Source organism: Acinonyx jubatus, chromosome A1, assembly GCF_027475565.1.
Source record: "Acinonyx jubatus isolate Ajub_Pintada_27869175 chromosome A1, VMU_Ajub_asm_v1.0, whole genome shotgun sequence".
Lineage (NCBI taxonomy): Eukaryota > Metazoa > Chordata > Mammalia > Carnivora > Felidae > Acinonyx > Acinonyx jubatus.
The window spans coordinates 88,752,579-88,803,473 of NC_069380.1; the positions used below are offsets into that span (position 1 = coordinate 88,752,579).

The 50,895-nt window shown below is 38.0% G+C and overlaps 1 protein-coding gene across 2 annotated transcripts; it reads right to left on the reverse strand.

The window, feature by feature from the left end:
* Positions 1-2,168: 2,168 nt before the first annotated feature.
* On the reverse strand, positions 2,169-27,950 carry LOC106970223 (nuclear envelope pore membrane protein POM 121-like). Of its 2 annotated transcripts, none has more exons than XM_053219216.1 (2): positions 26,690-27,950; positions 2,169-2,342 (listed from the first exon to the last, which is right to left on the reverse strand). In XM_053219216.1, exons 1-2 carry the CDS (start codon positions 27,824-27,826, stop codon positions 2,295-2,297), a joined length of 1,185 nt encoding a protein of 394 aa, XP_053075191.1. In that variant the 5' UTR covers positions 27,827-27,950; the 3' UTR covers positions 2,169-2,294. The 2 variants fall into 2 exon arrangements, with proteins under 2 accessions (XP_053075191.1, XP_014922314.3); XM_015066828.3 differs by having other exon boundaries at positions 26,610-27,945.
* Positions 27,951-50,895: the final 22,945 nt, after the last annotated feature.

A 50,895-nucleotide genomic window follows, 5' to 3' on the forward strand; every position in this document is an offset into this window, starting at 1 on the left:
CCTCAGAGTCACTCTTGGGGTTTATAGGATTAGGGCATGGGGATTAGGGTTCAGGTGAGGACCCTAATGTTAAGATTCGAGTTAGGGCCTTAAATTTAAGATCTTACGATTAGGGCTTAGGTTGGTACTTTAGGGTTAAGATGACTCTTGGGATTAGAGTCTTTTTATTATTATTATTATTGTTGTTGTTGTTGTTGTTTTAATGTTTATTTATTTTGAGAGAGAGAGAGAGAGACAGAGCTCAAGCAGAGAAAGAGGGAGACACAGAATCCAAAGCAGGCTCCAGGCTCCAGCTGTCAGCACAGAGCCAAATGCTGGGCTTGAACCCATGAACCATGAGATCATGACCTGAGCTGAAGTCAGACGCATGACCTGAGCTGAAGTCAGACACTTAACAAACTGACCCACCCAGGTGCCCCAGGATTAGGCTCTTAAAAGGAATGTGCTAGATCTCTATTAACTGATTCATGTAGATCTCTCAGATGTGTTCAGAAGAGGCAGAGAAGGCATACATTATAACCCCATTTTCGTAAAACAAATGATGAACAACTTTTTCTGTGTGCCATTTATGTGTATACATTCATATAAGAATATTGTTAACATTGGATAAATGCAGGGAGGATGGGGGAAAAATAAGACTTTTTAAAGCTGCATTATAAAAGAAGGGTGTCTTTTTACTCCACTGACTTAACAGAGAAGTAACCACTGGTCCCCCAGCTTCCCTCTTCTTCCTGGTTCTTGTCCACATTTCCACATCCAGTCACTTGTCTGTGGACACCTTGATTTATAAGATGTGAAATACAAATGATATCCACATCCTTCAGATAAGATCCAGGTCCTGCCACTCATGGCCACAACAGACAAAATAGAACACAACACAAAATGCAGCATCTCAGATAATAAACCTAAGGCTACTGGGAGAGGGTCTCACCTGCAGAAGCCAGATGTTGTGTTTTTTTCAGGAGACCATTCAGAGGTGGGAGCAGTGGGGACCCCTCTCTCAGGTCAGCCCTTGCCTCCTCCAGGAGTCCAGGTCTCCCAAGTTGTGATAGACGGTCCCCTTACATGTAAGCCATGTGGGATTTAGCATGTCCTCTGAATCATCCATTACATCTTGAGGCCCTGAGCTGAGGGCCTGCTTGTTGTGTATCTATTTGATCACTGCTGGAGGAAGGACCAGGAGTTCTGGCCACAGCAATTTTCCCAGTGCCCTGGTGCCACCATCCCCTGATGCTAGGCATCAGCAGTAGTCAACAAATGCCAGATTCCAACACTAACCAACAAGGGTCATATTGTACCTGTCTCATGTCTGTCATTGCACAGTGAATGACTCTAGCCCAAGATGTGCTGCTACAGGACCTCCTCCTCCTTAGTACCCTTGAAAGACACCTGGGGGATATTTTCTCTACCTAACACTAGGCACTCCACTCAGCAGATCCGTCTCTGTCCCAATCTAGAAGAATCTAGCCCTCCTCTGGCACTGGCCTCACAGAACCCTCTGCTCTGGTGTTGGTAGCGCACCTTGCCTCAGCCTTCCCCTCCTCTTTTAGGACTTATTTCTGATTCAGGTCTCAGGCACCTCATTCTCTTTCATCTTGAAGTGTTGAAGCTCTTCCCTGTGGCTCTCACTATCCTAGAGCAGGAAATTAAATTGGATTCAGTAAAGCTAGCAATGGAGAAGATGAGTGACTGGTAGTGGTACAGTGGGATGGGAAGACAAGGGAAATTTGGGGGGGTTAGAGGCAAGAGAGAAGGAAAAGGTTATGTGGAGGACACCAGACTGTCATCTGTCCAAAACCTGATCCCACATACTGAGCTGAGCACCTATGGAGAAGCCCATGGTGTTACTGAAGAGAGGTTTTATGATGCTCTGTACATAAATACAGATGCTTCCATGGCATGACACAGAGAGTAAATATGGGAGGAAGAAGTGGCGCTTTCCCCAGGCTCTACATGGAAGACAGCACCACTGTTGGAACCCTGGGGAATGAGGAGTCAAGAAGTATCTGGGCCATCACCTCAGCCAACACATGAGCATTCCCATGATAGCCAAGGGGAAATGAGAGGATTCTCTAAAAGGCTGTGGGCTCACAGATGTGGCCAGCAGAAGGGGAGGAAATCATAAGGGATAAAATGTACTGAATACAAGTATAAGTCAGATACCACAGTTAGAACTTTAGATGATTATCTTATTTAAGTATCAAAATGACACTACATGGAATGTAATATTGCACTACAAGTACAGAGTACAGTATATGTACTCAGATTTGAGGGTCAGCTCATATGCAGATGAGTCATGATGTCACTGTCCTCAAGTTTGCTCTGGATATTAACTCCATCATCTGTAAAAGAGAAAAAAATAATAGTAACAACATAAATAATAAAAAAGGGTATTAGACACAAAGCACTTGACATAGAGGAGGACTTATATAAGCACTCTGTAACTCTCACTTATGATTATCCTTATTTTATCTGTAAGTAAACAGAGGATTAGTAACTTACCCAACACACATATGAGTCCACATTTGAATGACTGACGCTGACACAAGAACACAAAATCTTATCCATGGGAATGTACTTGGCCAACAGACTCAAAACTTATAGTGTCTTCACATAACCATGCCCTAATATAAAGGTGGTAAGGGGATTTATGTATCAACCTAAAAACCTTATACCTATCTACATTATCTTTCAAAAGTAAGGGCAAAAAAAGTCATAGTAGATATAAAATAAGAGAACTTACTCCCATACAGCCTCACTTAAAGGAACTATTTAATAATAGTAACAGAAAGAACAAAAGTGAGCCCAGAGAACAGACTTAGAATACAGGAAAAAGGATCCCAGAAATGTATAATTATGTAATGTAATTAGTATCCTTACCCATTTAAAACACACATGTATAAAAATTGTTATTTTTTAATTAATTGGAACAGCTGATGGGTATTGGGACTGTGTTAGGCTCCTTCAGAGGAGGATACAAATATGGAATAAATGAGACTTTTGTCAGCAAATTTACAGTCAAACTGATTTGGGTATGGGACTTCCACAGTGGCAGAGTGGGGTGGTCAGCAAAGCCTCTCCTCAAAAAGCAATGTTAGAGACACCAGAACCATAACAAGAGGGTATAAACTTACTACTGTTCCCTGTGTCTCCCCTCTAATGGAACAAAACACCTCAGAAATTATGCAGATAGCAATAAAAAAGACTCTGAAGACTGGCAAAATGAAAGTGGACTAACTAGGAACAGGAGGAATGACATATGACAAATTCCTTGTGTATGGGTGTGTGTGTGTGTTAATTTCTCATATATCCAGGACTTGGTGCCAGAACCAAGAACCTGGGTTCTAGAACCTAGAACCACCAATGGGCATATACAAAACAACAACAACAACAACAACAACAACAACAACAACAACAACATCCTGCTGTCTCTGGCCAAAGGACAAGAATAGAGAAGCCCAACAGAGACTGCATGGAGAGATTCAACCCTCACTCTACAACTGAGTCATCAGCAAACAACCCCAACTGCCCATGACAGCAACAGCAGCAGCAGCAGCAGCAGCAAAACCCTTTGTCTCTTTGCCCTTTAACAGTGGCATAAGAAGACCTCAAAGAAATGGCTACTGATATCCTATCTTCAACAGGAGGTAGCTCAGGGATACCAGGCAACCCAGTGAACACTCACTGTCCCCACAGAGAGTACTAGCAGAATTAAGAAGTCCCAGGAGCCCCAGAAGAATAAAGCAGAACAGAATAACATTGCAAGTCTCTGGAATTAAACTGTCAAGCTCACAAAAATAGGTCAGAACATACAGGCTAACCTTAAACAGCAAAACTACCTGCTAAATAGAATATTGAAATAGGATAAAGAGTCTCTTAACAACATAACCAAAACATTGAGGATATAACAGAAAAATCATTCCTCATACCAAGAACCAGTGAAATCACAATTTGAATAAAAGAGTTTGCTGACACCAAAACCAGGATGAGTAAGATGATGGAATGTTAAATATTTTAAAGCAGTCATCATAAATATGCATTAATAATAAATTACAAATTCTTTCTTGAAACAAATAAAAAAAGACTAAAATTTTAAGCAACAAAATAGAAGTTATTTTTAAAAGAAAAAAATGGGGGGGGAGAGAACCAAGAAGAATTTTTTAAATTTAAATTTTAGTTAACATACAGTGCAATATTGGTTTCAGGAGTAGAATTTAGTGATCCATCACTTACTTACATACAACAGCCAGTGCTCATAACATGTGCACTCCTTAATACCCCTAACCCATCTAGTCCATCCCCCACCCACTTCCCTCCATCAACCCACAGTTTGGTCTGTGGTTTGTTTCTTGTGGTTTGTTTCCTTCTCTTCTCTTCCTCCCTGCCACCATCTCATATGTTCATCTGTTTTGTTCCTTAAATTCTACATATGAGTGAAAACATATGGTATTTGTCTTTCTCTGATGGACTTATTTTGCTTAGCATAATACATTCTAGCTCCAACCATGTAATTACAAATGGCGAGATTTCATTCTTTTTGATAGTTGAGTAATATTCCATTGTGTGTGTACACACACACACACACACCCCACTTCCTCTTTATTCATCAGTCAGTGGACATTAGGACTCTCTCCACAGTTTGGCTATTGTTTGTAATGCTGCCATAAACGTTGCCTGTACCCCCTTCAAATCCATATTTTTGTATCCTTTGGGTAAATTCTGACTAGTACAATTGCTGAATTGTAGGGCAGTTGTACTTTTGGTGTTTTGAGGAACCTCCATACAGTTCTCCAGAAAGGCTGCACCAGTTTGCATTCCCACCAACAGTGCCAGAGGGTTCCTGTTTCTCTGCATCCTTGCCAACAGCTGTTGTTTCTATGTTTTTTTTTTAATTTTTTTTCAACGTTTTTTATTTATTTTTGGGACAGAGAGAGACAGAGCATGAACGGGGGAGGGGCAGAGAGAGAGGGAGACACAGAATCGGAAACAGGCTCCAGGCTCTGAGCCATCAGCCCAGAGCCCGACGCGGGGCTCGAACTCCCGGACCGCGAGATCGTGACCTGGCTGAAGTCGGACGCTTAACCGACTGTGCCACCCAGGCGCCCCTCTATGTTTTTAACTTTAGCCGTTCTTACAGGTGTGAGGTGGTATCTAATCATGGTTTTGATTTGTATTTCCCTGATAAGAAGTGATGTTGAGCATCTTTTCATGTGTCTGTTAGCCATCTGGATGCCTTCTTTTGAAAACTGTCCATGTCTTCTGCTCATTTCATAGCTGGGTTGTTTGGTTTTGAGTTTGATAAGTTCTTCATAGATTATGGATACTAACCCTTGATCAGATATGTCATTTGCAAATATCTTCTCCCATTCCATAGGCTGCCTTTTAGTTTTGTTTTTGATTTTTGTTTGCCTTTGATTTTTTCCTTCACTGTGCAGAGCTTTTTATTTTGATGAAATACCTATAGTTCATGTTTACTTTTGTTTCCCTTGCCTTTGGTGACATGTCTAGTAAGAGGTTGCTCCAGCCAAGGTCAAACATGTTGCTGCCTGTATTCTCCTTTAGGATTTTGATGGTTTCCTGTCTTACATTTAGGTCTTTCATCCATTTTGAATTTATTTTTATGTATGGTGTAAGAAAGTGGTCCAGATTCATTCTTCTGCATGTCATGGCATCCATTTTCCCAGAAACATTTGTTGAAGAGACCGTCTTTTTTCCATTGGAGAGTCTTTCCTCTTTTGTCAAAGATTAGTTGACTATATAGTTCTGGGTCCATTTCTGGGTTTTCTATTCTGTTCCATTGATTAATGTGTCTGTTTGGGGGCCAATACCATACTGTTTTCATCATTAGAGTTTTTTTAGTATAGCTTGAATTCCAGAATCATGATGCCTCCAGTTTTTTTTTTTTCTTTTTCAGGATTATTTTGGCTATATGGGTCTTTTGTGGTTAAATACAAATTTTAGGATTGTTTGTTCTAGCTGTGCAAAATATGCTGTTGGTATCTTGATAGGGATTGCATTAAATGTGTAGATTGCTTTGGGTAGTTTAGACTTTTTAAAAATGTTTGTTCTTCCAATCCATGAGCATGGAACTTTTTCCATTTCTTTGTGTCTTCTTCAATTTCTTTCACAAGCATTCTATAATTTTCAGGTGTAGAGATCTTTTACATCTTTGGTTAGGTTTTTCTCTAGATGTCTTACAGTTTTGGGTGCAATTGTAAATGGGATTAATACCTTGATTTCTCTTTCTGTTGCTTCATTATTGGTATACATAAATGCACCAATTTCTGTACATTGATTTTATATCCTGCAACTTTCCTGAATTCATGTATCAGTACCAGAAATTTTTTGATGGAGTCTTTCAGGTTTTCCATGTAGAGTACATGTCTGTACATGGACATAGTGAAATAGTGAAAGTTTTACTTCTTCTCTGCTGATTTGGATGCCTTTTATTTCTTTTTGTTTTCTGATTTCTGAGGCTAATAGTAATGATGAGAGTGGACGTCTTTGTCTCATTCCTCAGTATAGGGAAAAAGGCTTTCAGTTTTTCCCCATTGAGGATTATATTAGATGTGGATCTTTCATATATGGCTTTTATGATGTTGAGGTATGTTCCATCTATCCATGCTTTCTTGAGGGTTTTTATCAAGAAGGAATTCTGTATTTTGTCAAATTTTTTTCTGTATCTATTGTCAGGACCATAGGATTCTTATCCTTTCTTTTATTAATGAGGTGTATCTTGATTGATATACAAATATTGAAGCAGCCCTGTAGCCCACTTGATCGTGGTGAATAATTCTTTTAATATACTGTTGAAATTGATTGGCCAGCATCTTGTTGAGAATTTTTACATCCGTGTTCATTAGGGATATTGGCCCATAACTCTCCACTTTAGTGGGATCTTTGTCTGGTTTTGGAATCAAGGCAATGCTGGTTTCATAGAATGAGTTTGAAAGTTTTACTTCCATTCTCTTCTTTTGGAACAGTTTGAGAACAATAGGTATTAACTCTACTTTAAATGTCTGGTGGAATGCCTCTGGGAAGCCATCTGGCCCAGGACTCTTGTTTGTTGGCAGATTTTTGATTACTGATTCAATTTATTTGCTGGTTATAGGTCTGTTCAAATTTTCTGTTTCTTCCTGTTTCAGTTTTGATAGTTTGTGAGTGTCTAGGAATTTGTACATTTCTTCCAGATTGCCCAATTTGTTAGCATATAATATTTCATAGTATTCTCTTATAATTGTTTGTATTTCTGTGGTATTGGTTGTGATCTGTCTTTTTTTACTCATTATTTTATCTATTTGTGTCCTTTTTATTTTCTTTTTTATATATCTGGCTACGGGTTTATTAATTTTATCCTTTCAAAGAACTAGCTCTTAGTTTCATTGATATGTTCTACTTGAGGTTTTTTGTTTGTTTCTATATCATTTATTTCTGCTCTAATCTTCATTATTTCCCCTCTTCTGCTGGCTTTAGGCTTTATTTGCTTTTCCTTTTCTAGCTCCTTTAGGTGTAAGATTAGGTTGTATATTTGGGACCTTTCTTGCTTCTTGAGATAGGCCTGAATTGCAATGTACTTTCCTCTTAAGACTGTCTTTGCTTCATCCCAAAGGGTTTGGACTGTCGTGTTTTCATTTTCATTTGCTTCCATGTATTTATTTATTTCTTCTTTAATTTTCTGGTTAACCCATTCATTCTTTAGTAGGATGTTCTTTAACCTGCATGTATTTGAGGGCTTTCCAAATTTTTTCTCGTAGTTAACTTCAAGTTTCATAGTGTTGTGACCTGAAAATATGCATGGATGATCTTGATCTTTTTGTACTTGTTGAGTGCTGATTTGTGACCCAGTATATGATCTATTATGGAGAATGTTCCATTTGCACTTAAGAAGAATGTGTATTCTGCTGCTTTAGAATGAAATGTTCTGAATATATTTATTAAGTCCATCTGGTCCAGTGTGTTACTCAAAGCCATTATTTCCTTGTTGACTTTCTGCTTGGATGATCTGTCCATTGCTGTGAATGAGGTGTTGAAGTTCCCTACTATTATTGTGTTACTGTCAATAAGTTTCTTTGTGTTTGTTATTAATGATTTATATATTAGAGTGCTTTCAAGTTAGAGGCATAATTATTTATAATTCTTAAATCTTCTTGATAAATAGACCCCTTAATTATGATATAATGCCCTTCTTCATCTCTTGATACAGTCTTTGTTTTAAAATCCAGTTTATCTGCTATAAATATGGCTACTCTGGCTTTTCTTTCAATGTCCATTAGCATGATAGATGGTTCTCCATCCCCTCACTTTCCATCTGCAGGTGTCTTTAGGTCTAAAATGAGGCTCTTGTAGGCAGCATATAAATGGATCCTGTTTTTTTTTTAACCCATTCTGATACCTTATGTCTTTTGATTGGAACATTTAGTCCATTTACACTCAGAGTGATAATTGAAAAATATGAACATTGTGTTGTCTGTAGAACTGGTGTTTCTGGTGATGTTCTCTGGTCCTTTCTAGTCATTGTTGCTTTTGGTCTTTTGTTTTGTTTTGTTTTTTCTCCACTGAAAGAGTCTCACTGTCTCACTTAAAATTTCTTGCAGGGCTGGATTACTGGTCATGAACTCCTTTAGTTTTGTTTGTCTGGGAAACTCTTTATCTCTCCTTCCATTCTGAATGACAGCCCTGCTGGATAAAGAATTCTTGGCTGCATGTTTTTCCCATTCGGCATGTTGAATATATCCTGCCATTCCCTTGTGGCCTGCCAAGTTTCTGTAGACAGATCTGCTGTGAACCGATCTCTCTTGCCTTGTAGGTAAGGTTTTTTTCTTCTTGTTTTCATGATTATTTCCTTATCTGTGTATTTGTGAATTTGACTATGATATTCCTTGGTAATCGTCAGCTTTTGTTGAACTTAAAGGGAGTTTTCTGTGCTTCTGGATTTTGATGTCTGTGTCCTCCCCAGATTGGGAAAGTTTTCAGCTATAATTTGCTCACATACACCTTCTGCCCCTTTTTGTGTCTCTTCATTTTCTGGGACTCCTATGATATAATTGTTTTCCTCTTAATAAGTCACTGAGTTCTCTCTATGTCTTGTATTGTGGGTCTTTTGCCTTGTTTCCCACTCTTTTCAGCTTCATTATTTTCCATAATTTTATCTTCTGTGTCATTGATTTATTACTCTGCTTCATCCATCCTTGCCATCATGGCATCCATTGGAGATTGAATCTCAATTATATCATTTTTAATTTCAGCATGACTAGATTTTAGTTCTTCTATCTCTGCAGAAAGGGATTCTCTAGCATCTTCTATGGTTTTTTTCAAGCCCAGCTAGTATCCTTGTAATCATGGTTTTAAATTCTAGTTCAGACATCTTACTTATATCTGTATTGATTAAATCCCTGGCTGTGAGTTCTACTGCCTGTTCTTTCTTTCTTTTTTTAAATTTTTTTACCATTTTATTTAATTTATTTTTTAAATTTACATCCAAGTTAGTTAGCATATAGTGCAACAATGATTTCAGAAGTGTATTCCTTAATGCCCTTTACCCATTTAGCCCATCCCCCCTCCCACAACCCCTCCAGTAACCCTCAGTTTGTTCTCTTATGCTTTGTCTCCCTCCGTTTTTATATTATTTTTGCTTCCCTTCCATTATGTTTATCTGTTCTGCATCTTAAAGTCCTCATATGAGTGAAGTCTTATGATATTTGTCTTTCTCTGAATGACTAATTTCTCTTAGAATAATACCCTCCAGTTCCATCCATGTAGTTGTAAATGGCAAGATTTCATTCTTTTTGATTGCCAAGTAATACTCCATTGTATATATATACCACATCTTCTTTATCCATTCATCCATTGAGGGGCATTTGGGCTCTTTCCATACTTTGGCTATTGTGGATAGTGCTACTATAAACATTGGGGTGCATGTGCCCCTTCAAAACAACATACCTGTATCCCTTGGATAAATACCTAGTAGTGTAATTGCTGGGCCATAGGGTAGTTCTATTTTTAATTTTTTTGAGGAACCTCCATACTGTTTTCCAGAGTGGCTGCACCAGCTAGCATTCCCACCAGCAGTGCAAAAGAGATCCTCTCTCTCTGCATCCTCGCCAACATCTATTGTTGCCTGAGTTGTTAATGTTAGCCATTCTGACAGGTGTGAGGTGGCATCTCACTGTGGTTTTGATTTGTATTTCCCTGATGATGAGTGATGTTGAGCATTTGTTCATGTGGCGGTTGGCTATCTGGATGTCTTCTTTGGAGAAGTGTCTATTCATGTCTTTTGCCCATCTCTTCACTGGATTATTTGTTTTTTGGGTGTTGAATTTGATAAGTTCTTTATAGATTTTGGACACTAATCCTTTATCTGATATGTAGCTTGCAAATATCTTCTCCCATTCTGTTGGTTGCCTTTTCATTTTGCTGATTGTTTCCTTTGCTGTGCAGAAGCTTCTTATTTTGATGAGGTCCCAGTAGTTCATGTTTGCTTTTGTTTCCCTTGCTTCCGGAGACGTGTTGACTAAGAAGTTGCTATGGCCAAGGTCAAAGAGGCTTTTGCTTGCTTTCTCCTCGAGGATTTTGATGCTTCCTGTCTTACATTGAGGTCTTTCATCCATTTTGAGTTTATTTTTGTGTATGGTGTAAGAAAGTGGTCCAGGTTCATTTTTCTGCAGGTTGCTGTCCAGTTTTCCCAGCACCAGTTGCTGAAGAGACTGTCTTTATTCCATTGGATATTCTTTCCTGCTTTGTCAAAGATTAGTTGGCCATACATTTGTGGGTCCATTTCTGGGTTCTCTATTCTGTTCCATTGATCTTAATGTCTGTTCTTGTGCCAGTACCATACTGTCTTGATGATTACAGCTTTGTAACACAACTTGAAGTCTACTGTTCTTTATTTTGGGATGAATTTCTCCATCTTGTTATTTTGTCCAGAAAAGAAAAGAAGAAGAAAAAAAATGAAGAAATAAAAAGAAAAACAAGCAAACAAAAAACCGCCTAGATCCTGTATGTGTTTTGGTCTACTTGCTAAAGAAATTTAGATCCAAAAATAAAATAAAATATAAGAAAATAAAATAGGGGTGCCTGAGTGGTTCAGTAGGTTAAGCATCCCACTCTTGGTTTCAGCTCAGGTCATGATCTCACAGTTTTTTAGTTTGAGCCCTGCATCGAGCTCCATGCTGACAGTGCGGGGCCTGCTTGCGATTGTCACTCTCCCTCTCTTTCTCTGCCCCTCCCCTGTTCACACTCTGTCTTTGTCTCAAAATAAATAAACTTCAAAAATAAATAAACTTCAAAATATATATATATATATGCATATATATAACAAAATATAATAAAAGACAAGAAACAATAAAATTAAAAGAATATGTATATATATAAAATGTATAAATAAAAATAATAGTAAAAAAAGGAATTTAAAAAACAAGAAAATAAATGAAAAATAATAATAAAATAAAGAATAACGGTAAAACTGAAGTTAGATCGTATTTTCCCTAGAGCTGAAACTTTGCAACACTACGATCTGTAGACTTGGTGCAAGGGAGTTGTTTGTGCTAGTCTTTGCCGGAAGGTCCTGCATCACTGACTCTCAGGCTAACGTGTGTCATGGAAACACTTCCAGGATGCAGGGGGTGGGGCTTGATGTAAGAGACTTCAGCCTCTGCTAGATGGCGCTGTGCTTCCCTCTGAAGCCTGATGTTGCTGGGATTGGGGAGTAGATGGAAGATGGCATCACTTCACCCTTTAATCCCATGGGAGGGGAACTCACCTCTGTTCAGGTGGCCCTTACAGAAAAGCGTCCTAGGCTTTTGTCACATCCCTGTCCTTAACCTGTCTGTACCTGGCAGTTGGCACACCCAGCACCACAGTTCTCCTGTGTTTTATCTCTGGCTGGTGACTGTGATTCATAACCCCAAATCTTAAAGGGCCGGGCCTAGAGCAGACCTGCTCTCTTCCTCTGCCCTTCACTGGCCTGTCCCAGAAAAGTAGTCACATGGCACACTCACAGTGTCTGGAATATATTGTGGCACACAGTGTAAAGCTGTGATCAGGTTATTTGCAGTCTCTGTGTGCCTCTGTTCCAGAAAAGCAGTCACACAAGGCAAGCCAAGTGGCTGGAGTCTACTGCAGTGAACAGCAAAAAGCTGCAACCAGTATGTCTACCATCTGCAGGTGCTACCATAGCAACTCCCTGCTATTGAATGGCCACTCAATGGCTCCCAACAGGACTATTGTCCTTGAAGAGACAAAACCAAAAACAAACAAACAAAAGCCCTCTTCCAAATATACACCGGGAAAGGAAGCAATATCTCTTAGTGCGACCCAGGGGATCCACACACTATGGGGTCTTGTGTGAATCCTACAAGTCATTCCTTCCCCACCACTCTCTCCCTCTCTTCCTGACCACTCTCCATGAAAAAGTTTCCCTTCCTGCTGTGGTACTGAGACTTTCCTCTCCCCCAATTAATAGCTCTGAACCTCACATCTGCCATGTTCTCCCACTCCAATTGTACAGATTATTTTCTTAATCCTTCGATTGATTTCCTAGTTGTTAAAAATAATTTGATGATGATCTAGCTGTGTTGGAAGGACAAGGCAAGCTCAGCATAACCCCCACTATTCTGCCATTTTAACTTCTCCAAAACCTTAAGTGGAAATTATACAACTGAAATAAAATAACTAACGTTAAAAACTTGCTAGATAGACTCAATAGTAAGTGAAGATGACAGAGGACAGAATCAATGAAAACAAATGAGTAGAATTTACCCAATCTGAGTAAAGAGAACACAGTACACCAAAAAAATGGGGGAAGAGTGTGTGAAAGATCCTCGGGAACTTAAAAGACTAAAGAAAAAGGAGGTCTAGCATTCATAGAATTTATATTATCAGAGCCCCAGAAGAAGGAGAGGACAACGTGTGGAAATAAACATGTATTGGAAGAAATAATGGCTGAAAGTCCCAAATTTGTCAAAAGACATAATTCTACAGATTCAAGAAGCTGAACAATTCCCAAAAAGGATAACAAGAAAAGAAAAATCCATGCCGAGACACAGCAAAACTAAACTTCTGAAAACTAACAAGGAAAGAATTTTATTTGTTCTTTTAGTGTTTATTTATTTTGAGAGAGAGTGAGCATGAGCAGGGGAGGGGCAGAGAGAGGGAGAGGGAGGGAGGTATGGAGGGAGGGAGGGAGGGGGAGAGAGAGAGAGAGAGACAGAGAGATAATCCTAAGCAGGCTCCATGCTCACAGTCCAACTTGGGGCTTGATGCAGGGCTTGATTTCACCACTTCGAGATCATGACCTGAACTGAAATCTAGTCGGATGCTAAACTGGCTAAGCCCCGCAGGTGCCCCAAAAAGGGAAACAACTTTAAAACAGCCAGAAAGAAGCAAGATATTGCATTGAAGAGAGCACCAATTTGAACGACAACAGATTTCTCATCTAAAACAATGGAGGCTAAAAAGAAAAGACACATCTTTCAGGCGTTGAAAGCAGAGAACTGTCAATTTTGAATCCCATGTCCTTCCTTCAAGAGTGAATAAGAAATAATGATATCCTAAAACAAGGAAAACTAAGAGACTTTATTGCTAACAGACCTAGTCTTAAATACCGGCTACAGGAAGATCTCCAAATAGAAAGAAAATGATAAAACTGGAAGTAAATATAATACACAATACTTCAGTTCATGAGTTTTTTAATCATATTTTATGGTTGAAGCAGAAGTTACAACACCATCTGATGTGGTACTTAAAGTATATAATGGAAATAATTATATTTTTTAAAGTGGAAGGGTAAAGGTAGGTAAAGTTTCTACATTTCACGTGAAGTGATAAGACATCAACACCAGTAGGCTGTGATTACATATATGTATGATTATAACTAGAACAACTACTATGAAAACTACACAAAAAGTAATATGCTGGAGAACACTATAAATCAGTCAAAATGGAACTCTAAAAATGTTCAGCTAACTTACAGGATAGAAGGAAAAAGTAGCAGAAGAACGATAAATATAGGAAACAGACAACAAATAATAAAAGGACAGAACCATGCCCGAATATACCAATAGTTACTTTAAATGTCTATGGTCTGAATACACAAATTGAAAGACAGAGTTTGGCAGACCTAAATGTAGTTTGCCTGCAAAAACTCACCTCAAACATAATGACATACCTATGCTGGAAAGGAAAAGGACAAAGCATGCAAACATTATTTTTTTAATCAGAAAGGGATATATTAACATCAGATAAAGTAGACTTTGGTGCAAAGAAAGTAAGTAGGGATAAATAGGGACATTACATAACAACAAAAGGACCTATCCACCAAGAAGATACAGCAATTCTAAAGGTGTATGTACCAAACAATAAAGCTTCAAAATACATGAAGCATGGGGCGCCTGGGTGGCTCAGTCGGTTAAGCATCTGACTTGGACTCAGGTTGAGTTCAAGCCCTGCATCAGACTCTGTACTGACAGCTCAGAGCCTGGAGCCTACTTCGAATTCTGTGTCTCCCTCTCGCACTCTGTCACTCTCTCAAAATAAATAAACATTTAAAATTTAAAAAAAAAAAAAAACAAACAACATGAAGCAAAAAACTGAAAGAACCAAAAGAATAGACAAATTCACAAGTATAGTTGGGAGTTTCAGTCCTCATTTATCAATTGATAAAATTAAACAGAAAATCAGCAAAATAGAAGAATTCAGCAATGCTATAAAGAAAAAGAACTTGATGGACATTTGTAAAATACTCCAAAAATAGTAAAATACACATTCTTTTCTGACATCCATAGAACAATTATCAAGATAACACTTAAGGAGGACCATAAAATAAACCTTAACAAATTTAAAAGAGTAGAAATCATAGAGAAGGTTCTCTGACCATACTAGCATAAAGCTAGAAATAAATTACAGAAAGTGAACAAAAAAATCTTCAAATGTTTGGAAATTAGATGACATACTTCTAAATAATTCATGAGTCAAAGAGAAAGTCCCACAGGAAAAATATATATATAATGTATTGAATGTAAATGAAAGCACAACTTATCAAAATTTGTGGGATGTAGCCAAAGCAGTGCTGAGAGAGGTACTTATAGCGACAAATGTTTACTTTAGAAAACAGAATTCACTAAGTACCTGGGTGGCTCAGTCAGTTGGGCGTTTGACTTTGGCTCAGGTCATAATCTCACCATTCATGGGTTTGAGCCCCGCATCAGGCTCTGTGTTGACAGTTCACAGCCTGGAGCCTGCTTTGGATTCTGTGTCTCCCTCTCTCTTTGACCCTCCCCTGCTCACACTCTGTCTCTCTGTCTCTCTCTCTCTTAAAAACAAACATTAAAAAAAAACAGAACTCAATAGAACTCAATAATCTAAGTTACTAACTCCAGAAATTAGAAAAAAATAAAAATAAATACCAAGAAAGCAGAAGGAAAGAATTATTAAAGACAAAAGCAGCAGCCAATGAAATTGAAACAGGAAAATAGAGAAAATTAAGCAAAACCCCACTTTTCTGAAAAAATAAAATCAACAAACTATAGAGAAGAGATGGTTAGTAGAGGGGAAGTGGGTGGGGAGATGGGTGAAATTGGTAAAGGGGATTAAGAGTATACACCTTGATGAGCACTGAGTAGTATATAGAATTGTTGAATCGCTATACTGTACACCTGAAACAAATGTAACATTGTATGTTAACTACATTAGAATTAAAACTTAAAAACATTTAAAAACCCAACAAACAAACAAATAAGCAAGCAAAAAAAACCCTATAAATGAATTCAGAGAGATTTGACATGTTTATTATGTTGAGATTTTTGGTCCTTTCACGTGGTAGGTCTCTCCAAGAATTTAGATCATCTTTTATTTCTTCCATTTGCATTTTTTATTTTTATCTCACAGATCCTGTGCATATCTTGTTTGATTTATACCTCAGTATTTCGTTTTCTCTGAAGAAATTGTAAGTGTGTTATTGTGGCTTTGATTTTAGTTTCTACCTATTCACCATTAGTATATAGAAATGAAATTCATTTTTGTGTATTGATCTTGTATCCTGAGAGCAGGTCAAGCTCAATAATTTGCTTCAGGAGGATTTATTTTGTAGATTTTCCTGGGATTTTCTATACAGACCATCATGCCATTTGGAAATGGAGTTTTATTTTTTTCCTTTTCAGTGAATATCTCTTATATTGCAAATATCTTCTCCCATTCCATAGGTTGTCTTTTAGTTTTGTTGTTTCCTTTGCTGTGCAGAAACTTCTTTATTTTGATTTAATACCAATATTTTATTTTTGCTTTTATTTCCTTTGCTTCAAGAGATTTATCTAGAAAGATGTCACTATGGCTGATGTCAGAGAAATTGCTGCCTGTGCTCTCATCTGGGATCTTTATGATTTCCGGTCTCACATTTAAATTCTTAAACTATTCTGAGTTTATTTTTGTGTATGATGTAAAAAAAAAAGGTGGTTCAATTTCATTCTTTTGGATGTAGCTGTCCAGTTTTCCAAACACCTTTTGTTAAAGAGAATGTCTTTTTCCCATTGAATAGTCTTATCTCCTTTGTTGAAGATTAATTGACCATATAATTACAGGTTTATTTCTGGGCTTAATATTCTGTTCCATTGATCTGTTTCTTTTTTTGTGCCAGTACCATACTGTTTTGATTACTGTAGCTTTGTAATATAACTTGAAGTGTGGAATTGTGATGCTTCCTGTTTTCTTTTTTCTTTTTCTTTTTTTCAAAGATTGCTTTGGTATTTGGGGTCTTTTGTGGTTCCATACAAGTTTTAGGATTGTTTGTTCTAGTTCTGTGAAAAATGCCATTTGTATTTTGATAGGGGTTGCATTAAATGTGTAGATTGCTTTGGGTAGTATAGACATTTTAATAATATTGGTTCTTCCAATTCATGAGCATGGAATTACTTTCCATTTCTTTGTGTCATCTTCAATTTCAATTTCACCCCTTTGGTTAAATTTATTCCTAAGTATCTTATTACTTTTAGTGCTACTGTAAATGGGATTGCTTTCTTAATTTCTCTTCTGCTGCTTCATTATTGGCATATAGAAATGCAGTGGATTTCTGTACATTAATTTTGTATCCTGTGACCTTGATTAATTCATTCATCAGTTCTAGTAGATTTTGGAGTTTTCTGTATATATAGTATCAGGTCATCTGCAAATAGTGAAAGTTTTACTTCATCTTTACCAATTTGGACACCTTTTATTCCTTTCTCTTGTCTGATTGCTGTGGTTAGGACTTCTAGTACTACGCTGGATAACTGGTGAGAGTGGATAGCCCCATCTTGTTCCTGACCATGGAGGAAAAGCTCTCAATTTTTCACCTTTGTCTATGGTGTTAGCTATGGGTTTTTCATAAAAGGCCTTTATTATGTTGAGGTATGTTCCCTCTAAATACTTTGTTGAGGGTTTTGTCATGAGTGTATCTTACGCTTTTTCAAATGCTTTTTCTGCAGTTATGGAAGTGATCGTATGGTTTTTGTCCTTTCTCTTATTAATGTGATGTATTACATTGATGGATTTGAAAATATTAAAACACACTAGCATCCCAGAAATAAATCCCACTTGATCATGGTGAATTTTTAAAAATATATTGTTGGGTTCAGTTTAATATAATTTTGAGGATTTTTACATTTATGTTCATTAGAGATATTGGCCTGTGGTTCTTTTTTTGTGTGGTATCTTTATCTGGTTTTGGAATCAGGGTAATGTTGGCCTCATAGAATGAATTTGGAAGTGATCTTTCCTCTTCTATATTTTGGAAAGGATTACCTTGCTGGTAATCTGTCTAATCAGATTTTCTATTTCTTCCTGCCTCAGTTCTGGTAGTTTATATCTTTCTACAAATTTATCTATTTCTTCTAGGTTGTCCAGTTTGTTGGCATATATTTTTTCATAAAATTTTCTTAAAATCCTTTGTATTTCTGTGGTGTTGGTTGTTATTTCTCCTCTTTAATTTCTGGGTTTTTTTATTTGAGTCCTCTCTCTCTCTCTCTCTCTCTCTCTCTCTCTCTGCCTCCCTCCCTCCTTCCCTTTCTCTTTTGATGAGTCTGGGTAGAAGCTATTAATTTTGTTGATCTTTTCAGAGAACAAGCTGTTGGTTTCATTGATTATTTATGCTCTAATCTTTATGACTTCCCTTTTTCTGGCTTTAGGCTTTGTTTGTTGTTCTTTTATAGTTCCATTAGGTGTAAGTTTAGATTTTTTATTTGACATTTGTCTTGCTTCTTGAGGTAGGCCTGTATTGCTATTAATTTCCCTCTTAGAACCACTTTTGCTGTATCCCAAGGGTTTTGGACTACTATGTTTTCATTTTCATTTGTCTGCATGTATTTTTTGATTTCCTCTTTCATTTCTTCACTGAACTATTCATTGTTTAGTAGCATGTTATTTAAACTCCAAATATTTGTGCTCTTTCCAGAATTTTTTTTGTGGTTGATTTCTAATTTCATTGCATTGTGGTCAGAAAAGATGCATGGTATAATTTGATCTTTTTGAAATTGTTGAGACTTGTTTTGTGACTAATATGTCATCTATTCTGGAGAATGTTTTGTGTGCTGGTGAAAAGAATGTGTATTGTGCTGTTCTGGATGAAATGCTCTGAATATATCTATTAAATCCGTATGGTCTACTGTGTCATTCAAAGCCACCATTTCTTGGTTGATTTTCTGTCTGAATGATCTGTCCATCAATGTAAGTGGGGTATCCCCTATTATTATTGTGTTACTATCAGTTAGGTCCCTTATATTTGTCATTAACCATTTTATGTGTTTGGGTGCTAACATGTTGGGTGCATACATACTTACAATTGTTATGCCTTCTCTTTGGATTGTCTCCTTAATGATTATATAGTGTCCTTCTTTATCTCTTGTTACTGTCTTTGTTTTAAAGTCAATTTTTTCTCATATAAGTATTGCTACCCCTGCTTTTCTTTTCACATCCATTTGCATGATAAATGCTTCTGCATCCCTTCACTTTCAATATGCATGTGTTGTTAGGGTCTTACATGAGTCTCTTGTAGGCAACATATAGATGGCTCTTTTTTTATCCAGTCTATCACCCTATGTCTCTTGATTGGAGCATTTAGTACATTTACATTAAAAACAATTATAATAGGTATGTACTTGTTGCCATCTTGTTATTTGTTTTGTGTTTCTTTTTGTGGATTTTCTCTGTTCCTTTCTTTCCATGCTATCTTCTCTCACCGTAAGTTTGCTGTCTTTAGTGACATACCTGGATGACTTTCTCTTCATTTTTTGTATATCTACTACTGGTTTTTGATTTGTGGTTACCATTAAGTGTGTATAACATCTTCTGCATACAGCAGCCTATCTTAAGTTGATGGTCACTTAAGTTTGAACCCATTCTTTACTCTTCTCCCCATGTTTTAGGTATATGGTGTCATAGTTTATGTCCTTTTATTTTGTGAGTCCCTTGACTGATATCCTTATTTTTACTCCTTTTATACTTCTTATTTTTCTAATTCTTACTTATGGCCTTTCCTTTATACTCAGAGTTCCCCTTTAACATCCCTTTGCTGAGGGTTTTATCAAGAATGGATGCTGTACTTTGTCAAATGCTTTTTAACATATGTTTGCATCTATTGAGAGGATCATATGGTTCTTATCCTTTCATTTATTAATGTGGTATATCACATTGATTGATTTGTGAATATTGAACCAAACTTACAGCCAAGGAATAAGTCTCAGTTGATTGTGGTGAATGATTCCTTTAATGTACTGTTGGATTTAATGTGTAGTAACTTGTTATGAGTTTTTGCATCCGTGTTCATCATGAATATTGGCCTATAATTCTCTTTTTTAGTGGGGTCTTTGGTTTTGGAATCAAGGTAATTATGGCCTTGTAGAATGAGTTTGGAAGTTTTCCTGCCATTTCTATTTTTTAGAACAGCTTCAGAAGAATACATTTTAACTCTTTTTTTAAATGTTTCATAGAAGTCCCCTAGGAAGCCATCCGGCTCTGTAATTTTTTTTGTTAGGAGATTTTTGATTCCTGATTCAATTTCTTTGCTGGTTATCAGTCTGTTCAAATTTTGTTTCTTTCTGTTTCAGTTTTGGTGGTTTATATGTTCATAGGAATTTATCCACTTCTTCCAGATTGCCCAATTTGATGACATAGAATTTTTCATAATATTTTCTTATAATTGTATTTCTGTTGGTTATGATTTCTCCTCTCTCATTAATGGTTTAATTATTTGGGTCCTTTCTCTTTTCTTTTTGATAAAGCTGGGGTTACCAATTTTATTAAGTCAAGGAACCAGCTCCTAGTCTCATTGACCTGTTCTACTTGTTTTATTATTATTATTATTATTATTATTATTATTATTAATCTTCTATATCATTTATTTTCAGCGAGGATCTGAGGGATTCTCAGATCACACCATCTGCTCCCAGCCCTCTCCCTGCCTTCTCCACTGGATCACTGTAGTGCCTGCCAGATTCAACACCAGCCAAGGTGTGGACCTCTAGAACCCCAGTCTTTGAGCTCTGCTAGTTGTAAAAACTCAAATAATCAGTCCCTCTCCTTTTCCCAGTAAATAGCCTCGGCGAAGTGTTTTCTTTGTGCAATCTCCTTTGTGCTGCTCTCTCTCCTCTGTGATCAGGGCTCCCTCTCCTCTGCAGCACGTGAGATCCTTTTGTTCCTCAAATCACATCTCTGCACCTCCTATCTTCCATGATGTAGTCTCTTCTCTCCCACTAATTGTGCAGTCTGCTCTCTCAGTCCTCAGATCTATTTGTTGGGTGTTCAGAATGATTTGATACTCATTTAGCTGTGTTCAAGGGACAAGGTAAGCATAGGGTCCTCCTACTACTCCATCATCTTAGCTCTTATCATGAAGAAACTGATTTAAAAGGCATAAGTTTACAAAATAATAATTATCAACGTGGGCTTATAACATATAAAGATGCAATAGTCTCTCAGAGAGGAAAAATAATATATCTATGTTGGAGCAAAGTTTACATTATTTACTGGAAATAAATTAGTATTAATCAATTAATTCATATTAATCTGAGATATACTTCCTTTACATTTTATTTTGATATAATTTTATGTTTGCCAGCAAATTTGGGGGGAAGGTACAGGGAGTTTGTATGTACCCTTTAGTCAATTTCCCCCAATCACAATACCTGTATAACCATAGAACAACATAAAAACAAGAAAAATTACATTGGTACAATCTACAAAGTTTACTCATTTTTCATTATTTTACATGTATTTATGTGTGTGTATTTATATGCAATTCAATTACAATGTCTATGCAGATTTGTGTAACCACCACAATCAATATGCAGAACTAATCTATCACCAAAAGCCTCCCTTGTGACATCTCTTCATAGCCATATATATCCACCCCATGCCTAACCCTTGTCAACTACTAATCTATTCTCTATTTCCATACTTTTATTATTTCAAGAATGTTACATAAATGGAATCATATGCTATGTAACCTTTGGAGACTGACTTTATTCACTCATCATAATTCTCTTGAGGTCCATCTAAATTGCGTATATCAATAGTTCATTTTTTTTAACATTTATTTATTTTTGAGAGACAGAGTGATCAGGGAGGGGCGGAGAGAAAGGGGAGACACTTAACTGACTGAGCCACCCAGGTGTTCCTCGTTTATTTTTATTGCTGAATAGTATTTCATAGAATGATGTACATAGTTGTTTAACCATTCACCCATTGAAGGACTTTTGGGTAGTTTACAGTTTTGAGATATCAGGTATAAGGCTGCTATAAACATTGGTGAACATGTTTTCTCATGGAAATAAGTTTTCATTTCTTTGTGATAAATGGCCATGAGTACAACTGCTTAGTCAAATGTAAGTCCACTTTTGGTTTTCAAAGGAACTGCCAAACTGTTTTCTAGAGTGGCTGTATCATTTTGCATTTTGACTATCAATGTATGAATGACCTAGCATCTTCACAGCACTTGATATCATCACTACTTATTTTAGCCATTCTCAGAGGCATGTAGTAATAGCTCATTGTGGTTTTAATTTGCATTTCCCTACCAGCTAATGGTGTTAAATATCTTTTGATGTATTTATTTGTCATCTGCATGTAAGGAGGTAGATATTTGAAAATTTAAGATGCATATTGTAATTCTTAGAGAAACCACTATGAAAATAACTCAAAAATAGTAAAAATAAAGGGGGAAGAGAGAAGATTAAAATTATACACTAAAAAAAAAATCTATTTAGCACAAAGGTAGTAAAGGAGCAACAGAGAAGCAAAAAACAAAAAACAAAAACCACACACGAGACAAATAGAAAATAAGTACCAAAATGGAAAAAGTAAACCCAACCATGGCAATAATTACAATAAATGTGAATAGATTCAAAAGTACAAATAAAAGAACAGAGACTGGATTTTAAATAGCAAGACCCATTATATGCTGGGCTATAAGAGATACAGCTTAGATTCAAGTATAAAAACAAATTCAAATTAAAAGAATGGAAAAATATATTAATCGTAAACAGTATCCATAAGAGCTGGATTAACTGTAACAATATTTGGCAAAGCTAACTTTAAGTCTAAAAATATTACAAAAGAGAAAGAGGGACATTTCATAATGATAAAATGATCAATAATCAGGAAGCTATCACAATTTAAAACTTATGTGCAGCTAACAACAGAGCTCCAACATCCACACAGCCAAAACTTACAGAATTGAAATGTAAAACAGACAATAAGACAATTATAGTTGAGTATTTTAAGCCTCCATTTTCAATAGCTGATAGAAAAATTGGACAGGAAATCAGCAAGAATAAAAAGACATTTTTTTTTTATTTTTTTAACGTTTATTTATTTTTGAGAGATAGAGACAGAGCGTGAGGGGGAGAGGGACAGAGGGACAGAGAGGGAGACAGAATTGGAAGCAGGCTCCAGGCTCTGAGCTGTCAGCACAGAGACTCCAGGCTCTCAGTTGTCAGCACAGAGACGACACAGGGCTCGAACTCACAAACCATGAGCTGAAGTCAGACGCTCAACCGACTGAGCCACCCAGGCTCCTCTAAAAGACTTATTTTTAAGTTTTGGACAACACTATCCAACAACTCAACTTGACATTGATTGAACACTCTGCCCCCAAACAGTAGAATATACCTTTTTTTAAATACCTATGGAACATTTTCCAAAATAGAGCATATGGTTGGCCATAAAAAATGCCCCAACAAATTTAAAAGGATTGAAATCATTAAATGTAGGTTTAAGATCACAGTGGAATAAAATTATAAATCAAAACCAGAAAGAAATGTGCAAAAATCCCCAAATATTTGGAAATTAAAGAACATACTTCTAAACTTAGGGTAAAAGAAAAAAATCATAATAGAAATTAGAACATATATAGAACTGAATGTCATCCAAACATAGTTTCAACATTATTCTAATGCCATTAAAAAGGTGAATTTATAGCTTAAAATGCCTAAATTACAGAAGAGAAAGGTCAAATCCCTAATCTTCCACCTTAAGAAACTTCTAAGAGAAGAGCAAACTAAACCCAAAGGAAGCAGAAAGAATTAAATAATAAAGATTAGAACCTAAATTAACAACAAAAATAGAAAACAGCAATAAAAACCACAAAAAATCAACACAATTAACAACGTTTAGACACACTGACCAAAAAGAAAGCAAGAATGAGAATGGGAGACATTTAGGTGGAGATACAGAATAAAGTCACTAAGAAAATTAGAAATTGAAGAGAGGGTATCATTTTCTACCTTACAAATATTAAGATTATAAGGAAATACAATGGACAATTTTATGCCAACACATTAGACAACTTACATGAAATGGGCAGATTCCCAGAAAGACACCAGTTACTGAAACTGATTCAAGAAGAATTAGAAAACCTTAGTAGGCCTACAGCAAGATATTGAATTAGTAATTTTTAAATCTTCCCATAGAAACCCAGGCCCAGATGGCTCCATTGGTAAAGGCTCTCAAACATTTCAAGAAGAAATTATACCAATCCTTCTACAAATTCTTCCAGATATATAGGAGGGAACCCTTCCAGCTCATTCTATGTGAGCAATATTACTCTGATATCAAAGCCAGACAAAAAGAGCACAAGAAAATAAAATTTCAGACCAATATCTCTCATGGATACTCAAACACAGAATACTCAGACACAGAAGTACTCAACAAAATATAAGCAAACTGCACACCAAAAAGAGTGAGATTCACTGTTTGCAAATTAAAATCAACTAGATTGTTAGACTGTTAGGAGAACCCGAAATGGAATGCAGACTGTGAGAAATGAATCTAAGTGTGATACAAATGAATCACATAACCTCACTTAAAGGAAGCTGAAAGGAGCTGAACCAAGTGATTCTTAAAAGCAGTGTTTTGGGGGCACCTGGGTGGATCAGTTGGTTAAGTGTCTGACTTCAGCTCAGGTCACAATCTCATGGTTGGTGGGTTTGAGCCCCGCATGCTGACAGGTATGAGCCTGGAACCTGCTTCAGATTCTGTGTCTCCCCCTCTCTCTCTGCCCCTTCCCTGCTCACACTCTGTCTCTCCCTCAAAAATAAATAATAAAAAAACATTAAAAATTTTTTATAAAACAGCCCAATAATAATTGCTGTAGGCAAGATCCACTGATGATGCAAAGTTCAAGGACAAACAGAATTTTTTGGTAGCATCAAAGTATGATTTCCCCCCTCAAATATTTATTACACAGGGAAAAATAACTATCCAATGGAGAACTCTGGTATACATCACCTTAACCAGGTGATCAAGGCTAATATTTCCCATAGTAAGATATATGGATATTATGTACCCTTGAGGTGACGTGCTGAGAAGGGTACATCACCTAAGATTTTTCTTCAAAATCCTAACCTCAATGTTATTATGAGAAAAAAGAGAAATCCAGATTGAGGGAAATTCTACAAAATACCTAACCAGTACTCTTCAGACACATCAAGGTTACACAAGATATTAAGACAGAGAGATGGTCAGTTGGGAGGAGACTCAGGAGACATGACAACTAAATCAAATTTGAGATTCTGGACATATACTGGGACAGAAAGAAAACTTTACTAGAAAAACTAGGAAAATCCAATTAAAGTCTGAAGTTTAGCTAATAGCATCATATCAGTGTCAGTTTCCTGGTTTCAACCATTGTTCTGTAAGATATTAACATTAGGAGAAGCTCAGTGAAGACTAGATGGGGATTCTCTGTAACTTTGTAACTGTCCTGTAAGTCTACAGTTGCATCCAATTTAAAAATTTTAAAAAAGACTAAGTTGTCACAGCCATTTCATAACATACAGTAGGCATGATCAAGCCCAGAGTGATGTCGGGTGAGCCTGTGAGACACAAAAGAGGGAAAAGGCTGGTGCATGGGTTGCCACCTCATGGTCTCAAATACAAAAATCAGGAGTCAGTGTCTAGAGCATAAAGTGGTGCTGCTTTCCCATCAGCTGAGCCACAGAAAACCTGACACAGTTAAGACCAGCTACTTGTACAAGTCAATTTTTCCTCCATTATGTTCAAAGAGAAAAGACATGGAATATTTGGCATAACAAAAAATCACATATGTATTCAATATATATTATTATATGATACATATTGTATATTTTGTATATATTACACATATTATATACATTTTATATGTACAGGAATTATTATATATATCACCTATTATATATATCACCTATATATACATATATTACATATGTATATAATGTATGCATATATTTTATATTAATTGTATGTTCTATTATTATGTATAATAATTATACATTATACATTATACATATGTAGTATGTTATATATACATATTATACATATGCATTACATATATATTATGTACATTACAGATAGTAAATTATGTAATATATATAATACATTTAACAATACACATAATACATATTATATACATATATATTATATATGACTATATAAAACATATATAACATATAAATATATATGACTATATATGTGTGTGACATACATAACTTTGTTCATTTATTGAATGTTTATGTGGTACCAAGTGTTCATATGTAGAAAGAGAAAGACTGAAGGCTGTCTTGCCTGCTCCTGCCTGGAGAAAAACTGGTCCAAATCTTGTTCTTCGGTTGCAGGGATCACTGGGTGGGCCGGCCTAACAAGCTCCAGCCACCCAATTTCTAGGGACACATCAGGCAGAAAGACAATGGGAATGAAACATTGTCTCTATGGAGACAGCTAACCTACTTGATGGGGGTAGTTGGCCCACAGGCACAGTGCCCTGGGCATAGCAGAACTTTGATGGTTTCCTACAATGCTCCTCCAAAGAACCAGTGAGGCCCTGCACAAAGTACTGGGGAATAAACCCTGGTGGACCAGGGAAAGGAGGACCCCTTTCTTATAGCCAAGCCAAGTAAGGCAAAGGTTTAGAGAGAACCAAGAAAAACAGCCCATGGAGGTGCCCCTCCATCCAACTATGGGAAGGCCGCTGGGCCTGGGGAGTTCTGCATCTGCCAGAAGTCTTCTGCTGTGAATTAGTGCTGGGAGCTGGAGGAGGGAGTGGCTGCCACAGGCGGGTATGGACAAACAGGAAAGCTGAGGGGCGCTACAGTTGGAGATGGCCTCAGTCTTACCCTTCCAAGGCCTTGTTGATCCACTGGATCGCAGCTCTCTTCTCTAAGTCAAGGTCTTCAGCAGTGACTCGATAACCCACCTGGGGTGGTGGGAGCAGGATCAGTGAGTCATGTCGCCTAGAGGACAACAGCAGAGGAATCTTGCGCTTCTGGGGCCTGGAGCTGTCAGGTAGAGGTGAGCGATCCCTCAAACTTTGCTTCTGCCCAGAAGGTGCATCTGCAACATTTTCATGCTTGATCTTCCTTTGTGGTTCTACTGAGGCTGAAGAGCTAGAATGATAGCTTTCCTCACTGGCTTTCTTTGCGGCCACTTGGGGCTGGTATGAGGCTGGGCCTCGGATCCCAGCTGTGCCTGGGAAGCTCCTCGGCAGCAGTGGGAACCCTCGAGTGGAGCTGTAAGAACTGGTGATGGCATTGCGTTTGCTGCATGAGCTCAAAAAGCAGGTGTGGGATTTCCTAATCAGGCTGTCTTCTAAGCTGGTAGAACAGAAGTCTCTCTTCAGAGGCCCCGGCCTGGGCACAAAGGAAGAGAGGACTCCGTTGACCATCAGGCGTCTAAATGCTGACTGCATGCTCCCACTGCACTCGGCATCCCCTCTCAGATCATCCTGCCTCTTGGGGACTGGGTGCCCTTCTCCAGGCTTTGCCAGCTCTTCCCTGCTCTCAACCAGGGAGGTCAGGTCTTTCTCTTCTTTGGCTTTCTCTTGACCATTCTCTTCGAGGGCCCTCATCAAGGTCTCCCTTACACAAGGATTTGGGAGGTGATTAGACAGCGAAGACCACATACAGAGGACTGTCTCCTTCAGAGCCAAACCCAGCGTCAGCTTGCCCTTAGCAGATGCCATCTTCAGGATCACTGAAGTGCAGAACATCTTGGACCTGCAGGCAGACAGCACAGGCTTCGGATGGAGGGTGTGGGGCACTGAGGAAAAGACCCCCAGAAATAAACACCGGGCCTGCTGGATTGGATATTGCCGCAGATGGACTATGGCAAACCGCCGACGGTACCGACGACGACGGGGTGAAGCCACAAGATTCTCGCATGACGGCCTGCGAGTTAGGTCCAGGGTGGGGGCCGCCGAGTGAACCCGGCAAGTCGGAGGAACACTGCGGGCTGGGTGCGCGGGCCCGAGGCTCTCAAGCGTCTCGGGCGGGTCCCCGCCTAGCAGAGAAGGGGACAGCGGCCGAGGGCGGGGCCGGCTCAGGTAACTGCCCATGAGGAGCACTTCTGCAAGGTCGGGTCCTTCAAATGAAGTCAGTGGCTCAGGTTTCCGTTAGCTGCCAAAGGGGCCAGGCAAAGCGCACACTGTTGGGTGTGCCGCCTATGACGCGTCCTTGGAACGTGTGAACAAAGAAAGGGGCGCGCGAGTACTGCACGAGGGATGGGCGCGCGCACCCAGGTCGCTTCCCAACCCCTACTTCTCATCAAAGGCACGAAATAGACCAGCTCATTGCGGGCACAGCCGCCCTTCATCAGCCAGGCCCCAGTTCCTTTGGGGGTGGGGAAGGTGCAACACCATGGTTCCCAGAACCCAGGAACGGCTCCAGGCTCAGGAGTGCTCCCTCCAATCCGGAGATTCAGAGTCAACACCGGGGTCTACCTGTGCTTACTCTAGCCCCCCATACCCAGAGGTCAAACCACTCAGAATCTGTGGTGCCTAGATCCTAAGGGATGGTACAACCACCTGAGTGTTCAGGAGGCGGGAGGACCCCAGAAGGGAACTGGCTAGGCGTGGGACACCAGAGTGGAGTCCCTAACCTACCCTCTTCCCTTTCCCTAGAACCTGACTTTCCAGCTACTCCTTCTTGTCTCTCCTTCCCCTTTCCTGGGAAGTAAGGATTCTAGACACATTTTATAAAATCAGAACTTGTAGGGGCACCTGACTGGCTCAGGTCATGATCTCACAGTTCCTGGGTTCAAGCCCCACCACTGGCTTTGTGCTAACACCTCAGAGCCTAGAGCCTGCTTCGGATTCTGTCTCCCTCTCTCTCTGCTGCTCCCCCGCTCATGCTCTGTCTCTCGAAAATAAATAGATGTTAAAAAAATTTTTGTTATGGGACACCTGGGTGGCTCAGTCGGTTGAGCCTCCGACTTCGGCTCAGGTCATGATCTCACAGTTTGTGGGTTGGAGTCCCACATCAGGCTCTGTGCTGACCGCTTGCTCAGAGCCTGGAGCCTGCTTCACATTCTGTGTCTCCTCTCTCTGCTCCTCCCCCGCTCACGCTTTGTCTCACTCTGTTTCTCAAAAATAAATAAATGTAAAAAAAATTTTTTTTTAATTTTTTGTTAAAAAAAAAATCAGAGGCACCTGGTTGGCTCAGTTGGTTAAGCATCCGACCTCACCTCAGGTCATGATCTCCATTCTCACCATTGTTGGTTGGTGATGTCCACTCTCACCATTGTTGTTTAACATAGTGTTGGAAGTCCTAGCATCAGCAATCAGACAACAAAATGAAGTAAAAGGCATTAAATAGGCAAAGAAGAAGTCAAACTTTCACTTTTCACAGACGACATGATACTCTACATGGAAAACCCAAAAGACTCCTAGAACCGATATATGAATTCAGCAAAGTTGCAGGGTACAAAATCAATGTACAGAAATCGGTTGCATTTTTATACACCAATAATGAAGCAACAGAAAAGGAAATCAAGGAATTGATCCCATTTACAATTGCACCAAAAACCATAAAATACCTAGCAATAAACCTAACCAAAGAGGTGAAAAATCTATACACCAAAGACTATAGAAAGCTTATGAAGGAAATTGAAGAAGACACAAAGAAATAGCAAAACATTCCATGCTCATGGATTGGAAGAATAAATATTGTTAAAATGTCAGTACTATCCAAGACAATCTACACAGTGCAATAACAATCAAAATTACACCAGCATTCTCTCAAAGCTAGAACAAACAATCCTAAAATTTGTATGGAACCACAAAAGACCCTGAATAGCTAAAGTATATTGAAGAAGAAGACCAAAGTGGGAGGTATCACAATCCCAGACTTTAGCCTGTACTACAAAGCTGTAACCATCAAGACATTATGGTATTGGCACAAAAAACAGACACATAAACCAATGGAATAGAATACAGAGCATAGAATTAGACCCACAAATGTATGGCCAACTAATTTTTGACAAAACAGGAAAGAGCATCCAATGGAAAAAAGACAGTCTTTTTAGCAAATGGTGCTGGGAGAACATGCAGAAGAATGAAACTAGACCACCTTCTTACACCGTACACAAAAATAAACTCAAAATGGATGACAGACCTAAATTTGAGAAGGAAACCATCAAAACCCTAGAGGAGAAAGCAGGCAAAAACCTCTTCGACCTCAGCAGCAGCAATTTCTTACTCGACACATCTCCAAACGCAAGGGAATTAAAAGCAAAAAAAATGAACTATTGGGACCTCATCAACATAAAAATCTTCTGCACTACAAAGGAAACAATCAACAAAACTAAAAGGCAACCGATGGAATGGGAAAAGATATTTGCAAATGACATACCGGATAAAGGGCTAGTGTCCAAAATCCAAAAAAAACTTACCAAACTGAACACCCAAAAAAACAAATAATCCAGTGAAGAAATGGGCAGAAGACATGAATAGACACTTTTCCAAAGAAGACATCCAGATGGCCAACAGACACATGAAAAGATGCTTAACGTCACTCATCATCAGGGAAATACAAATCAAAACCACACTGAGATACCACCTCACACCAGTCAGAGTGGCTAAAATGAACAAATCAGGAAACTACAGATGCTGGTGAGGATGTGGAGAAATGGGAACCCTCTTGCACTGTTGATGGCAATGCAAACTGGTGCAGCCGCTCTGGAAAACAGTGCGGAGATTCCTCAAAAAATTAAAAATAGAGCTACCCTATGATCCAGCACTAGCACTGCTAGGAATTTACCCAAGGGATACAGGAGTGCCGATGCATAGGGGCACTTGTACCCCAATGTTTATAGCAGCACTTTCAACAATAGCCAAATGATAGAAAGAGGCTAAATGTCCATCAACTGATGAATGGATAAAGATGTGGTTTATATATTCAATGGAATACTACTTGGCAATGAAAATGAAATCATGCCATTTACAGCAATGTGGATGGAACTCGAAGGTATTATGTTGAATGAAATAAATCACTCAGAGAAAGACGGATATCGTATGTTTTCACTCATATGTAGATCTTGAGAAACTGAACAGAAGACCATGGGAGAAGGGAAGGGGAAAAAAATAGAGACAAACAGGGAGGGAGGGAGACAAACCACAAGAAACTATTAAATACAGATAACAAACTGAGAGTGGATGGGAGGTGGGAGGGAGGGGGAAATGGGTGATGGGCATTGAGGAGGGCACTTGTTGGGATGAGCACTGGGTGTCGTATATAAGCCAATTTGACAATAAATTATATTCATAAAAAATAATGCCGCATTGCATATTTCAAAGTCATTAAGAAACTAAGTCTTAAAAGTTCTTACCACAAGAGAAAAATTCTGTAACTATGAATGGTGATAGGTGTTGATTAGACTTGCTGTGGTGATTATTTTGCAATATATCCAAATATCCAATCATTATGTTATACACCTGAAATAAAATGTTGTCTGTCCATCATATCTCAATAAAAAAGAATACATTGGATTAAAAAAATCAGAACTTAGAGGTAGCAACTTGATAACATTTTAGACACCTAAGAGCAATATTATCTGGGCCTAAAATTTGATCCCTGTTTTCAAGGTCAGGCTTTTCTTCACCCTAATCTTTGTTTTCTGCACCTTAACAGATCCTGTAGGCCTTTGTGTCTTTCTTTTCAAATAAGTCTGAGTCTATGGGATAAGAGACATGACCTGGCAATGCGAGGTGGAACTCAGAAGTCAGCTCCCTTACAAACACTCTGACTGAAGTTAATACGATTAGTTCGATGGTGCACACTTTGGAATACTTAGACTATTTAAAAATTTTTGATGTTCTAATAATTACCCCCGCTTCTTTGTTGTTGTTTTTTAAATCTTTTGCCTGCATTTCGATTATTATCACTTAGTGAATGACCCAAGTCCTTTTATTAGACCAAGTAGTTTTTCAAAGTAGTTGTGACAATCTGTACTCCTCTCAGCAAACAGAAGGAAATATGATTCTATATAACCTATATCTAAAGGGATGTACATTAATGAGATATACAAACGGTTTCTAAAACCCAGGAGTTGGACCTTCATTCTTATGCAAAAAAATGTTGACAATATTGACTTTTCAACCTCCCAGTGTTTCATCAGCCTCTTATGCTTCAACGCCCTTTTTAAAATAAAAAAAGAGGAAAAACTCATGATACTACAATATGAATGAAATTATCCTAGCTGTTTAAAGGTAGCCCTCTACTCTGTTAAAGAAATAAATCTTGGGGTACCTGGGTGGCTCAGTCAGTTGAGGTCTGACTTCAGCTCAGGTCAGGATTTCACAGTTTATGGGTTCAAGCCTCACTTCGGGCTCTGTGTGGACAGCTCAGAGCCTGGAGCCTGCTTCAGATTCTCTCTCTCTCTCTCTCTCTCTCTCTCTCTCCCCCCAATCACCACCCCCCCTGCTTGCATTCTGTCTCTGTCTCTCAGAAATAAATAAATTTTTAAAAAAAGTTTTAAAAGAAAGAAATCTTAATTGTAGACACAATAAAGTAAAACATAATCATATTTCTGTGATCCAACAAATACCATGTTGAATAATTCTTTTCAACCATTAATTTTTAAACAGCTTTATTGAGATATAATGTACACACCATAAAATTTACTGATATTAAGATTACACTTCAAGAATTTTTAGTATCTTTACAAAGTATGTAACTTTCACCAAAATCTAAGTTTATAACATTTCTGTTAACCCAAAAAGAAAACTTGTGCCTGTTTGCAATCACTCCCCATTCTTACTCCCAGACCCAGGCAACCACTGTCTCTGTAAATTTGCTTTTTCTAGACAGTTCATATAAACAAACTCTTACAATATGTGTTCTTTTGTGTTGAGTTTCTTTCACTCAGCATAATATTTTTGAGGGCCATCTATGTAGTAACATGTATTAATACTTCTTTATTACTGGTTTTTTGGCTTAAACAGAAACTTATTTGCTCATAATGCTGAGATCAACTTGTCGGCAAAGTGGATTTCTTCTGAGGCCTCTCTCCTTGGCTTGTAGATGACTGTCTCCTCCCTGTGTGCTTACATGGTCTTTCTTTCTTTTTCTCTTTATTTAATTTTTGATTTTTTTCATGTCTATTTATTTTTGAGAGAGAGAGACAGAATGTGAATGAGGGAGGGGCAGAGAGAGGGGAGGACACAGAATCCAAAGCAGGCTCCAGACACTGAGCTGTCAGCACAAAGTCCAAAGCAGGGCTTGAACTCACAAACCATGAGATCATGACCTTGAGCCAAAGTCGGAAACTTAACTGACTGAGTCACCAGGTGCCCCTCACATGTTGTTTCTTTTGTGTATGTGTGTGTCCTAGCCTCTTCTTATAAGAACAAGTCATGTCAGATTAGAACCCACCCCAGTGACCTCATTTAACCTTAATTACCACTTTGAAAACTCTATCTCCAAGTACATTCACATTCTGAGGTACTCAGGGCCTCAAAGTGTGAATTGTACAAAGACACAATTTAACCCATAGCACTCTATCCTTTGGTTCTCCAAAATTCATGTCCACCAATGCAAAATACATTTGCCTTATCGCAACAACCACAAAAGTCTTAACCTATCCCAGCATCAACTTTAAGTCCAAAATACCACCTGAATAGCATCTAAATCAGGTATGGGTGAGATTAGAGGTACGGTTCATCTTAAGGCAAAATTCTTCTCTAGTATTGAAACAGTGAAAACAAACAAGTTATCTGTTTACAAAATGCAACGGTAAGACAGACATAAGATAGACATTTTCATTCCTCCAAAAAAAAAAAAAAGAAATTGGAAGGAAGAAGGGTAACAGGTCCTAAGCAAGCCCAAAACCTAGCAGGACAAATTCCATTAGATTTGTAAGTTATTCATATATTTAGTTTATTTTATCAACATCAGCACTAGAATTCACATCTTTGCTTCTTCAGCCTGCAATACTTCTACAGAACTCATTTATCAACATGAATATATGCAGCTAATCTCAAGATGCTTTTGTGGGAAATTCCACCAGATTTTAAGGCTAGAGAATAATCCTCTTTGGCTTAAATGTTCTGTCCTCCAGACAAGCCAAGGTAGTGGCCCTGCTCCCTCAGCCCTGAGCTGCAGCCCCAAATCCTCTAGAATGAAGGAGACAGTCTTGCTGCCTGGGCATTTGCCCTCTAAACCCATGGGGGCAGTGGCAGCCCTGCTGACCTCTGAGCTCCTTTTGGGGTCATTTTTCCATGTTACTGAAGGATGATGCATGTTCACATCCAGAGAGCTATGCCATTCCATTTCCTGCCTGTGGAATTCCAGAAGTTTGATGGGCTTTCTTCATTTCATCCCACCTCTGGCCCTCCTCAATCCAAGCTACAGTGCTTCTACTGAGATGGTTGATTGAATCCACATGTTCCACACCCACAATCTCTGTAATGGAGGTTGTTCAGCCACACATGGTGTTCTCTATGAGCACAGCTTCTCATTTTTTGCAATATAGATAAACAATTTTTCGAATCTTCACATTCTGGCTCCTTTTTGCTTGACAATTCCTTTTTCAATGATTTCTCTCCTCTCACATTTCACTATAAGCAGTCAGGAGAATGCAAGCCATGCTTTCAACATTTTTCTTGGAAATATCCTCAACCAAATATCCAAGATCAACACTTACAAGTTCTACTTTTCACAACACATGGAAACATAGTTTGGCCAAGTTCAGGATTGTTCAAGTTCCAGTTTGCAATAACATATTCCTCATATTCATCTGAGATTTCACGAGGAGAACTTTTAAAGTTCGTATTTCTCCAGAGAGGGGAGAGGAGCTGGAAATGTAGTTAATAATTTATCATGGCTAGGTAAAGAAAACTCCATAAAATCCCTATAGTAAGGGTGTGGAGAGCTTTGAGGTCAGTGAACACAACCATATACCAGGAGGGTGATGTGATCCAACTCTGTGAGGACAGAAGCTTCTGCTCTCAGGACCCTTCCAGATCTTGCCCAATGTATCTCCTTACCTGGCAGTTCATCCATGTCCTTTATTATATCCTTTATTATATAATAAACCAGTAAACATAAGTGTTTCACTGAGTTCTGTGAGCTGTTCTAGCAAATAATCAAATCAAAGAGGAAGGGGGTGATGGGAACCTCTGATCTATAGCCAACTTGGACAGAAGTTGTGGGTAACCTAGGGACTTACTACTTGCAGTTAGTATCTGAAGTGGGGGCAGTGTTGTGGGACTGAGCCCTTAACCTGTGGGATCTGACTCTATCTCCAGGTAGATAGTGTCAGAGTGGAATTAAATGATAGGAAACCCAGCTTGTGTCACAGAATTGCTTGGTGTTGGGAAATCCCACACACATCAGGTGTCAGAAATGTGACTGTGGTAGCCATGTGAGAGTAATGGAGAAACACACAGAAGGAAGAGTGAGGATTTTTCCTACATACAAGGTTTCAAAGGTTTGCTCTTGTGTTTTTGTTTTTTGTATCTAGAAATCGTGTAGCTTTAGCTCTTACATTTAGGTATATGATATATTTTAAATTAACTTTTGTGTGTTATGTGAAGTAATTGTCCAAAGTCATCTTTTTGCATGTGGCTATCCAGATGTACTAGCATTATTTATAAATTTTTTAATGCTTATTTATTTTTGAGAGAGAGAGAGACAGAGTGTGAGCAGGCAAGGGGGAGAGAGAGAGGATGACACAGAATCCGAAGCGATCTCCAGGCTCTGAACTGTCAGTACAGAGCCCAATTCGGGGCTCGAACTCACGAACCATGAGATCATGTCCTGAGCTGAAGTCGGACACTTAAGTGACTGAGCCACCCAGAAGTCCTGCATTATTTATTGAAAAGACTATCCTTTACCCCCACTGAATTGTGTTGACACCTTTGTTCAAAATCAATTAATCATAAATGTAAGAGTTTATTTCTGGGCCTCTCAATTCTATTCCACAGGCCTGTATCTCTTTTCTTATGCCACTATCAAACTGTCTGATTACTGTAGCTTTGTAACAAGTTTTAAACTTGGGAAGTATAAAAGACCCTGAATAGCCAAAGCAATCTTGAGAAAGAAAAACAAAAGTGGAGGCATCACAATTCCAGATTTCAAGTTATATTACAAAGCGGTAGTAATTAAAACAATGGTAGCAGCACAAAAATAAACACATAGATCAGTGGAATAGAACAGAAAACCCAGAAACAAACCCACTATTATATGGACAATTAGTCTTTAACAAAGCAGGAAAGAATATCCAATGGGAAAAAGACAGTCTCTTCAACAAATGGTGCTAGGAAAACTGGACAGCAACATGCAAAAAAAAAAAAAAAAAAAAAGAAAGAAAGAAAGAAAGAAACTGGGCCACTTTTTTACACCATACACAAAAACAAACTGAAAATGAATTAAAGACTTATATGTGAGACCTGAAACCATAAAAATCCTTGAAGAGAGCACAGGCAGTAATCTCTCTGACATTGGCCATAGCAACATTTTTCTAGATATATCTCCTGAGGCAAGGGAAATAAAAGCAAAAATAAACTATTAGAACTACATCAATAAAAAATTTCTTCACAGCTAAGTAGATAATCAATAAAACTAAAAGACAATGGGGTGCCTGGGTGGCTCAGTCGGTTGAGCGTCCAACTTCGTCTCAGGTCATGATCTCACAGTTCGTGAGTTCGAGCCCCACATCAGGCTCTGTACTGACAGTTCGGAGCCTGGAGCCTGCTTCTGATTCTGTGTCTCCCTCTCTCTGCCTCTCCCCCACTTGCACTCTGTCTCTCTCTCCTTCAAAAATAAATAAACATTAAAAAAATTAAAACTAAAAGACAACCTACTGAATGGAAGAAGATATTTGAAAATGACATATCCAATAAGAGGCTAGTATCCAAAACAAATAATGAATTGATACAACTCAACACTCAAAAAAACCAAATAATCCAATTAAAATGGGCAGATGACATGAACAGACATTTCTCCAAAGAAGACATCCAGATGGCCAAAAGACCCATGAAAAGATGTTCAACATCACTCATCATCAGGGAAATGCAAATGTAAACTACAATGACATATCACCTCACACCTGTCAAAATGGCTAATGTCAAAAACACAAGAAACAACAAGTGTTGGCAAGGATGTGGAGAAAAAAGGAACCCCCTCGCTTTTGTTGGTGGGTATGCAAATTGGTGCAACCATTGTGGAAAACAGTAAGGAGGTTCCTCAAAAAAAACTAAAAATAGAACTTAACCTACGATCTAGGATTTGCACTATTGGATATTTACCCAAAAAGTATAAAAACACTAATTCAAAAAGATACATGCACCCCTACGTTTATACCAGCATTATTTACAACAGCCAAATTATGGAAGCAGCCCAAGTGTCCATAGATGAGTGCATAAAGAAGATGTGGTATATATATACCATGCAACATTATTCAGCCATCAAAAAGAATGAAATCTTGCCATTTGCAACAACATGGATAGAGCTAGAGAGCATCATGCTAAGCAAAATAAGTCAAAGAAAGACAAATACCATGTGATTTCACTCATATATGGAATTTAAGAAACAAAACAGATGAACATATGGGAGTGGGGGAAGAAAAAAGAGAAGGGGAAGCAAACCATAACAGACTCTTTTTTTTTTTAATTTTTTTTTCAACGTTTATTTATTTTTGGGACAGAGAGAGACAGAGCATGAACGGGGGAGGGGCAGAGAGAGAGGGAGACACAGAATCGGAAACAGGCTCCAGGCTCTGAGCCAATGAGCCCGACGCGGGGCTCGAACTCACGGACCGCGAGATCGTGACCTGGCTGAAGTCGGACGCTTAACCGACTGCGCCACCCAGGCGCCCAAGACTCTTAAAGATAGAGAACTGTGGGTTGATGGAGGGAGGTGGGTGGGGGATGGGCTAGATGGGTGATGGGTACTTTTTTCAGTTTATGTATTTATTTTTGAGAGAGAGAAAGAGCATATGGTGGGGGTGGCGTTGACAGAGAGAGAGGGAGAGAGAGAATCCCAGGCAGGAGTGCAGAGCCCAGTGCAGGGCTCAAACTCATGAACCATAAGATAATGAGTTGTACACTTAACTGACTAGGCCACCCAGATGCCCCAGGTGATGGGTAGTGAAGAGGGTACCTGTTGGAGCGCCTGTGGCTCAGTCTGACTTCGGCTGTAGTCATGATCTCACAGTTTGTGGGTTGGACCCCCGAGTTGGGTTCCTGCTTTGGATTGTGTCTCCCTTTCTCTCTGCCACTCTCCTGCTCGCTCTCTCTCTCTCTTGCTCTCTCTCTCTCTCAAAAGTAAGTAAGCATTTAAAAAAAAAAAAGGGTACCTGTTATGATGAGCACTGGGTGTTATATGTAAGTTATGAATCACTGAATTCTACTCCTGAAACCAATATTGCACCGTATGTTAACTAATGAATTTAAATAAAAATTTGAAAAGAAAAAAAAATCTATAACTTCATCTCTACCTCCCGCTTTGTACTATTATCGATATAGATAATATATATGTTCCTTTATATGCTAAAAAGCAACAATACAATTTTATAACTATTGTCTTACGCACTTATTTTTAAATAACATAAGAGAAAAAAGAGAAAATATATAATTATACTGTTTTATAATTATCTACATAATTGCTTTTATTGATATTTGTTCTTTCTTCATTTACTGTCTGGTGTTGCTTATTTTCACCTTGAAAAAAAAACTTGCTAAACTATTTCTGGTAATGCAGGTCTGCTAACAGTTAATTTCTTCATTTTTGTTTATCTGGGAATGCCTTTATTTCATCTTCATTTTTGAAAAATATTTTTGCTCAGTATAAGATTCTTAGCTGAGAGGTTTCATCACACTGAATATATTATCACACACGTGTCCTCTGTTGTTTCTGAGGAGTTAGCTTTATCTTGTTGCTTTCAAAACTCTCTCACTATCTTTAGCTTTCAACAATTTGACGATGAGGGGACCATGTGGATGACTGAATATATCCAACATGGGGTTCATTGAACTTCTTGGATGTATGGATTATTTTTCATCAAATATTTTGGGACATTTTTGGCCAATATTACTTGAGGGTTTTTTTGTTTTGTTTTTCTGTCCTTCAATCTTTTTCTTCTCCTGGTACTCCCATTATGCTTAGTTGTGTCTCACAAGACTCTGAGGCTCTTTTTCTTTTTCTTCATTGTTTTAACTTTTGTTTTTCAGATTGCATAATCTCTATTCCTCTGTCTTTAAAGTATTGATTCTTTTTCCTGCCAGCTCAAATCTAGAGCACCTCTAGAAATTTTCCATACCAGTCATTTTATTTTTAATTACAGAATTTTCAATTGTTTTTTAATAATCTTTACCTCTTTAATGATAGTCTCCATCTGATGGATTATTGTCATAATTTTCTTTAATTGTTTAAATATGGTTTTCTTTAGTTCTTTGGACATATTTATACTAACAGCTTTGAAATATGTTTACTAATTTCAACATCTGGGCCCTCTAAAGACAATTTCTATTACCTAACTTTTTTCCTATTATAAGTCACATGTTCCTGTTTCTTTGTATAGATTTTTTTTGTATAGATTGTATAGATTTTTTTGAATACTGGAAACTGTAAATATCATATTGAAGTAATTCTGAATTTTGGTCCCCTAGGGAATGTTGTTTTTACTCTTTTTTGTTTTTTCAGTGACTTTCCTTTAAACTCAGCTTTCCCTGTAGTGTGCAGCCTCTGGTGTGACTGCTTAATAGTGTCACACTTAATAGTGAAAGACTAAATGCTATCCTCTATAATCAGAAACAAGGCAAGGATATCTCCTTACACAAGTTATATTCAACATTGCATTAAAGGCTCTAGAAAGTATAATAACTCAAGATAAAGATTTCTATTTAGATTTTAAAAGAAGTAAAACTCTTTATTCGCAGATGACATAATCTTTTACGTAGAAATTCCAGTGGAATCTACCAAAAACTACTAGAAATAAGTGACTTTAGCAATGTTGCACCATACCAAATCAATAAACAAAAATCAATTATATTTCTATGGACTCACAAAGACCGTTGGAATTCAAAATATAAAAATCAACAAAAATGATAAAACAGATGAAATAAAATAAATAAAAAACACTGGAATTGAAATTAAGAAATCAAGAAACAGACTCTTAACTACAGAGAACAAACTGATGGTTACCAGAGGGGAAGTGGGGGGGGCAATAGGTGAAATAGGTGATGGGGAGTAAGAAATGTGCTTGTTGTGATGAGCACTTAGTGTTGTATGGAAGTGTTGAATCACTGTATTGTACACCTGAAACTAATGTTACACCATAAGTTAACTAATTGGAATTTAAATACAAACTTTTTAAAAATTAAATTAAATAAACTTTTTAAACTTGCAAATAAGTCTGATAATAAATACATATGACCCACACACTGAAAACTACAAAACATTGCTAAGAGAAATAAATAATTAAGAAAGAAAGAAAGAAAGAAAGCCTCTCAGTTGATTGACCTGAAGATGAAATATTGTTAAGGTATCAATTCTTCCCCAAATGGTCTATAGATCTAATGCAATCTAAATTTAAATTTCAACAGGCTTTTTTTTTTAATAGAAAATGATGACCTGTTTCATATGGAGATACAAAAGACTTAGGAGAGCCAAAATACATTTCAAAAAGATGAACAAAATTGGAAGACTTGCACTATCTGATTTCAGGACTTTTTAAAAAACCATAGGATTCAAGGCAGTTTGTCATTGATATAAAAATACACAAATAGATCAATGAAGTCCAAAAACATACCCACACATATATGATCAATTAATTTTTAAAAATCAGTCATTTTTTATAAAAAAAAAACCTTCAAAGTTGTATTAGAAGAAATAGATAAAAATCAAGTACAGGGAGAGGAATATTAAATAATCACAGTTACCAAGATGTAAATACATTTTTAAATGCAACCAAACCAAATGAAATTGAAATCTAAATCCTCAAAGGATGTTTTTAACACAATGATTCTAAAATCGTTTAAAAAAATGTACTAGAAGTAGATAGCAAAAGACCACCCAGATAAGAGCAGATATTACAGCATATTATAAAACAACAAACCTTAAAGCTTTTGACACTAGTACAAAAGTAGAAATATGGAGTACAGTAACAGAGTGGAAAACCAAAAAAAAAAAAAGAAAGATGATGATATATGTGTATTCTTTTTTTTTGTACAGTAAGCTTATTTAAAAAGGAAGTAGGTATAGAGTAGTGGGAAGTGTTGTGGTAAATATATAACAATTCAGCAAAAATAGTTATGTTAACTCTACAATTTATATGCCAAATGAACCCCAGATATATTCATTAACTAAATATTTCAAATGAGGTCATAAAAGAATTATATCCTGGGGAAAATAATAGAAAATACAACAAGTATTTATTAGTTCTGAGTCAGATTTTAAAAATAGTAAAGAGGGGTGCCTGGGTGGCTCAGTCGGTTGAACATCTGACTTCAGCTCAGGTCATGATCTCACAGTTAGTGAGTTTGAGACCGGGGTTGGGCTCTGTGCTGACAGCTTGGAGCCTGGAGCTTGCTTCGGATTCTGTGTCTCCCTCTCTCCCTGCCCCTCCCCTGCTCACACTGTGTCTCTCTGTCTGTCTCAAAGGTAAATAAACATTAAAAGAAAAAAACAAAGAATGGGTGAAAATATTTGGGAATCATATATCTTGACAAGGTTCTAGTATCCAAAATATATAAAAGACTCCTTTGAGTCAATAACAAAAAGATAAAATATTCAATTTAAAAAAATGGACAAGGGAGGTGAAATAGACATTTTCCCAAAAAAGATATACAAATGACCAACAAGCCTATGAAAAGATGCTCGATGTGATTAGTCATTTGGGAAATGCAAGTCAAAACCACAATAAAATACCACTGCACACCCACTAGGATGGCCATAATCAACAAAACAAAAAATGTCCAGTGTTGGCCAACACATGGAGAAATTGGAGCCCTCATACATTACTAGCAGGAATGTAAAATGGCACAGCTGCTATGGGAAGCAGTTTGATGGTGCCTTAACAAATTAAGTTAGAATTACCATAGACCCAGCAATTCCACTCCTAAGCATGTGCCCAAAAGAATTGAAAACAGGCCCTCAAACACATACATGTACACATATGTTCATAGCAGCATTATTCACAGTAGACAAAAGGTGAACACACCCTCAAAGGCCATCAACAGATGAATGGATAAATATTCAGTCTATCCATACAATAAAATACAATTCAGTCACAAAAAGGAATGAAGTTCTGATATGTGCTACAAAATGGATGAACCTCAAAAGCAATGCTAAGTGAAAGAAGCCAGACACAAAAGTCCACAGACTGCATGGTTCTATTTCTATGAATATCTAGAACAAGCAAATTACAGAGACCCAAAGCAGATTTGTGGTTGCCAGACGATGAGGAGAGGGGGAATCAGGATGCCTGCTTTATAAAGAAAGCATCTCCTTTTGGGGAGATGAAAATGTTATAGAACTAGATATTGGTGATGGTTGCACGACATTATAAAGTACTAAGTCCCACTAAATGGTATGCTTCAAAATGATTAAAATAGTGAATTTTGTTATGTGAATTCTACCTCAACAAAAAGGAATGAATTATGGATACAATAACTTAGATGAATCTCAAAAGCCTTATGCTATGTAAAAGAAGCCACTTCTAAGGCCTACCTACCTCTTGCATGATTGCATTGTACAGTATTCTGAAAAAGGCAAATTACATTAGTGGTTGCCAGGTGTTGGGGCTGCAGGACAGCATAAAGGAATTTGGGCAAATGATAAAATTGTGTATGATGATTAGGGTAGTTGATACACCCATCTAAGCATTAGATGAAATTTACAAAACTGCATATCACAAAATTTTATTGTAACTAAATTTTAGAATAAAGCTTTAAATGGGTACAGTATTAACGGTGTCTTTTATTTTCTGGGTTCTGGTGTTTTGACATCTGGAGTCATGGGGACGCCAGAGGGGCTCCCCCTCCCAGGGTCAGCCAATTCCCAGAGACAGTGAACAACTCCCAGGAGAGAGAGTGCATCTTTCATATGCGAACCACATAACCCAGAGACCACCCCCAACCACCTCCTTTATTGGCTTTCACACTCTGCCACCTGCTCTAATCTCATCCAGAGCCCCCTAAAATTATTCAAACTAGTCAATCCTAAATCTGCTGACCCTATGCTTCCCTCTGTGACCCCTTAGTGTGGCAGCATGTACCCTCTTCCTGGGATCTTTTCAATGGCAATGACTTCATCATCTGTTGGCCTAGCCAGACCTATATAATAATAAAACCTATATTCAAAAAAAATTTTGGAATCACCAAGACACTTCCAAAAAAGCCTAAAGAGATGTGATTTGCTATATCAGACATCAGGATTTATTCCTGATTATTCCTGATTATGCCATAATGATGAGGGTGGTTTGGCACAGAGATAGATGAATAGACCAATAGAATAGAGCAGAGAGCCCAGAAACAGACCTAGCTCATATGCAACTTTCAAACAGGTCCTAGCTTGACAGTTCTGAGGGTCTGAGGAGGCAACTCAATTTCCGTATTTTAAGTATTTTGCATTTTTTGCAAAGAAGTAAGTCTTAATTTCATGAGTAAAAGATTCATTTTGTCATGGGTCTTCTGTGGTTTTCTTCATATATAAAGGGAAGCTTGGCTTGTTTCACCAGCTGCTTTACAAGGGCTGAGCCCCTATCACTGAAAGGATGCAAGCCAAAGCAGAAGTCCCATGCAGAGGGTACTGTGCAAGGTCAGAGGACAAGCTATCACCTCTCACGGCCCTTCCAACTTAAAGTTCCCACTGAGTAGCCCTGAGAGGTCATTCATACATGTGTCTCCAAGAGCTCCTTATACAGGCCTAATGGGTCCTTCTTGCATAAGCAAGTAAGTAGAAAATCCACAGATAATGGAGGTGTGTGGAGATCTGGCATACCAGGCAGTGCTCCTCACCTCTGTGGCCCTTCCTGATTGCATGATGCATCCCCAAAGAGATGGCCTCTACTTGGGACCATAGGTGGTAGGGGCATGTGCAAACTAGCGACAGAGTAATGCTATGGGGCAAGTCAGTTTCCAATAAGAAAAGTGAAGATGAATATAGTACCTACCTCACAGAGTTGTGGTGAGACCAATAGATTACAAAGGAGCAAGGAGCTCCTACTCATTCACCCCTATATCCTGAGATCCTGTCACATAGTAGGAGTGCAAGGTGTCACTACTGAATGAATAAGCAAATAAATAAATGCATGGAGTACTTACCATGGGGGCTGGCCAGTCAGCACTCAGTAAAATATAACTGCATTGGTCACCTATCTTAAAGAGGGGTTTTCTTCTCTAGGCACAAGCACCTAAGCACCGGTGGAAAGGGGAAAGATGGACCCTCTTGACTCACATTGTCTACACAGCTCTTCTTCAAAGTAGTGCAGCTCGTCTCTCCCTAAGTATGCTCTTCTCCATAGGTATAAATTATGTGAATTTGAAATTGCATGCTAAAAATCATTCATAAGTCCTCTCTTTGTGCACGGTTTTTAAAAATAATGTGAATCCTTCTAAATTAAAAAAAAATATTGGGGCAGTGATTTTTTTCTTATTTTTCTGGATTTTTTTATGTTTCTGGACTTTTTTGGTTAAGTTTTTATTTAAATTCCAGTTAGCTATCACACGGTGTAATATTAGTTTCAGGAGTACAATGTAGTGATTCAACACTTCCATATACTATCCTGTGTTCGTCATAATTGCATTCCTTAAATTCCACATATGAGTGAAATCATAAGGTATTTGTCTTTCTATGACTGACTTATTTCACTTAGCATAATACGTTCCATGCACATCATTGTGAATGGCAGTGATTTTATTCATTTTTAATAGTTATTTATTTTAATATAACTTATTGTCAAATTGGCTAACATACAGTGTGTAAAGTGTGCTTTTGGTTTTTGGGGTAGATTCCCGTGGTTCATTGATTACATACAGCACCCAGTGCTCATCCCAAGTGCCCTCCTCAATGCCCATCACCCATTTTCCCCTCTCCCCCACCCCCCCATCAAACCTCAGTTTTTTCTCTGTATTTAAGAGTCTCTTATGGTTTGCCTCCCTCTCTATAACTATTTTTTACCCCTTCCCTTCCCCTGTGGTCTTCTGTTGAGTTTCTCAAGATCCAGTGATTTTTATAGGTAAGCAGTTTTAGGTTCATGGCCACACAGCACAATATAGCCACACGGTGGCGCCCTTTAGGAAGTAACCAAATTTTTGCTTCCGTTGCTTAGGATCTTGAAACCCAGGCTGCAATATCCCCACATCTCACCTGCAAGTGGTCTCTGACTATGCTTGCTTGCTTGCTTGCTTGCTTGCTTGCTTGCTTTCTCCCTCTCTCTCCCTCCCTTTCTTTTCTTTCTTTCCTTCCTTCCTTCTTCCTTCCTTTTCCCTCTTTCTTTCTTTCTTTTTCTTTCTCCCTCTCCCTCCCTTTCTTTTGTTTCTTTCCTTCCTTCTTCCTTCCTTTTCCCTCTTTCTTTCTTTCTTTCTTTTTCTTTTTTCTACAATGTGACTATACTATTTTAAAATTCTTATCATACTGTAAGCTGTGTTTTCCAGAAGTACCACAGTAGTGTACCACATTCATTAGGTGGCAACATTAGTGCCAGAGCTGAGAAACACAAATAAGAATCAGTGCTTGAAATTACATGTGCTACAATGTTATGAAGCCAATGAAACTTCTACTACAGTATGACATGCTATAATGCCAGAGAGTCTGTGAGGTAAAAGAGACAATGTGGAGAAGAGAAAATACAGAAAAATTAACCTTGATAAATATATGGTTTCAACTATGCAGGGCCTTTAGAAAACTGGAACCATTCAAAAAGACTGTGTTCCTAAGTTGCCCTCCACCAGAGACAGATGGAAGAAATCAAATCCTGTTCTCCACAATAGCCCATTAGGCATTTGAGTACCAGTATTATCCCCATGTAGGCTAATCTCAGGGGTAAACGAAATCACAATTGTGCCCTGTGCAGTGGGAGGGAATGAGGATGAGCAGGTAGGGTGGCCTGTAGGGTGGGGTCAGGGCTGCTGGTGTGTGTAGGGGGAGGGGCTCCACCTGGGCATCTTCCTCTTCCTCCATTCAGGTGGGCCCTGAAGAGTGGAACAGCAGCACCCTGACCATGAGGCAGTGTCTCAATTGGCAGGTCCTGAGATCTATTCATCCTTCCCACCTGTGTCCCCATCTGCCTTCCTTTCTCTCACTTAAAGGGACAATGTTTGCTCTGTCATTTGTACTTTTTTTCAGTTAATCATATCTCAAGGGCATCTCCCCAAGTTAGTGCATATAAAGCAAGCACCACCTTTTAATGGCTATCTGGGATTTCATGATGTGAAGCTAAATTAACTTACTTAACCAAATCCCTTCTTGAGCTTTTCTCTGTCTCACAAATGTGGAAGTTTTGACATGGACACATTGTAACTCAGAGGCACATAAATGCATGGCTCTTTATCCATAATTGAATGAAGTTACTACTGGACAACATCCTCTGTTTCCACAGATTCTGTAAACACACTTGTGCCTACATGTCTCTTTAGTCATTTCTGAATTGAATCTCAGTTCCTTTCAAGCTAACTCAGGCTCCTTTGGGTAAATGCTTGGCATGTCAAGGTTCCCCCAATTCTCCATCAGCTCCCCTCATCCCTGAGGGTGATCTAAGTTTGGGGAGGTTGTAGAGGCTCCCCAGAGTTCACTCTCCACTCTTCAACAGCTCTGGGCAGAGTTAGGGTCTCCCCTGTATGTAATCACTGCCATGCGGCTGGCTGGCCTGGTGCCATTACCTCCTGTCGTGACCCTGGCTCCTCCAGGCCACACCTGCTACAGGGTCTTATAGAAACCAATTCCAGGACCTCTCTTCAAAATTCCTGGCATGCACTGCATGGGGCCTTCCCTGGAGGATGCCTTGGGCCTGTCACTCGGGGCATCTCCCCCAGCCTTTTCTTGTCTACTCTCCACAGGACCAACAGCAGTGTGCTGGACATGGGCTTATCTTTGGTGCTCATGTTATTTCCAGGCAACCTCCAGAATATGGCACTGCCTCTGTGCCCTGAAGTAGCCCCCAACCATCATCTCAAGACCACTTTCCTGGGCCAAGGCCCAATTACTGGGGATACCACATACCCCTGAGAATCCAGGCCTCATCAGACTTGGGTCCCTACACTTCTTCCTGTCTACCTATGATACACATGTCTCTCCTTGGAAAAATGGTTCTTATATCATAGCTACTTCCCTATTTTGTGCCTTCATTTTTTAAATTCTGTGGTCTGAGTCTTCTATTCTTGGCCTTTCTGGAGTTCAACCCAAAATTTCATTCTAACACTTGGAAATCACAAGCCAACTAGTTTTCAGGTGGTTTCTCTACTCTGAGCTTGATTATTTTTTTAAGTTTTTATTTTCATTCCAGTTAGTTAATATACAGTGTAATGTTAGTTTGGGGTGTACAATATAGTGACTCAACACTTCCATACATCACCCTGTGCTCATCCCAAGTACACTCCTTAATCCCCATCACCTATTTAATCCATTCCCCCACCCATCTCTCCTCTGGTGACCATCAGTTTGTTCTCTATAGTGAAGAGTCTGTTTCTTGGTTTGTCTCTCCTTTTTTTCCCCTATGATCTTTTGTTTTGTTTCTTTAATTCCACATGAGTGAAACTATATGGTATTTGTCTTTCTCTGACTGACTTATTTCACTTAGCGTAAGACTTTCTAGCTCCATCCACCATGTAGCAAATGGCAAGACTTCATTCTTTTTTATGGCTGAATAATATTCCATTGTATATATATGCCACCTCTTCTTCATTTATCTGTCGATCGACACTTTGGATGCTTCCATAATTTGTCTATTGTAGACAATGCTTCTATAAATGTAGGGGTGCATGTATCCCTTTGAATTAGTGTTTTTGTATTCCTTAGGTAAATACCCACAGTAGTGCAATTGCTGGATTGTAGCCTGGTTTTATCTTTAACTTTTGGGGGAACCTCCATACTGTTTTTGTAGAGTAGCTACACCAATTTGCATTCCCACCTGCATTCTGACAGGTGTGAGGTGGTATCTCGTAGTGGTTTTGATTTGTATTTCCCTGATGATGAGTGATGGTGAACATCTTTTCATATGTCTGTTAGCCATCTGTATGTCTTCTTTGGAGAATGTTTTTTCATGTCTTCTGCCCACTTTTCATTGGATAATTTGGCTTTGGGGTGTTGAGTTTTATAAGTTCTTTATATATTTTAGATACAAACCCTGAATCGAATATGCCATTTGCAAATATCTTCTCCCAGTCTGCAGGTTGACTTTTAATTCTGTTGGTTGTTTCCTTTGTTGTGCAGAAGCTTTTTATTTTGATAAAGTCCCAACAGTTTATTTTTTGCTTTTGTTTCTCTTGCCTCAGGAGACATATCTAGAAAGAAGATATAGCTGATGCCAAAGAAGTTACTGCCTGTGTTCTCCTCTAGGATTTTGATGGTTTCCCATCCCACATTTAGGTCTTTCATCCATTTTTAATTTATTGTTGTGTATGGTGTAAGAAAGTAGTCTAAGTTTCATTCTTTTGTATGCAGCTGTCCAGTTTTCCCAGCACCACTTATTGAAAAGACCTTTTCCACTGGATATTCTTTCCTGCTTTGTTAAAGATTAATTGACCACACAGTTGTGGGTTCACTTCTGGGTTTTCAATTCTATTCCATTGACTATGTGTCTATTTTTGTGCCAGTACCATACTATCTTGAGGACTACAGTTTTGTAATATAACTTAAAGTCTAGAAATGTGACATCTCCAGCTTTGCTTTTCTTTTTCAAGACTGCTTTGGCTATGCAAGGTTTTTTTACGGTTCCATACAAATTTTATAATTGTTTGTTCTAGTCTGTGAAAAATTCTGGTAGTATTTTGATAGGGATTGCATTAAATCTATAGATTGCTTTGGGTAGTATAGACATTTTAACAATGTTTGTTCTAATCCATGAGCATGGAATATTCCATTTCCTTGTGTCATCTTCAATTTCTTTCATAAGTGTCCTATAGTTTTCAGAATACAGGTCTTTTACCTCTTTGGTTAGATTCATTCCTAGGTATCTTGTGGTTATGGATGCAAGTGTAAGTGGGCTCCATTCCGTGATTTCTTTTTCTGCTGCTTCATTATTGGTGTATAGAAATGCAACAGATTTATGTACATTGATTTTACATCCTGCAGCTTTGCTGAATTCATGTATTAGTTCTAGAAATTTTTTGGTGGAGTTTTTTGGGTTTTCTACATAGAGTATCATGTCATCTGCAAATAGTAAAAGTTTGACTTCTTCCTTGCTAATTTAGATGTCTTTTATTTCTTTTTGTTGTCTGATTGCTGAGGCTAGGACTTCAAGTACTATGTTGAATAGAATTGGTGAGAATGGACATCCTCATTTATTCTTCACCTTAGGGAAAAAGCTTTCAGTTTCTTCCCATTAAGGATGATATTAGCTGTGGGTTTTTTCATAGATGGTCTTTATTATGTTGAGTTATGTTCCCTCTAACCCTTTGTTGAGGGTTTTTATCATGAATGAATGTTGTACTTGTCAAATGCTTTTTATGCATCTATTAAAATGATCATGTGGTTCTTATCCTTTCTTTTATTAATATGATGTATCACATTGATTGATTTGGAAAATGGAACCACCCTTACAATTCAGGAATCAATCCCAATTGATCATGGCAAATGATTTTTTTTTATGTATTGTTGGATACAGTTTGCTAGTATTTTGTTGAAGATACATGTATCTACATTTATCAGAGATATTGGCCTGTAGTTCTCTTTTTTAGTGGTATCTGTATCCAGTTTTGGTATCAGGATAATGTTGGCCCCATAGAATGAATTTGGAAGTTTTCCTTCCATTTCAATTTTTTTGGAATAGTTTGAGGAGAATAGGTATTAACTCTTCTTTAGATGTTTGACAAATTTGCCTGTGAAGCTATCTGGACTTGGACTTTATTGTTGGGAGATTTTTGATTACTGACTCAATTTCTTTACTGGTTATTGGTCTGTTCAAGTTTTCTATTTCTGCCTGTTTTGGTTTTGGTAGTTTATATGTTTCTAGGAATTTATTCATTTCTTCCAGGTTGTCCATTTTTATGACATATAGTTTTTCATAAATATTCTCTTATAATTGTTTGCATTTATATGGTGTTAGTTATTTCTCCTCTCTCATTTGTGAATTTATTTGGGTCCTTTCTCTTTTCTTATGGTAAGTATGGTTAGAGGTTTATCAATTTGATTAATTTTTTCAGAGAACCAGATTCTGGTATCATTGATCTGTTCTATTATTTTTTAGTTTCTGTATCATTTATTTCTGCTATAATCTATATTGTTATTTCTTTCCTTCTGCTGGTTTTAGGTTTTATTTGTTCTTCTTTTCCTAGCTCCTTTAGGTATCAGGTTAGTTGTTTATTTGAGATTTTTCTCTCTTCTTGAGGTAGACCTGTATTGCTATGAACTTTCCTCTTCGAACCACTTTGTTGCATCCCAAAGATTTTGGACTACCGTGCTTTCATTTTCATTTGTTTCCATGTATTTTTTAATTTCCTCTTTTATTTCCTGGTTGACTCACTCATTGTTTAGTAGCATGTTATTTAACCTCCATGCATTTGTGGTCCTTCCAGATTTTTTGTGTCTGACTTCCAATTTCATATCATTGTGGTGAGAAAAGATGCATGGTATGACTTCAATCTTCTTAAATTTTTTGAGGCTTCTTTTGTGGGTTAATCTGTGATCTATTCTGGAGAACATTCTTTTAAAAAAATTTAATGTTTATTTTTGAGAGAGAGAGAGTGAGCAGGAGAAGGGCAGAGAGAGAGGTAGAGACAGAATCTGAAGCAGGCTCTGAGCTGTTAGCACAGAGCCAGACACAGGGCTTGAACCCATGACCCATGAGATCATGACGCAGGCCAAAGTCAGCTGCTTAACTGACTGAGGCACCCAGGCACCCCTATTCTGGAGAATGTTCTGCGTGCACTTGAAAAGAATGTGTATTCTGCTGTTTTAGGATGAAATGTTCTGAATATATCTGTTAAGTCCATCTGGTCCAGTGTCATTCAAAATCATTGTTTCCTTCTTG

Bases quoted from the DNA above. Each gene is read 5' to 3' on its own strand.
- LOC106970223 (XM_015066828.3), bottom strand. From the start codon at position 27,826: ATGGGCAGTTACCTGAGCCGGCCCCGCCCTCGGCCGCTGTCCCCTTCT.